The 72,089-nt window shown below is 40.0% G+C and overlaps 1 protein-coding gene across 1 annotated transcript; it reads right to left on the minus strand.

The window, feature by feature from the left end:
* Positions 1 to 38,142: 38,142 nt before the first annotated feature.
* Positions 38,143 to 43,578, minus strand: lsm3 (LSM3 homolog, U6 small nuclear RNA and mRNA degradation associated). The gene is made up of 4 exons (XM_038300746.1): positions 43,459 to 43,578; positions 42,331 to 42,441; positions 42,163 to 42,258; positions 38,143 to 38,586 (listed from the first exon to the last, which is right to left on the minus strand). The coding sequence occupies exons 1-4, from the start codon at positions 43,477 to 43,479 to the stop codon at positions 38,506 to 38,508; spliced, it is 309 nt and encodes a 102-aa protein (XP_038156674.1). The 5' UTR covers positions 43,480 to 43,578; the 3' UTR covers positions 38,143 to 38,505.
* Positions 43,579 to 72,089: the final 28,511 nt, after the last annotated feature.

A 72,089-nucleotide genomic window follows, 5' to 3' on the forward strand; every position in this document is an offset into this window, starting at 1 on the left:
ATCATGAAAACAACGTGGGCTAGATTAATAATTGGCTATCCTTTTGGGGAAAGCCTGGTCTGATTCGGAGGCATCCATCTCACTTTGGATGGTGCAGAACTTCTTTCTACACTGCAAAAACAATCCAGAAATAAGTAAAAAATGGCTTAAATTAAGTATATTTAGCCCTAATTTGAGCAGGTAAATAAGATGATCTGCCAATGGAATGAGTATTTTCACTCTTAAAATAAGATAGTTAGATAATATTTACTTGAAATAAGACGATAAAATAGTTTTTTTCTTATTTTAAAAGGAAATTGTCTTGTTCCATTGGCAAAGTGTCTTACTTACCTCCTCAAATCAAGGAAAAACGCACTTATTTTAAGAAAAAATAACTTATTGAGATTTCTATTTTTTGCAGTGTAGGAATCTGGCCAAATTTATTATTCCTTCAAAACGCTGACAACCCAGGGTGCAGACCAGGAAGCAGAGTCGTAGTTTAACACATGTCTCTGCAGCTTCTCTACTGTTACCAACTCATTATTCCATCCAGACAGTGTCTTGCCCTCAAACAAAATCTGATAAATGAGAAAAGATTCCCAAAGGAGTAAATCATGATAATCTATTTATAAAGAATAAATTACATTGATCTTATTAAAAATAAGATCATAAGCACTCCTCTATCCGCGATTGTATCTGAGGTAGTCATGGAATCTGAACCGGGTTTAGACTGCTTTGATCCAGTTGAACTTTCTGAATTAGCAAAATTATTGTCTTCATCTAAGCCTTCAACTTGTATGTTAGATCCAGTTCCAACCAGGTTATTTAAGGAGGTATTCTCTTTGATCTCCTCCCCCATTTTAGATGCGATTAATCTATCTCTGTTACAGGGATATGTACCTAAAGCTTTCAAGGTTGCTGGAATTAAACCTCTGCTTAAGAAACCGTCTCTTGACCCAGATGGTCAATTATAAACCTATATCCAATCTTCCTTTCTTATCTAAAATTCTTGAGAAAGTAGTTGCCAAACAACTGTGCGATCAGTTCCACCAAAATGAACTTTTTGAAGAGTTTCAGTCTGGCTTTAGAGCTCATCATTGCACTGAAGTCACTAATGATATTCTCATGGCCTCAGATAATGGACTAGTATCTGTGCTCGTCCTGTTGGATCTCAGTGCTGCATTTGATACAGTTGATCATAATTGTTAAGTTTATTCAATGATGATTATAAAATTAATGTGTGCTTATAAAACATTTGTGCGAGGGGATGCTCCACTCTTGTGTCATGATCCAGCCAGGAGACCATCCTGCCTTGTCATTCTGATGGAGCATTCTGTCTTCATGAACTGATCAATTGTTCTGTCAGAACAATACTCTGTTTGTAACCATGCGTCATGTTCCGTTAATAAACGCTCTGCGGAGGAGGTCCAGTGGGAGACAGTGTGTTTGAGTCTGGGGTTCAACTGTCTCTCCTTTCTGCAGAAATTGTATCCATAAATTGTGTATTTCAGTTCTTCTTAAGCAAAAACCTACATTTTATGAACCCGACAATATTGTTTTAGAAAGACTTGAATATTTAGTATGAATTAAAGGTACAGCACTAGACTGGTTTAAATCTTCTCTATCTGATCGATTTCAGCTTGTTTACGTTAATGACAAATCTTCGTCATACTCAAAGGTTTCCTCTGGAGTACCACAGGGATCAGTGCTAGGACCAATAAATTGAATATAATTGAATCATCAATCACCATCATCATCATCATCATCATCATCATCATCAGTCTTTATCATCATCATCAGTCTTTATCATCATCATCATCATCATAGTTTATCTTTAGACAAATCAAAACAAATGCATGTTGTGAACATAACTGATCTCAGTCACTTTCAACACAACAAAGCTTGCACTTCCAGAATTAGAACAAATAGATATTCCTCCAAGTCCTGCTGTTGATTCTACTTAAATTAGACAGAACCTAAAATAGGAGGTCTGAGATATTAAAGAGAATCACATGCTTTCAGAAAGTCTCCAGTGTTTTTCCACTTTAAAGGCCTTCTTTAAAGGGCCAGTTTGCTGAGGCAGAATAATTAGGGCAGAACCATCTGAGGGGGAGACCATTAATCTTAATCTCTGTGACCAACAACAGTATAGCCTTTCATTCAAAAACTGAAAGGGTCAACCTAATGTCATCAGTTTCTTAGTGCAGCATAAGAGGAATTTCAAGCAGCTTATTTCCCTGTTGGAAGTTCCTGTTTCTGTTTTAAGCTGTTTCAGGTATCTGAAAAGGTGAGATGAAAAAAGGTTAGGCTACATTTCGTTTCTGTTTTATTTTTTTTGTATTGCTAATCTTGAGGAAAAATCAGCATAATATCTTAGAGATTCTACTTTAAACATGTTATATGTTACTACCTGCAGGTTTTGGAGTTTGAGTGGAAAAATGCAATTTGAATGATGCAAAGAAAGTTATTTAATTAGTTAGATTTAATCACTCAATAATCACCACCAATACAGTTTCCAATACAGTTCCCAAACTCACCTTGGGCCATAGCTCTGTTGAACCGTCTATTCTTCCCACTCTTAGCAGTAATGATTTTAATTCAATTCAGTTTATTTATATAACGCCAATTCACAACACAAGTTTCTCTTATAGAGTTTCTCTATTCACAAACTTTTCAGAATATATAGAAGTTCATAGATGGACTCAAATGCAGAGGCAGGGGCAGAGAAGAGTTCTTGCAGATTTTGCAGCAGAAGCATAAATCCAAAAGTTACGAGGCAAGGAACACAGGAACCAGAATAGAGTGCACAGCAGGTGACTGACAGGAACTGATGAAGACAGGATGATAATCCAGCAGAACGGTAAACAGAACGCAATACTGCTTTAAAGATATATTTTAAAAAAACTAATTTTAAACACCCCAAACTCCATTAACACTGGGCAAAGGGAAGGACGTAAACATTAACCTATTAATACAAAAAGTAAAGTACAGATGCCCTTGACGGTGGGTGCAGCGCATCATTTTAGCAGATTGTGCAGAACAGGCAGTATGTAAAGAGTGTAAACAGCTTATGACTGGTTAAAATCTGCAGGAGTGCACAGCAGTCTTCGGTGGTGGTGGGGGGATGCTCAGAGTCTTTTAAGGGGAGGAGGTCATATCAGGGCAAGTTTAACACAAATTCAATACGAAACCAAAAGTGGGAGATTTTCGTCAAAGGTCAAACACTAGAAGATATGTGTCATGGTTTTGGCTTTGTTCGAGTTTTATTTTGTGTTTTTATTGGTCTTATTTTGATTCTTGTGTTCTAGGTATTTTTGATTGTATTTGAGTTCTTAGATATTTTCTGTTTTCCCCCGTGTTTCCTGTGAGTATCCTTTTCCCTAGCTCCCTTCTTTCCTCTGTTCACACCTGCTCCCAATCTGCTAATTAACGTGGTCTTTGTTTATCTCTCCCATATAATCTGCTCCTGTTCAGTCACTCTTTGCTGGTTTGTCGTCATTTCTTTTCCCCCTTGTTTTGAGAATTCCTGGCCTTCAGTATTTTTGGATTTTTGCTTCTGTTGAACTTTTGTTACTTAAACTCCAAGAAAACTCCTTTAACGTCAGTCTGCATTTGGGTTGTTGGTTGGTTTACAACGAGCGAATCTGCTGAGCAAAGATGCATCATAGTAACAAGCAATCACTCACTGAAACATCAAAATTGTTGATATGGTAGGGTGACTGGAAGTCCACTTTTTCCTGGACACGTCCTACTTTTCATTTCTAATAAAATGTCCGTTGGGAATTTCAAAATCGCCCGGGATTTTGGTCGACTACAGCGCAGCACGTAGTCGAAACAGGGAGCCAGCGGGGGATGGAGCGACCGAACTCGACCCAGTGACGGTACCCTGGGCAATGGCAGTCCCGTGCTTGCCCACCTAGCCAACTTCCCCAAATTGGCGTCAATTCGGTGTTACGTTTGATTTCGCCCATTTTATGGTTGAAGTTTGGAATTGTGAGATTTGCAGAGAAAGAAGGTGTCGATGGGGTTTGAACTTCTCTGTACTTTCATTTCAACCACTGAACTATCGTTCATCTATGACAAGGTAAACTCAGTTTTGACCCCTTTCATTTTAATATTTAATAGCCCTCCTGACCAGGCTGTGATATAAATTAGCCAATGAGCTGCCGTCAGTCTGGGTTGCTGCTGCTGCTACTTTTAGACACAGCAGGCAAACCTGCAGCAAGCCGGGCGATGGGAAAGAAGGAGAAGATGATGAGAAAGAGAGCAGAGAAAGTGTGGACTGCTGGAAGAACTGCGGTAAACTGGTGAAAGAAAAGTGAAATGGCGTGCTCAAAGATGACCCTGCACATTTAGAGGATGTTTGGCTCAGCCTGCTGCTGTGAAGCAGGATTCTCCACCATGAACAGAATAAAAAAAAAAAATGACCCAGGCTCAAAATGAGCTGAGAATGGTCTTTGTTGCCAATCAAACCCAGGTTTAAAGCCTTGCAGGGCAGCCTAAAACCCACTAAAAAATAAGAAAAAAAAGTTCAGGTGTTTCATATAATATATGAATCAAGAAGTTGTCTATATACCAAACTGAAAGATTATTGTTCCCTACTTTAACAAACACTTAAGATGATAAAATGGAAAAAATTCTATTTTGTTTTTATATTTATTTATTTAAAAGTCAATGTATAACATGGATGCATAAAAATGTCATTTTATTTCAGCGTTAAAGTCTGTTTAAAGTAATGGATTAGAATTAAAAATGTCTCCAGACCTTTACTGGTTAATGATTTTATTTATTCAGAACCCAAAAATCACAGATATACATCAATACCTCTGGGGGCCCTCAGAATGAGGAAAGGTCATCTTATTTTCATTGGTTCCCAAGTAGAACCAGAAGCTAGCTCTGGTGTCAGATTTTATACATTTCTTTAACTCGGAAAAAAAACTATTTTACCATTAAATAAAATACTTTTTGACTCAAATGTAATAAGTGATTCAAAGATAGAAAAAAGGAGGAAGAAGAGGAAAAAAGTCAGAGTTTTGATGAAGAATTTTGTAAGTACACAGTGGGTTTATTTCTAACAGGCACAATAAAGGTCACCTGCAACGCAGCAGCAGCAGCGGGCCAAATTAGACATAAGTGTTCTGACCCACTAACCCGTGTGAGGAAGGATTCCTCTTGAGGAGATTATGGGTTACAGAACAGAGAAAATGAAAACAGTCACATGGTGTGAGATGCGCCATCCAGGTGCGCTGTCCACGGCGATGCTATTGCTGTACAGCTGCCAAGACCAGCAGAAGTTCCTGGAAATTCAGCCCAGTGAGAAACTAAACAGCTCAGGTTTGCTCTGCTTGCAAAATGACTCAGAGCAGTCATCCTTATCAGAGAATTAAGGAAACAGATACCAGCTTTCACTGGTTTATTGATCACCTTAAATAGGAACTGCTGGATTCTTGTTTGCAAATGAAATAGCAAACAAAAGAGGCCAAATGTTTCTTATAATTTCTGAAAAAAATAAGGAACATTTTTAACAAACACTTTTATGATGCAAATACAAAATGTGGAAGGAAAATATTCAGCAGAAGTTTAACACCAATTTATAGTCACGGGAAAATAAGTCACAACCATTTAGCCGTACGGACTTTCCATGGTGAGACAGTCAGTAGGCAAGTTCAAAACATTTATTTAGATAAAAACAGACAGAAAAGAAGTGGGCTGCTGTGGATCTGCGGCTCACAGCGAGTGAAGTAGGGGGCCAGGGCACCGCCCATTCACTGACACTTTGGGGAAAGAAACATAAATAAGTGACCACGATCATCTGACAGAAGAGGATTATCTCAGTGAGTCTCTTACCTGGTTTCACTGTACAGTCCATCTCTTTGGTACGGGGTGCGATCCAGCCGATGGCCTGACAACCAGACGCGCCATGCGTCGCCCAGAGTGTCCCTGATGCTGCAGCCCCGGAGAACATACAGAAGGCCTCCATGTCAGTGGAAGATGGAGCAGGCAGGAACAGTTCAGGACTCCAGGAAACTCTATCAGAGGTTCCCACCCAAACAGCAACAGAGGGATATCCCAGGAATCCACAGAGCGCCCAGGCAGGTTCGGATTCCAGAGTCTGACAGGTCCAGAAGCGTGCCCACACAGACACGCACAGATGATGACAGGCAGGCTCAGATGCAGAGGGGCAGGCTCAGTGGTTGAGAGAACAGAGACAAGGCGTTGTACCAGGATTTCAGCAGGACTTTAAACTGGTCTCCTCTTTGGAGCCAGGCTTACGGGAATAAAGCTGACCTCCACGTTCTGAGCCAAAACCCTAAAGGCTCCGCGTCGAAGGACCAGGACACAATCAGAAGACAAGACAGAGACGAAAAAACCCTCTCACTCCACTGGCCGCCAGGGAACAGGACACGAACCTGAGAACTAAATAAAACTAACAGAACCAAACACAAAACACAAAACAATGATCTGGCCCCGATCGCTCGGGCTGCACTGAATATAAAGGACCAGACAGGTGGATGAGATGAATGGTAATTAGAAAACTGGGCAGAGTTAGGCAGGTACCGTAAGTAAAATGAACAACTATGGTGAGCTATCAGGACAGATTATGACATACTGTCGTAGACCGGTGGCCATCTGGAGGATCATTTCCAAGCTTTAACTCTGGAGCAAATGGAGTAACGAACAAAGATGCTGGAACACTGACAATGCGCCATGTTTTGTCCTGGTTGTTTGAGCCGATGATCTCTGGTTATCATCAGAAGTGCTGCTGTGCATTAAAGTACGTTTACACCGAATGCGTATTTCATAGCTGGAGCGAGGGATTCCCATGTTATCTCTATGGAGAAGGGCGGATCTGGAGCGAGGCAAAGTGGAGCAAGACGACCAGGGTGAATGCAGGGAGGCAGAAAGTATGATTTTGAAGCAGTTGGTGACATCTGATCAGAGCCTTGCCTGGAAAAGAAGTTGATCTGAACTTTTGTTTACATTCACTCGCAAAAGCTAGTCAGGGAATAGATGTGGCTGTGAGCTACAGTGAAGGGGCGTTGCAGAGACACAGATTTTTTTATTGAAGTTGTAGGGAAATCATGTTTAATTGTCAATCATTCTGACTTAAGCATGTATATATGCACTCTTTATCAGACTATATTGTCCAAAAATGTAGAAAATTTCTATAAAAAAAAAAAATCCCGTCTGCATTTTTTTGCCTGAACACCTAAATTCGTCCAATCATATATCAACGGTCATCTGTCAATCAAATTTTTTCGGTCATAGCAGCTTGATTCATATGTCGCATCTAATTTACACAACAGTTGAAATAAGAAATCAGAATCCTTTCCTTTCCCATTGAGTTGCGTCCCAGTGTTCACGGGGATGGACGTCTGTGTCTTCGGCAGGCGTAGAGCTAACAGAACTGGCAGCGTTGCGAGGCAAGGGCTCAAACATGTACGGCTGGAAGCCTTCTACACCAAACCAAGCTTCTGCCGCCCTGGCGTCCTCTTCCACAACATCTTCGTCCCCGCTTTCCTCCTCTAAATAAAAAATGGATGACGGAGGAGACTCATCCACGACCTCCGACACTAAACTCTCCTCCTCTTGCATGTTTCCGCTGTCCATAGGGTTCCTTGACAGTGTCGTTTCTAAGTCACCAATTTAGTGCTACTTGGTCCCAATGTAACTTCCCATTGGGAACCTGCTAGCACTAAGTTGCTAACTGGTTAGCAAGATGCATTACAGAAACCGGCCACAACCAAACTTGCTTGCGAACCTTCCACCACAACAATTCAGCCTTCTTGATAAACAACCAATCATATTCACTTTATTCACTCGGGTAAAGTCACGCACCACTTGGGGGAATTCGGAATTGCAACGGTTGGAACAGCCGTCTCTCTACGACTTAAAAAATAAAATAATGTTTAGAAAGGATGAAATCAGAATGCTCTTAAGATGATTTAATCATGTTTTTAAAAAACCAAAACATTTTAATTTAATCCAGAAAGGACTATTGTTTCAACTTACCTTACCAGCTATGTCTGCCTAGGCAAGTTTGCTGATCCCCCACAGTCTTCCTTTTATCTCGAGCAGTTAGCTTAGAGACTAGCTCCAGCCGCTGTAGTGCAGCCGCTGCATCAGTCTCACTACCCGATCCGTACAGAAAGCAAGATCCGTACCATCGGCTCATTTGCGCACTTGCAATCAGATGTTCATCCAGGTTGCTTTTTCCTGGGTCGATTTCCTGAGCAAAACCCTCAACCCCACACTGCTCCACAACCTCTGCCCCTACCTGATGTACATGTAGCCAATCCCTACCATCTGTTTTGCTTTGCATTCTTTGTTTGTTTCTTTTTGCATAAACAGAAATACATCCGGGTCGCTATCAGTAGCGCATCTTATGAAGAAGGGCCGAAATTGCTTTTTTCTAAATTCTCTATACCTAATCTGAGTGTTGGCCTAGTTGTTAGAGTAGTGCGCTTGAGCTCTGAGAAGGTTGCAAGTACCTGGTTCAACCCTAACCCCACATGCTCTCCGGATGCGGTATAATGGAAGCCCACTGCTCCCCAAGGGGATGGGTTAAATGTAGATGTCAATTTCTCCAATGTGAGATCAATAAAAGTCAACTATTATTATTAGCATTATTATTAAGACCCGGTTTTCATTAAAAAAAATTTCAAAGTTTCATTTATTTTTTTATTTTCATTTACAAAACATGGTCTTTGTTTGAAAAATTTATGGAATAAAGGTTTTCTCCAAGTTTAGATGAACAACACATACATTACTTTCAAATGTTGTCTGTCGACCATCTTGGATTTTGTTTCAGTGAACGTTGGACTGTTGCTTGATACACTGCTTTCCACAGGCCTACACTGAGCTATAACAGGAAGAGCTATAAATATAAATAAAAACAACTTTTATATGGCTTTCCACTGCAGTGACACCTGAGCATGAACATCTCCTTTATCTTGTTTTAAAGGGGAATATGTATAATTACTTTATTTTAGGGGCCAACATACTCATTTCATTGGCAGCTAATTTTACCTACCTGCTGAAGTGATAAAAAAATATACTTTTAATAATTTATTCTACTTAGTTTTAGATCAGCTCATTAAAGCCAAAAATTACTGCTGGGAATTTTCCCCAAAATGGTGGAACTTCATCATTTTAAACTTTCATTTACAATGGAATAATCCTATCATAGCATTTTCAATATTTTCTTTAATTCCCACCATAAAACTAAAACCTTTTTTTTCTCTCTAAGGGTTTCATTTTTGCTACCTATAAAATAGTGAAATGAGCCATTCTCGTGTGTAAAGCCAATTACAGACCCTGATGTAAACACTTAGTCAGTGTCATTACATTGGAACCAGACGTAAAAAAATGTCCCCCTTAGGGAAGCCAAGCGCGCCGCATGCGTGTGGAGCGGCTGCTGCTTTCATTTGGGAGGACTGAGGAAGGATTCGAAAACAACCACAGTCCAGACGAGGAAAGGCATTATCTTTTCAATCCAGCTGCTGTTTTTTATCCAACCAAGTCCTCATCAGAAAAACAGACCATGCAACGGCCGACCCAAAATAATAAGTCTGACAGCTTCAGTGGTGCGCCTACATTTAGCCTTTTTAAATCACTTTGATTGACCTGCTCCTGTTAACCTTTTATAGGGCAAGTTAGCGTTTTTTATTTTGGCGTTTGACCAATCAGATGAGGCCTTGAATGATATATTACATACTGTAGATTAAGTTGAAATAAAAAGTTAACAAGTAAAGAAAAAAAGGTAAAAGCTAATTGAAAAGTTCAAAAGTTAATAAGCCTTGTTAAAAACTATATTTAGGTTTATAAACTAATATAAGTGCCAATATGAACATGAATGCCTCTAACGTTATCTTGTATCAAAAAAATTTGTTCCTTTCACTCTCTTCTTTCTTAGAGAAGCACTTTTGTTATTTTTCTTAATATTTTTCGGCAACTTGGCGTTTCCTCTTATTCCATTGACGTTCATTTTTGCTATCAAAATATCCATATTTTTTTAACGTTACAAAGGTAATAATAAGGTCTTGTCCTGGATTCCAATAACACTTTTTGCTTGAAATTTAGATTTTTCAAAGGATTTCACTGATTGGCCTATAAAGGGTTAGTAATCACAAACATCACTTTTTCTGTGGTTTGTCTGATGGTTTGTAGTGAAAAAAAAAATCCTAAAACATCAAACATCTCCAAATCTCACTGAGAATATTCAAGATTTCTTTCGTTTTTTTTTTTTGTTAATGGTTTCTTGTTAATTTCGCTGACATTATGAATTTGTTTTTCTCAGTATATACTTAACCATAATAAATCCAAACTTTATATGCATGGAATTTTTCCCTGACATATTTATTAATGCTAAATAAATTTGTTTTACTAATTCAGCGAACAGAACCCCTGACTTTTACCTCTTATTCTCGGCGTGTTTAGAAAAACACCATAAATCATACAAGGCATTTATGAGAGCTTGTGAAACAATATTAGTCGCAAATCTATTAAACCCAGTGATGATGAATTTGTGAATTTATGAGACAGAGGCTTTTAACTAAGCATTGAAATTTTAATCACAGATGGTTACTGTTTAATATTTGAAAATAAATTCAGAATAAGCAGCAGAGATGATGCATAAGAACCCGTCCCATTCTTGATCCCAACACCTGTGCATTATTCAGAAGGAGAGATCATCAAAAAAATGATTCTGACAAGACTTTAAAGGGGTCATAGAATGATTATATAGAGTATTTGGTGCTGGTCCTTAAGGTCTTAAGGGTGTGTAACATTGGTTGAGCTGAAAATGGCATGTTTGCTGTTCTATGAGTCCTAATGCAAGCCTGGTTATAAGCCCTGGAATTAAACGACAGGTTTTCTTACTTTTATGGTATGATCATGAATATTTAGAGTCATGAATATTTGCGCTGATTGGTTTACAATGAGCGAATCGGCCTGTTTTTCAGTGTAGTCCTGTTTCTCTTACTGTGACTAACTGGATGTGCTCTCTTCATCCTCTGACATGGAAGTTGGCCCGGAGCTCGACTCCCTGGCTGTTTGTTTCCTGGACCGTGCCACCTTTTACAGCAGCTTCTTTTATCTCTGCTTCTGTCTCCTTGAACCCCAGTCGGCCTCGGCAGATGGCCGCTCACACTGAGCCTGGTTCTGCTGGAGGTTTCTTCCTGTTCAAAGGAAGCTTTCCTCTCCACTGTTACTACAAGCATGCTTAGTCTGAGGGATTGCCTTCAAGTCAACGAGTTGATGCAATCAACTGGTTTTCCTCAGATAGAAAACTTTGGATCAATTTGACTGTATTATCTGGTGAACTGTAAAGTGCCTTGAGATGACATGTATTGTGAATTGGCGCTATATAAATAAACTGAATTGAATTTAGACTGCTTTGATCCAGTTGAACTCTCTGAATTAGCAAAATTATTGTCTTCATCTAAGCCTTCAACTTGTATGTTAGATCCAGTTCCAACCAGGTTATTTAAGGAGGTATTCCCTTTGATCTCCTCCTCCATTTTAGATGTGATTAATCTATCTCTGTTACAGGGATATGTACCTAAAGCTTTTAAGGTTGCTGTAATTAAACCTCTGCTTAAGAAACCGTCTCTTGACCCAGATGACTTGGTCAATTATAGACCTATATCCAATCTTCCTTTCTTATCCAAAATTCTTGAGAAAGTAGTTGCCAAACAAGTTTGCGATCACTTCCACCATAATGAACTTTTTGAAGAGTTTCAGTCTGGCTTTAGAGCTCATCATAGCACTGAAACAGCTCTGGTGAAAGTCACTAATGATATTCTCATGGCCTCAGATAATGGACTTGTATCTGTGCTCGTCCTGTTGGATCTTAGTGCTGCATTTGATACAGTTGACCATAATATTCTTTTAGAAAGACTTGAATATTTTGTTGGAATTAAAGGAACAGCACTAGACTGGTTTAAATCCTATCTATCTGATCGAATTCAGTTTGTTCATGTTAATGATAGATCTTCAACACGCTCAAAGGTTACCTGTGGAGTACCACAGGGATCAGTGCTAGGACCAATTCTCTTTACTTTATACATGCTCCCAATTGGTAGAATTATTAGACAGCATGGGATTAATTTCCACTGTTATGCTGATGATACCCAGCTATATCTGTCTATAAATCCAGATGAAGCTAACCCATTACATAGATTACAGGCATGTCTTGAAGACATAAAAACCTGGATGACTCTTAACTTTCTGCTTCTGAATGCAGACAAAACAGAAGTTATAGTCTTTGGACCAGAGTCTCTGAAAAAGAAGCTGATTAGCCAGTCACTTCATTTGGATGGGATTAAACTGATTTCAGATAATAAAGTAAAAAATCTTGGTGTTATTTTGGATCAGGACCTGTCATTTAAATCCCACATCAAAGAGGTTTCTAGAATTTCCTTCTTTCATCTGAGGAACATTGCAAAAATTAGAAATATCCTGTCCAGGGGTGATGCTGAGAAACTAGTCCATGCATTTGTTACTTCAAGGCTGGACTATTGTAATTCTTTACTATCAGGAAGTCCACAAACTGTAGTTAAAAGCCTTCAGCTGATCCAAAATGCTGCAGCCAGAGTTCTAATGAAAATTAAAAAGAGAGATCATATCTCTCCTATCCTGGCTTCTCTTCATTGGCTTCCTGTTAAATCAAGAATAGAATTTAAAATCCTCCTTCTCACATATAAAGCCTTAAATGGCCAAGCTCCATCTTATATCAGAGATCTGATTGTTCCTTATGTTCCTAACAGAGCACTTCGCTCTCAATCTGCAGGTTTACTAGTGGTTCCTAGAATTTCTAAAAGTAGAATGGGAGGCAGATCTTTTAGTTATCAGGCTCCTCTCCTGTGGAACCAACTACCAGTTTTAGTCCGTGAGGCAGACACCCTGTCTACTTTTAAGGCTAGGCTTAAAACTTTCATTTTTGATAAAGCTTATAGTTAGGGTGGCTCAGGTTATCCTGAGCTATCTCTATAGTTATGCTGCTATAGGCTTAGACTTTTGGAGGACATAGGGACCCCCATTTCATCATTCTGCTTCATTCTCTCTCTGTTCTCCTATTCTGCAGAATCTGTTAGTTCAATCTCTAACCTTCTGCTCTCTCTGCTTTTCCTCAGAGTAGCTTTGCCTCGTCTGTTCCTGTTTGGCTGTGACGTCATCCTGGAAAGAAACATCAGCTGTGCTGCTTCCATCAACACCCTTGTTTATAGATGTTGGAGATCGGCCTGTTTTCCAGTGTGGTCCTGTTTCTCTGACCGTGACTGAGTGGATGTGCTCTCTTCGTCCTCTGGCATGGGAGCTGCCTTGGAGCTCGTCTGCCTGGCTGTGTGTTTCCTGGACGGGGCCGCCTTTTACAGTTGCTTTTTGTATCTCTGCTTCTGTCTCCTTGAACCCCAGTCGGCCTCAGCAGATGGCCGCTCACACTGAGCCTGGTTCTGCTGGAGGTTTCTTCCTGTTAAAAGGGAGTTTTTCCTCTCCACTGTCGCTACAAGCATGTTTAGTGTGGGGGATTGTATTTGAGTCAATGAGTCAATGCAATCAACTGGTTTTCCTATGATAGAAAACTTTGTATCAATTTGACTGTATGATCTGGTTGAACTGTAAAGTGCCTTGAGATGACATGTGTTGTGAATTTGGCGCTATATAAATAAACTGAATTGAATTGAATTGAATTGAACACACCTAGAACATAAGCAGTGTTCTGGGAGAGGAGAGAAGTTATCGATTCCACACCAAGACGGCAAAGGTCGCTCTCACCCTGGGGGTAAATTGAATTAGAGGTTATTAAATCAGGACTATTCCTTTCACAGGACTATTCCTTTCACAGGTTAAACTAGAATAGAATAGAATAGAATATAATAGAATGTCCCACAATGGGGAAATTCTGCTGTTACAGCAGCAAAAAGATTATAGAAAAAAATTGTCACACAAATGTGGCCCTTAGAAAAATGTATAAGAATAACTTAATATTAAAGAATTAAATAAACAAATCAAACACTTTACTGTAGAGTGTTTCAACAATATAAAAAACTGTGCACCTGGAGAATAAATAACCAATATACAGCTATGGACATTTTTACAGTAATGGATATTTGGAAATAGCAGCAACATCAGAGATGTGCAAAATGACAACAGCATGTTATGTATAAACTGAACAGAATAGAAACTGTGCAAAAACAGCAAGAATGTAACAACTTATTGAGGTTGTTGGGGACAGTGGTGGTTATAAAGTCTTCCAGCTGCTAGGAGGAAGGATCTGTAAGAATGCTCAATGGTGCATTTAGGGTGCAGCAGTCTGTCACTGAAGGAGCTCTCCATTTCAGCACCAGCTTCATGCATGGGGTGGGAGACATTATGCAACAGAGATTTTAATTTTCAATTCAAATCTGAGTTCAATTTCAGCTTCTGGATTTTTGAACAGATGAGATGCAACAATACTGTATTTCTATGTATCCATTTAATCAAAAATCACTACATTGACATTTCACAGTTGTTTCTATTTACTCTACTTTCTATTTTTTAATGTTAGACACAATGCCCATGGCTAACACAGTTAATGTCTTTGAGTCAGAATGAGATAGTCCTTGAACCCCAGTGGGCCTCAGCAGATGGCCGCTCACACTGAGCCTGGTTCTGCTGGAGGTTTCTTCCTGTTAAAAGGGAGTTTTTCCTCTCCACTGTCGCTACAAGCATGCTTAGTGTGAGGGATTGTATTTGAGTCAATGAGTCGATGCAATCAACTGCTTTTCCTTAGATAGAAAACTTTGTATCAATTTGACTGTATGATCTGGTTGAACTGTAAAGTGCCTTGAGATGACATGTGTTGTGAATTTGGCGCTATATAAATAAACTGAATTGAATTGAATTTGTGTATATATCGACGAGCACATCAATTGACTGTAAATTTACCTGTGAAACATCTTTCCACGACCGGCAAACTGCTTGTTTTTGCAGCCAAATGCTACACACATAGGCATTTTAATGGCGCATCTCCATGAGAGTGGGGAGTACCAAGATGGCGGCAGGTGACTTCACATTTTTTGGGCTATCAGCAATCCAGAGAATAAATAGAGACCAGTGGTAGTGGTGCCTATCCCCAGCTGTCTACGGGCGAGAGGCAGGGTCCACCCTGGACAGGACGCCAGTCCATCGCAGGGCAACACAGAGACAAACAGGACAAACAACCATTCACGCACACACTCACACCTAAGGAGACATTCAGAGAAGCTAATTATGCACATGCAGAGGGAGAACATGAAAACTCCTTACAGTAAAACCCCAGACCGGGAATCGTGCCATATTTACCAATTTTTCCTAAGATGGTGAAGGCATCACCCACGCTACTCGGCTTCTAATTGGCTAGTACTCACTGCCTTTACTGATTACATTGGTTAACTGTTGGCATGACGACCAGTGAGTCAATCAGAAGCAGAGAGGGGCGGTTCATGCTGTGATTAATATTGCTAACATCTTAATTAAGATTTCTAAGTTTACTTTAAATTGTTTGCCTTTAGGATTTGCAAACAGTCCAATTCAGTTTATTTCTATAGTGCCAATTCACAACACATGTCATCTCAAGGAACTTTACAGTTCAACCAGATCATACATTCAAATTGATTAAGTTTTCTATCTAAGGAAAACCTGCACTGCAAAAAAATTTAATCTAAATAAGTCATTTTGTCTTAAAACAAGTGCATTTTTTCTTGAATTAAGTATTTAAGTGAGACACTTCGCCAATGGAACAAGACAATTTACACTTAAAATAAGAAAAAAACAATTGCATTGTCTTATTTCAAGTGCTTAATATCTAGATACCTTATTTTAAGAGTAAAAATACAAATTCCATTGGCAAATCATCTTATTTACCTGCTCAAATTAAGGGTAAATACTCTTCATTTAAGACATTTTTACTCATTTTGAGGTCGTTTTTGCAGTGTGTTCATTGCCTCAACTGATTGACTCAAATGCAATCCGTTACACTAACCCCACAAACAATTAGTAATAGCCAAACAATACTTTCATTAAAATGTCCTCCTGTATTAACATTAGCCAGCAGTTCAGCCAATGTTAGCAATGCTACCCCGTTACAGTTAAGCCTAACGCCGAAGCCCGCTGAAACCCCATGCTTGCCTCATTGGAATTTCATATCCATGCAGGATGCCTCTATGAGCAGTGATACAAAAAAACTGCTCCTGATTAAGCTATGTTCATTTTAATAGCAGTCAACACTGACTGTTGCAAATCAGCTGTTCAAAGAGACAGTTTACAAAAGGAACTACTGACTTCTAGGTGAGAGAATAGATGTCATCCAGGTGAATAGACTCAGGAATAAGGAATAGTTCACTCAAAATCCATAATTGTATCTCACTGGTCTGTGGGCCTGCGTTTAGATATTTCATGATCCTTCCTCCCTGAGCTCAAGAAGCAGAAATTATTTAACATTTAGTAAATACTACAAAGGAATTTTTGGATAAACTACAGAGAGATGTCCTAAATGCCATTGTTTGCATTAAAAAAGAGGGCAAGTATACCCACTTCGCCATGGACCACTACACTACTGCTCATGGAGGTTTTTTAGGCTTTTAGCCAAGGTTGGACTCCTGGATCAACTGTTGAAATCCAGTTGCTTTTCACCAATTTAGTCATTAAGACTATGGCTAACAGCAGTTCTTAACCATCATAAGGTCAGAACATGTCATGGCAAGACAGACAGTGGGAAGGTTTAAATGTGTCTATTAACAAACAGACTGAACAGATAGGGGAGTTGTGGAGCAACGGATCTGCAGCGGCTTTGGGGGGGGGATGGGACACCGCCCTAAACCATCATTGGCACTCTGGTTTAGGGAGAAACACAAGTAGGTGAACATGATAATCTGACGGAAGATGATTATCCATGAGGGTCACTTACCTGGTTTAACAGTTCGGTCCATCTCGACTACCAATGAATAAGGTGGGAACCGCCTAGAGTGAAACAGATGCTGCAGCCTTAGTGCACAGGCAGGGGAAAAGTTTAGAAAAGGACAGTTCTGAGATCCAGGAGTCCATATTCCGGTCAGGGGTTCTGATCAGAACAGGAACAGGCAGATCCAAGGTTCCATGAGTCTACAGATAATTCAGAATGACACAGGTAGGCTCAGTAGGTAAGAGACAGAACAAGACATGATATCAGGAAAACTACTGCACTTTAAACAAGCGCCCTACACTGAGCCAAAACAGACAAAGGGAACGCTCAGTGGATAAGAGCCAGGACATGATCAGGAAACACCAAGACAAGACTAAAAACTGACTCTCTTACCACTGGCCTCCGAGAACGAGAACATGAACTATGAAAATCAGCAATGATTCCCAACTCAAACTCAAACAAACATCGTCAATGATCAGGGCTGAACCGTATATAAAGCAGCAGGAACAGGTGGAAAAGATGAGTGGTAATTAATAACTGGGCATAGTTAGGCAGGGGAGTGAAATGAGGAATTAGATCAGCTATCAGGGCAATGATCATTACACAACCAAAGGAAAGTATGTTTGTTTCTTCTTTCTTCAACAAAAGTATTTCGATCTGGTTCTGAGTGATAAACTGTTCACTGTATAAATAATTACCGACAACCACAGTTAAAACACGGGTACCTATGGGTATTACCTAATGATCCCTATTACATTATCATTATGTTATATATGTTTTATATAATTAAAATAACAACACTATACACTCCTGAAAATAAGCACAAGGTAAATGAGAGGTTAATAAAAGGGTCTAAGAGTTAATTCAAAGAGTCTTTGAGTAATGTTCAAGTTTTAAGGCCCCGTCCACACGAAGTTAAAACGAACACGAAACGCTAATATTTTCCAGAACGTTTGTCGTAAAGACGGAGACGTAAAATAAATGTGATCGTCCACACTAATGCATGAAAACGCTGCAAAATGTATGCCAGGCCTGTAAGTGGCGCTGTGGTGCCAAAGCAAAAATAGGCGACGAAATGTTGGGCATGCGCACTAATATTTATACATGGTTGCCCTGCGGGTCCATTTTCGTGGCTCAGTCAGATTCAGGTGCTGAACTATGTGGTCGATATTGCTCTGTTCTTCCTGGAGATATTCCAGAAGAAGAAGATTCTGTTGTAAGCCCGACAGCAGGGTGAGTAGCATGAGCAGCAACCATTCAACACAGTACGGCGCCATTGTTGTTGTGATACTGTGTCGCGCATGCGTGTTTATTGGCAACGCTATGACGCATGCGTGTAAGAAAAAAAAATGCGGTTAGAGCTTAAAGATGGAAACGCGAAAAGGGCGTTTCCAAATCTTCCCACTCTGAAAGCCTAATAAAAAAAAGATAGTTTACAGACCCCCGAAACGCCGGCTTCGTATGGATGAGAGGCTGGTTTGGTGAAAAATTTGTGCGTTTAGGCCAGGGTTTGACTTCGTGTGGACGGGGCCTTAGGGATGTCCTTTAAAATAACAGCCGATAAATGTAAAAACGGATGCAGAGATTTTAAATACAATTAAAACTGTGAAATGAGTTAGCTCAGATGACACTAGAAGACCCCGCTAAGAGGCGGGGCTCACTCTGAAATATACGCAAAAAGCAGTCTTGTTTTCACCAGCAACACAAAAAAAAAAAAGACTGGGTTAAAATCATGAAAGCAAATAATGAAATGAATCTAAAAGGATTCAATCATTCAAACAATATATGAGATTAAATATGTTTTGACTGATAACTGATTGTCTGATAAACTGCTGTATTGTCTTATTTCATAAGTCAGAGGTTTGTGTCAACAGGGTTTATCGTAAAGCCACTGCTGGTTATTTGCTTTATATGCAAAGTGATGCAAATAAGAACATGGAAATCTTTGCAGACAGAACATCTCAACAGGGAAAAGAGGTATTTGCAAATTTTGACCACAGTCTGCCTCAGAGGGTGAAGGCGACTTCGGTCGAGGACATCGTTATAAAATAGGTCATCCTGATGGCGCCTTGTTAATGCTGTAGCTGCAGTCCATGTTGTTGGGAAGCTTTGCACTGTCATCCTTTTTTACTCACTAAAAATCAGGACTTTGAAATCAAATTCTCTCTTTTTGATTTTTCTTAAATTACCTTTTCTTTTCTCTGTCATCCTAAATGCTATCATTGCAACACTGGAAGTCATACTGTGTCTTTCATTGCGCTATATAATCTGTTGTGCTTAACAATCTTAAATATTAAAGGAATAGTACACCCAAAACATGATTTGCCTTTATTTTCTACTCACCCCCATGCTGAACAACACTCTGGAGTACGTTTTTGATATCTCAAATGCATCTGGAGATCTGGGAGGCTTCTTGCTGTCTGCTGACATTCAAATAATGGAGGTCTATGGTGCCCGAGGCAGAAAGGTCCATAAAAGTCCACAAAAAACGTGTCAATATTCCTCCATACTGCTCGTCCAATGTATTCCAAGTGTCCTGAGTGGGTAGCGTCCATAATTTACTTGAAACGAAGTCATTTAGAATGTTTTTAGAGCATAAACAGTAGTGTATAGGATTTCCTAAAAGCGCGTTCACGAGTCTACGGAAACCGCGGCAGACCAAACCAGACGAAAGTGCGCATTCAGCTCGGCAAAGAACTCATGCTCTTCCTCAACACTGAAGTCCTCAGACATTTTTCTTTCGTTGTTTCTTTCTTTGCACAGGTAAACAGCAAATTTCTTCTTCTACGCTTGCATTATCGGCAGAGCAGACGCTGAATGCGCACTTTCATCTGGTTTGGTCTGCCGGCTTCCGTAGACTCGTGAACGCGCTTTTAGGAAGTCCTATACACTACTGTTTATGCTCTAAAAACATTCTAAATGACTTTGTTTCGAGTAAATTATGGACGCTACCCACTCAGGACACTTGGAATACATTGGACGAGCAGTATGGAGGAATATTGACACGTTTTTTGTGGACTTTTATGGACCTTTCTGCCTCGGGCGCCATAGACCTCCATTATTTGAATGTCAGCAGACAGCAAGAAGCCTCCCAGATCTCCAGATGCATTTGAGATATCAAAAAAGTACTCCAGAGTGTTGTTCAGCATGGGGGTGAGTAGAAAATGAAGGCTAATCATGTTTTGGGTGTACTATTCCTTTAAGTAGCAACCATTCAAAATGGCTGTCCCCAGTCAAAACCAGCCGAATGGCAGCAAAATCCCCTCTAACTTCCAGCCAGTGCATATTTCTTTACTCTGACTCCACCCTTTCACTGAATTACAGGTTCTGACCAGGAGATGATGCTTCTCTTTAGTCTTAATGTACACAAATCATGACAAAAAGAATATTTTAGTATAAAGATTGATGTTTAAAAAGGAGTTATAGAGTACCAACCAAGGGCCCATCAAGGAGAGTGGGGTAATTTTAAGTGGCTACTTCTGTATCTCCTCCCTGGTGCAGTCATTATCCTTCAAAACCAATTTAAAACTAAGAAAAATTTCTTAAAATAAGTGTATTTCCCCTTGATTTATCAAGTTAAATACGGCGTGCCAATCATATAACAGAGCTAATTGTTCTTATTTTAAATGTAAATCACTTTATTCCAATAGAAAATTGCTTCTCCTACCTGCTTAAATCAAGGGAAAATACAATACAAAAAATTTGACTTATTGTTCATTTTTATGCAATATAGAAATGCACTGAAAGTCAATAAGAGGAACGGGGACATGTGCATATGTATAAAGAAACAAAATAGACATACTTAGAGTATGTCAACATTTGAAAGACACGGAAGCACAAACAGGTGATTACAAAACGGAGGGAGGACGGTGAGAAGTAGAGAGGTCAATGAGGAGAAGAACTTGGTTTAGACCCATTGGCATCTCTCTGCCTAAATCATTTTTCATATCCTCCCATGCTTGTTCTGTCCCTCCTTCGCCTGGTTTGTGGTGAACCACACTGTGAGCTGCTGTCCAAACCTCCAGCCTGTTTTCTTACAGACCTCACGGCAGCACACAATGTCACTCTGGGCGGCCAACCGCTGCAGAACTCCAGTCAAAACAACTCCATCAAGCAGCTGCCGAAAACCCCAAAAAATGGCGTGACCACCACAATTTCAGAGGAAAACAAATCTTTTCCAAAGCAGAAGCCAAAATATATCATTGATCCAAATTATAGAGGGCATCAATGTTTTGAGCATTTGTAAGTATTTAAAACATTATTTAATACTTTCTGCACCAACTCCAAACACTCCTAAGAAACTCCACTTAAGAAAGATGTTTTTTTCCTTTGTTTTTCTGTTTTGGACATACCTCCTGCCCACGGGTCCCTGATAATTACAGCGTACATTTCATTAATTCCAAGCTGTGCACCATAAAAGCCTTATAAAACCAGGAAAACTGTTCCATGGGAAACCAGCAGTTTGAAACTAATGTCATCAGACATATACAGTATTGTTGCTGTAGTCATAATAAGCTGAGGCTGTGCATAATAACCAGTTCGGACATGTTGACCACACCACATGCTGCTTCAGAGACTGTCTAATACTGTTAGTATGTGAAAACCCTCCAGCTCCAGTTATGGACACATTTAAGGGCTTAATTTGAACAAAACCATGAAATCATTTAGGAACCAAAAGAATGCACCCTTGCTGCTGTAAACAGGATTCAAGATATAGCAAAAATAACAAAAAAAAAACCCTGCAAATGAAAAGCAGGCCCTCTAGAAAGAGAATGAATCTTTTTACAGGATGTCTCCATTTGTAAATGTTCTGGTTTGCAGACCGGATTTCTGCTCTCAAATTAAAACATGCAGCAAAAACAACGACCAGAATTTCATCCTATTCATGCTGATTTTGTAATTATGAATTATTTTCAGTTTATTTCTATAGCGCCAGTTTACAACACATGTCATTCCAAGTCACTTTACAATTCAATCAGATCATACAGTCAAATTCATTCAAAGTTTCCTATCTAAGTTGATTGCATCAACTCATTGACTCGAAGGCAATCCCTCAAACTAAGCATGCTTGTCGCGACAGGGGAGAGGAAAAACTCCTTTTTAACAGGAAGAACCTCCAGCAGAACCAGGCTCAGTGTGAGCGGCCATCTGCTGAGGCCGACTGGGGTTCAAGGAGACAGAAGCTTAGATACAGAAAGAAGCAGAGATACAAAACGCAACTGTAAACGGTGGCCCAGTTCCAGGCTCCACACAGCCAGGCTAGCTACCATGTTAGAGGATGAAGAGAGCACATCCAGGATGGAGTCACAGCCAAACAGGAACAGACCAGATGAAGCTACTATGAGAAAAAGTAGAGAGAGCAGAACGTCAGAGATTGAACTAACAGATTCTGCAGAGTGGGAGAATAGAGATAGAATGAAGCAGAATGATGAAAAAGAGGTCCCTATGTCCTCCAGCAGTCTAAGCCTATAGCAGCATAACTATAGAGAAAGCTGAGGATAACCTGAGCCACTCTAACTAGAAGCTTTATCAAAAAGGAAAGTTTTAAGCCTAGCCTTAAAAGTAGACAGGGTGTCTGCCTCACGGACTAAAACTGGTAGTTGGTTCCACAGGAGAGGAGCCTGAGAACTAAAAGATCTGCCTCCCATTCTACTTTTAGAAATTCTAGGAACCACTAGTAAACCTGCAGATTGAGAGCGAAGTGCTCTGTTAGGAAAATAAGGAACAATCAGATCTCTGATATCAGATGGAGCTCGGCCATTTAAAGGAATAGTACACCCAAAACATGATTAGCCTTCATTTTCTACTCACCCCCATGCTGAACAACACTCTGGAGTACTTTTTTGATATCTCAAATGCATCTGGAGATCTGGGAGGCTTCTTGCTGTCTGCTGACATTCAAATAATGGAGGTCTATGGCGCCCGAGGCAGAAAGGTCCATAAAAGTCCACAAAAAACGTGTCAATATTCCTCCATACTGCTCGTCCAATGTATTCCAAGTGTCCTGAGTGGGTAACGTCCAGAATTTACTCGAAACGAAGTCATTTAGAATGTTTTTAGAGCATAAACAGTAGTGTATAGGACTTCCTGAAAGCGCGCACATGCGCGTTCACGACGCTACGGAAGCCGGCAGACCAAAGCAGCGCATTCAGCTCGGCAAAGAACTCATGCTCTTCCTCAACACTGAAGTCCTCAGACATTTTTCTTTCGTTGTTTCTTTCTTTGCACAGGTAAACAGCACATTTCTTCTTCTACGCTTGCATTATCGGCAGAGCAGACGCTGAATGCGCACTTTCATCTGGTTTGGTCTGCCGGCTTCTGTAGGCTCGTGACCGCGCATGTGCGCGCTTACAGGAAATCCTATACACTACTGTTTATGCTCTAAAAACATTCTAAATGACTTTTTTTCGAGTAAATTCTGGATGCTACCCACTAGGACACTTGGAATACATTGGACGAGCAGTATGGAGGAATATTGACACGTTTTTTGTGGACTTTTATGGACCTTTCTGCCTCGGGCACCATAGACCTCCATTATTTGAATGTCAGCAGACAGCAAGAAGCCTCCCAGATCTCCAGATGCATTTGAGATATCAAAAAAGTACTCCAGAGTGTTGTTAAATTCTATTCTGGATTTAACAGGAAGCCAATGAAGAGAAGCCAGGATAGGAGAGATATGATCTCTCTTTTTACTTTTCATCAGAACTCTGGCTGCAGCATTTTGGATCAGCTGAAGGCTTTTAACTACAGTTTGTGGACTTCCTGATAGTAAAGAATTACAATAGTCCAGCCTTGAAGTAACAAATGCATGGATTAGTTTCTCAGCATCACCTCGGATATATATCGTAATTATATGGAAATATACACAAAGGATTAAAAAAAGAAATATTTGTAGGAACCATATTTAGGCAACTTCTATATTAAAATCACAATGCCGGGCAGACTGCAGCCTTCATTAAGTTCTAATCTGATTTTTTCAAAAATGAACCATACCTCTGAGCAATGACTCTTTTTATGAAATGGAGGGTTGTTGAGTTCAGCCTTGGTTTATCATGTTTTCTTGGACTCCTTTTTTCTGCAAATAGACAGAACCAAAGTGCTGACGGTCTTGAAACTCTCATTTGTTCACATTATTAAGATTGAGATAATTAATCAGATGAGGAAATGCCAAAGCTCCAAAAAGTTAGAGGTGTAAACAGTATGAGAATGAGGTCCTGCTGACCGTACCGGTAGGTTGTTCCAAAGGAATTTTGGCTCATTAGCTTGAGAAGCCGTCATTACTGCACAATAACAAAGAACCAGGAAACAAAATGGAGCCAGGCAGTTAAGAGAGATTGGTGTCAGGCCGCTGGGTTGCTGGAAAAGAAGACATGCATGCTAAAGAGCTGCTGCAGAAGGCTGTGGTCATATTGGCTACTCCCATGAAAGAGTGTCTGGAGTCACCACAAAACCTCACTTCAGAGTTTGGTCGTTCTTATATAATCTGGTGAAATGAGAAATGTTGTGGTTCCCAGTCCTAAACAGGGATTTACTTTCTCATATGATTATATAAAAATTTGTACAATGTTGTTGTTCTTCATTCCTCTGTCACAGAAAAAAAAAATTAGAATAATGTGACAAAACCTCCAATTGCACAGTGTTTTCTGGCCACCACTCTGGTGTTTGGCACCAGAGAAGCTGTTTTGGCAAACATAACTTTGGTCAGTCTCGTTAATTTCAGGAAGGTGCAACTGGAAATGAAAAAAAATAAATGAAAAAACTGCATTAAACGTTTCAAAAACACAAATGTAAGTAAGCAGTACACCAATAAAACTAAATCTGGCCAACGCAGTCTGCACTCTTCCAGGAACAGAGGTGAGTACATAATGTTATATTAGATTTATTAACTCACACACATAGAGAACTAAAACTGCCTTTCTGCAGGGCTCAGGAGAAACGGCCATGGCATGTTGGTATTTCCAGTCTGATCTGCTCTTTTATATAACCGCTGCCTCTGCCATGTTTCTGCTCTTATGGGTCACCCAAATGCATGGGTTTGTAAAAATGCAAAACAACTGACATTTGTTTAAAGTTCAAGGTAAGGCTTGTTTATCTGTTCAGCATAATTTATACTACAAGGTAAAACTACAGAGGAAGAAACAGGAATGATTACTTTCCACTTGTCTGACCCAGCCCCAGTGTCAGGTCCGTGGATGTTCTCTCTTCCCTTCCTTTGACATTTTGTTCCCCGTTGCTCCGTTACTCTGCCTGTTCTTCCTAATTAGATTCATGTCCCGTTTCGTAACACAAACATTTAAAGTCCTGCTTTTTTCACCTTTCTGCCTGCATCTGAGTCCTTCCCTAAACCAAACATCAAAGACGGAGGTTAAATACCACCTAAAGTACATCTAAAGGTAACATCTACTTTATAAGCAGTAGGGCTCCTGATTTGGTAGCAATAATATAGTAGGAATGTTGCATTTGGATTGAAATTGTTTAAAATGGTGTGAAGAAAAGTGATATTACTGCAGTATCTATAGATTCAGTCAAAATTTACTGGCTTTCAATGAAACAATCTCTGCCACTAAGTTAGAAATGAAGAAGCGTAATTACCCTTAGTCCTGCTAAAATAACCATTAGTACTACCGTAATGACAAGATCATGATCCACACTACATTCAGTGGGGGGATTTACCATTAGGCAGTACTAGGCAATTGCCAGAGATGGGAAGTAACGAAGTACAAATACTTTGTTACTGTACTCAAGTAGATTTTTCTGATATTTCTACTTTACTTTATTACTTATTTTTATGGCGACTTTTTACTTCTACTCCTTACATTTTAAAAAATTGGCTCGTTACTTTAGTTTCGAATCATTTCAATGGAGTTACCGTTATTATTTTTCACGTCATCAATACCAAATTCAATCTAATTGGATGGGAATCTACGTTGCATTTGACGCACCACTACAAGATGAATCGACAGATTCGGCGGTATTCATTGGCGGCAAATCATTGCAGCTTGGTGGCGGTGACGTTAGCATAGTAGCATGGACGACGAAATGATTGAAAATGAACACAACGGAGATCTAGTCCTATTGGCAGACATCCATTTAAAATGTAGGCAACGACATGAAAAAAGTGGTTTCTACTTTTACTTTTATACTTTAAGTAAATTTGCAAGCCTGTACTTTGTTACTTTTACTTGAGTAAAGAAGTTTAATCAGTACTTCCACTTTTACCAGAGTATTTTTGAACACAAGTATCTGTACTTTTACTCAAGTACGGAAAGTGAGTACTTTTGCCATCTCTGGCAATTGCCTAGGGCCCTATGTTCCTTGGGCCCCCATAAAACTCTGTTTACATATATGGACAATTCCTTATACCTTGTGAATGATATATATAAATTTTCTAAGCACAAAACTACGACAAATATCAGACTAAATCAGAAAATAAAGCGGCTTAATTGGCTGTAATAAGAGTGGAGACAGAGGACACTCTGAGTTTACTGAAGAAAACCTGCTGCTGACCAGGTTAGCTCTGGGAGAACGTTACTACAGTTAAACAGAGGTTGAGGAAACTCTCTTTGTAAAACGGAAAACTTAGAGTCTCTTCTTTCAGGTTTAGAAAACTTAGAGTTTTCGCTAAACCTGCTTTGTGAAAGGTTCCCCTGATATGGCTCCTTTCCAACGGAAAGGGAAAACAGTTATTGCTTTGGCAACAACGTGAAGCCTCATGTGCGGGAAAATCAAACATTTGCCCCTTTCTTGAAAAAAATAAAACAATTTCAAAGAGGACTTTCAATTTTGGAATTAAAAAAATTTTTTATGAACTAACCCGTGATTTCTGTCAGGGTGACGAAGATGCAGCAAACCAGCGGAACTTAGATTTGAAGGAATCGCTTTTCCACCTGCTGCATAAATTCCAGAGCCTTCAACTGATGCAGACTCGCTGTTTAAGGGCTGGATGTTCCTATCGCCCTACCCACAATGTGGTTTGGGACGGCACTTAAAGGATTAGTACACCCAAAACATGATTAGCCTTCATTTTCTACTCACCCCCATGCTGAACAACACTGGAGTACTTTTTTGATATCTCAAATGCATCTAGAGATCTGGGAGGCTTCTTGCTGTCTGCTGACATTCAAATAATGGAGGTCTATGGCGCCCGAGGCAGAAAGGTCCATAAAAGTCCACAAAAAACGTGTCAATATTCCTCCATACTGCTCGTCCAATGTATTCCAAGTGTCCTGAGTGGGTAGCGTCCAGAATTTACTCGAAACGAAGTCATTTAGAATGTTTTTAGAGCATAAACAGTAGTGTATAGGATTTCCTGAAAGCACGTTCACGAGTCTACGGAAACCGCGGCAGACCAAACCAGATGAAAGTGCGCATTCAGCTCGGCAAAGAACTCATGCTCTTCCTCAACACTGAAGTCCTCAGACATTTTTCTTTCGTTGTTTCTTTCTTTGCACAGGTAAACAGCACATTTCTTCTTCTACGCTTGCATTATCAGCAGAGCAGACGCTGAATGCGCACTTTCATCTGGTTTGGTCTGCCGGCTTCCGTAGGCTCGTGAACGCGCATGCGCGCGCTTTCAGGAAATCCTATACACTACTGTTTATGCTCTAAAAACATTCTAAATGACTTTGTTTCGAGTAAATTATGGACGCTACCCACTCAGAACACTTGGAATACATTGGACGAGCAGTATGGAGGAATATTGACACGTTTTTTGTGGACTTTTATGGACCTTTCTGCCTCGGGCACCATAGACCTCCATTATTTGAATGTCAGCAGACAGCAAGAAGCCTCCCAGATCTCCAGATGCATTTGAGATATCAAAAAAGTACTCCAGAGGGTTGTTCAGCATGGGGGTGAGTAGAAAATGAAGGCTAATCATGTTTTGGGTGTACTATTCCTTTAAGGTGGTGGAGCTTCCGCAGGAACATGCAAACGGAGGGTTAGTGTTAAGGGCCATCACAGTCTTTTCACTGGAAGGGAACCTAGCCTCGTCAAAAGTGAGGCCGTTTCTCAATATGTATACTTTTTCTCATGTGCTTGTGTACTTGTGAAACGTCATCAGCCTCAGCCCTAGAACTGTTCCAATTCAAAAGAACAGCAGACAGAGAACGGACAAAGTCCCCGGATGTTGTTCTCGTCCCTCCCTCTTTACCAGGCATGCATCAGAGCAGACTTGTCCGAGAATGACAGCTGTCCCAGCATGCACTGCGGCAGCAGCAGCTTCTAGGTTAGCGCTCAAAGAGCTCAGAGTGTTCAGTTAAAAGTTCACTTCCCTGTTTTAAGATCATTTGAGGTGAGAACATTATACTTTTAAGTGTCACTATATGAACCATTAATCGATTTAATGCGTAATAAAAAAAATAAAGTTGCAAAGTTGAGAGGACCGTGGCAACCAGAGGACCTCAGAGACTAATGGCAGCCAGGGCAAACGTTAGCCCGTCTGCAGCAGCCCTCTCTCTGCATAGCTGTGTGTGAAGTACCGCTGGCTCTGCTGGCGAGTTTTGTTTTATTTGGCAAAATGTTCATTTGATTTGTGTTTTTATCTGTGTGTGTTCATTATTATTCCCCCACTAAATGAAAAAAAGTAAGAATTTATTATTCTCTAGAGACTATTGTCTAGAGAGGTGAAATGCAGCTCCAGACAAGCCGAGCATGTAGTGACATCACTCGTACACTTCTGCTCCAATTGACCCATATTTATGCTGCTTGTTTCCGGTTTTACCAAGTCCAGACTTTCCTGTGTTCTTCTTAAGAACATACTCTGCGAGGACACGAGTCCATACTCACGTTCTTGTGAATTGAGAAACGGACTCCTTATTTTTTTAAACTTATATTTGTAACACCTTAAATATGTAATTGTTTTATGTACGGTTGCAAAGTGCTAACTTTATCATATGTATGAAAACCATTTGAGCTTTCATTTTCACAGACTGAATATCTACATAAATTACTTAATTTACAAATTCAGACAGCTGCACATATGTTTTTTTGGTGACAGTTATTTTACCCCATCCGAAGAACAATCTTTGAATAGAATAAATAAAGTTTATGTTTTATTACAGGATTGTTTTGTTGTTTTCTTGGAAGAAAAAGCATAATATTAGAATACAATTAATATTTACAAATATTCTAATTTAAGGAACAGTTTTATTCAGCCTGTTTTAATATGTAAAAAGAAAAGGAAGGCCCAAATATGTCTTGTGAAGCTAGAAGAAAAAAACATGCAGCACACAAACTACAGAATGCAACTAGAAAGAGGATTTGAGAGATTTAGCAGCGAGATCACATGTTTTGTGCTGCTGCAGCATCATGTTAGGTAACACATGCACGAGAGACATGACTCATATGAGACTTCAGTGATGCAAGATAAACACTGACCTGAAAGGATGGGAGAGGAATGCTTCCTCCCAATGCTTTTCTATTGGAAGCAGTAAAATATGGAGGCCGCCTGTTTTTATCAGCCAAACTCTGATTGCTGACGCTGCAGTTTGGATCATATTTAAATGGATAATATATCAGTTTATTCAAGGTTATTCAAGGTGGAAGGGTGGCACAACCTTGAACTGTTTGGGTTATGAAAATCCAAATGGTTCCGGAAAAAAACGACATTTCTCAGAGCGACATCAGCCTCTGCCCCGTAGACCTAACACTGCTCACTGTCAGAAACAGAAACAGCTTGTCAACAGTTGGAGGTCAGTGATATTTCTGTCACCTCCACGTGAGTTTTTATATTTCAGTTCAAGGACTCAGTCATACAGAGCTCTCCAAGCCGTGCAGAGAGAAACAATAAAAGCCCATTCTGGCTTATCTTCCTGGCTTCATGGAAGCTTTTTAAAAACGTTATTTGCGTTCCTGCTCTGTAAAGCCACCTTCCCTCCCGTGCTACGTGTCTTCCTACTCGCTGTCATGCTCAAAGTCGGTCCTTTTACGGGTTTTCTTGCTTCAGCACAGCTGGTTTCCATTGATAGCTGATTAATAGGCTTTTGCTGGAATGCAATCATCAGAATCGGCTATGCTTCAGCACAGAGACAGGAAGTAACGAAGTACAAATACTTCGTTACTGTACTCAAGTAGATTTTTCTGATATTTTTTCTTTACTTTACTACTTATTTTTATGGCGACTTTTTACTTCTACTCCTTACATTTTTACACAAATATCTGTACTTTCTACTCCTTACATTTTAAAAAATTGTCTCGTTACTTTAGTTTTGAATCATTTCAATGGAGTTACCTTTATTATTTTTCACGTCATCAATACCAAATTCAATCTAATTGGATGGGAATCTACGTTGCATTTGATGCACCACTACAAGATGAATCGACAGATTCGGCGGTATTCATTGGCGGCAAATCATTGCAGCTTGGTGGCGGTGGCGTTAGCATAGTAGCGTGGACGACGAGATGATTGAAAATGAACACAACGGAGATCTAGTCCTATTGGCAGACATCCATTTAAAATGTAGGCAACGGAATGAAAAAAGTGGTTTCTACTTTTACTTTTATACTTTAAGTAAATTTACAAGCCTGTACTTTATTACTTTTACTTGAGTAAAGAAGTTTAATCAGTACTTCCACTTTTACCAGAGTATTTTTAACACAAGTATCTGTACTTTTACTCAAGTATGGAAAGTGAGTACTTTTGCCATCTCTGCTTCAGCAGGGAAACCCGGTAAACCTGCAGGACAGCGGCCCTCGAGAACTGACTTTGGGAATGCCTGCTGTATAGCCTAACATGTATCCAACCATAAGGTCCCTACAGTATCTGCTCTGTTTAAGACCACAGCAGCATAGTCTGTGCTAACAAAGCTAGACAGGATGGTTTCAGGGAAGGTAAATCGGCTGCTTGTATTCCAAAGGTTAGGAGTTCACATACCATGTCGATAAGAAGCTGGGCCACACAGCACCAGACTTCAAATCTTGTTTGTCCTTATTTTTCTTTTAAATAAATTCAGTTTATTTCTAATCAACTATTCAATTCACAACACATCATCTCAAGGCTGTTTACAGTTCACCAGATCATTCAGTAAAATAGATTTCAATGGTGAAGTCCTCTGGAATCTTAAATAATTGTTGTTGATTGCAGATGTTGATTATTCCTTGCCAACGACTTCTGCTTTAAACCATTTAAATCCAAATGCAGTAACATTTTTACTATTTTATTGCTGCAAAATCAGGAGCCCTACTGGTCATAAAGTAAATCACCCTTAAGCGTTGGGAGGGAAAAAAAAGCCCAACACCTTCATTTAAGTGCGTATTTGGTGCCATTAGATCTACTGTAAGTGGTATTTAACCTCCGTTTGTCATGTCTGGTTAGGTGACCAAGCAGGACTTTGCATGTTTGGTGTTAAATAAAAGGACACAAAATGTATAGGGGTCCTGATGCAGATTTTATGAGCAGTATTGTCATATTTACTTCATTTCAAATTGTATATTTTTCTAAACAAATTGTTTCTCTTTTTCTTTAAAAAAATATATTTTATATACATTTTTCTTTTTCAGATATATTGTGTTTTACAAATTAGGTCTTTTTTTTATATATATATTTTTAAAGTATAATTACCATAAAAACTTGATTCAGGGGTGAGTCATCCTTTAAGAATTATTCATCTTCTGGTTATCAGTGTGATGATTCAATTAAAGAGCTTTTAACTTTCCTCCTTTCTTATGCTGCCCCCGAGAAAAACAGAAGAAAAGTTATTGAATTTGCTTATATAACTTAATTATTATAAAACAATCAGAGTTTCTGTGGAAATGAGACACTGGCTTTAATTTAACCTAAATTCTACTGAATATGGAAAATGTTTTTTTTTTTCTGGCAGATTGCTGGCTGGTTTTTAATTTCTCCTCTCAATCGTAGAGTTACAGCGGTAGTTTTACTGGCCTTTAAGAGCGCAGTCAGCAAACATTCAGTAGTGCAGCTCAGGGTGAGCCCTTTTCCGAGCATTCATGTCTGCCGCCGTTCGCATTCCCAAACCAGCCTCCTGTTGTTGAGGTGAAATGAAGGAATGCTGAGAATGTCGAGGAGAGAAACAAATGAAAGTTACAAGATTATCCTGTTATCATTAGAAAGGCTTTAAACAGCATTTCTGGGATTGTTTTAATGCTTCATGTGGCATTTCAGGAAGAACTTAATAGCTGAATATCTTAAAGGAATAGTACACCCAAAACATGATTAGCCTTCATTTTCTACTCACCCCCATGCTGAACAACACTCTGGAGTACTTTTTTGATATCTCAAATGCATCTGGAGATCTGGGAGGCTTCTTGCTGTCTGCTGACATTCAAATAATGGAGGTCTATGGCGCCCGAGGCAGAAAGGTCCATAAAAGTCCACAAAAAACGTGTCAATATTCCTCCATACTGCTCGTCCAATGTATTCCAAGTGTCCTGAGTGGGTAGCGTCCATAATTTACTCGAAACGAAGTCATTTAGAATGTTTTTAGAGCATAAACAGTAGTGTATAGGATTTCCTGAAAGCGCGTTCACGACTCTACGGAAACCGTGGCAGACCAAACCAGATGAAAGTGCGCATTCAGCTCGGCAAAGAACCCATGCTCTTCCTCAACACTGAAGTCCTCAGACATTTTTCTTTCGTTGTTTCTTTCTTTGCACAGGTAAACAGCACATTTCTTCTTCTACGCTTGCATTATTGGCAGAGCAGACGCTGAATGCGCACTTTCATCTGGTTTGGTCTGCCACGGTTTCCGTAGAGTCGTGAACGCGCTTTCAGGAAATCCTATACACTACTGTTTATGCTCTAAAAACATTCTAAATGACTTCATTTCGAGTAAATTATGGACGTTACCCACTCAGGACACTTGGAATACATTGGACGAGCAGTATGGAGGAATATTGACACGTTTTTTGTGGACTTTTATGGACCTTTCTGCCTCGGGCGCCATAGACCTCCATTATTTGAATGTCAGCAGACAGCAAGAAGCCTCCCAGATCTCCAGATGCAATTGAGATATCAAAAAAGTACTCCAGAGTGTTGTTCAGCTTGGGGGTGAGTAGAAAATGAAGGCTAATCATGTTTTGGGTGTACTATTCCTTTAAACAAAATGGCACCTTATGAAATAGATTATGTGATATTTGGAGGAATGCTTCTTTGGTTCTGAGAATCAGATTAGGTTAAAGATTACCGCTACAGACATGCCAGTTTTAGCCTGTGAGGAATTAAAGTGAGAACAGGAGCAGGTCTCATGGTGGAAGAGTCAGAGCTCCAGACTTTGGATCCAGTAAATCTCAGTCCTGCTTCTTTCAAACTCAAAGTTATGGATGAAAGTCGGAGAAAGTTTGGCAACCAAAGGAAACAGCTGATGCTAAAATATCCAGGTTTTAATGCACCCAGAGGTCGTACTGATCCACCCTAACAGCTTTAGACTTTGACTTTAACAACTTTTATTGTCATTGTGTATAAACAGAGTTTATATAAAAGGACATTTTTGTTTTGAACAGCTTTGAGACAGTTTATCACTGAGAATCACATCAAATACAATCAACTTTTATTCATATAACCCCTTAAAACACAAGGTGACCACTGTGACAGAAAACTGAATAAAAGGCAGAAAAGAGCAATATAGCAGTAAAGTAAAAAAAAAAAAAAACATTACATGTTGCTGAATATTTAAAAAAATCCAGTTTGAACAAATTAGTGACCAAGGAGGCCTGATCACTGAGCCTGGTTCTGCTGGAGGTTTCTTCCTGTTAAGGGGGAGTTTTTCCTCTCCACTGTCGCTACAAGCATGCTTAGTGTGAGGGATTGTATTTGAGTCAATGAGTCGATGCAATCAACTGGTTTTCCTTAGACGGAAAAGTATGGATCAGTCTGACTGTATGATCTGGTGAGCTATAAAGAGCCTTAAGATGACATGCGTTGTGAATTGGTGCAATAGAAATAAACTGAATTGAATTAAAACCCGTTTCATCCATGAACCAAAATCTGGGAGAATTTAGGTATTCAAGTAGATGTAAATTCACCACAGCAGGGCTTCATTAATTAGAGCTGGAAAAAGTGCCTGAGACCATTTGAAGTTATTCAGGATTTATTAGTGACTCAACGTCTGAAGGCAAACCTGATCACTGAGAGCAGAAAAATTCCCACTGTCAAACCCGACAAACAAGAACCCGGGGATCACCATCCTTCATCAGAGGGGGTCACACTTTCACTTCTCCAGTTCTAGCAGAATTAGTCAGGAAGGCCTTAATGAGAGGAAGCAGAGGAAAGAAAGTGCAGAGTCAGAAAAAAAGAGGCAGGAAAGGGAGTTTTTCTCAAAGCTCCCAAACAGAACAGTTTGTTCAGATACAAACAAGCTGTCTTGTTCGCTAACATCAGGCATGTTCTGCTTAATGTACCGAAACCGCAAACTTTGGACTCATGCAGAGCCGTGGCTGCAGAAGCCAAACCACCAGTGGGAGCAGCAGGAATCCTCAGACTAAATGTTTTTCAGGTGGAAGTCTGAGCTGATAATTAGCACAGCCAAGGTGGAAGAAACAATCAGAGCCGTCAAGTAACAAACTACAAATACTTGGTTACTTACTGAAGAACAACTATTCGCTATCTATACTTTAATCTTTTTTTCCGCAAATTTTTACATCTACTCTACAGTTTTTGCAGTTATCTCTACTTTCTACTCCTTACATTTAAAAAATTGACTTAGTTTCATTTTCATTTAAGCTCATTTGTATTTTTAAAAAAAAACAGCAAAATAATTAGTTTCATCCAGACAATTCATTTCTTTTGGGTTGGACTTGGTGCTACAGCAGACTGTTGTTCGCCACATACCAAACTAAATATTTTCAAGAGGATGCAAAATTAAATTTGACACTGTTACCATTAGTTATAAAACAAAGAAAATTAAAAAGAAAGTAGAAATTATCCAGAATGTTCCTAAATATGGCTTTAATAGGGCAGTGCAGGAACTAGTGTAAGCTTTAACCCTTTATACACTCACCGGCCACTTTATTAGGTACCCCATGCTAGTAACGGGTTGGACCCCCTTTTTCCTTCAGAACTGCCTCAATTCTTGGTGGCATAGATTCAACAAGGTGCTGGAAGCATTCCTCAGGGAGTTTGGTCCATATTGACATGATGGCATCACACAGTTGCCGCAGATTTGTCGGCTGCACATCCATGATGCGAATCTCCCGTTCCACCACATCCCAAAGATGCTCTATTGGATTGAGATCTGGTGACTGTGGAGGCCATTTGAGTACAGTGAACTCATTGTCATGTTCAAGAAACCAGTCTGAGATGATTCCAGCTTTATGACATGGCGCATTATCCTGCTGAAAGTAGCCATCAGAAGTTGGGTACATTGCGGTCATAAAGGGGTGGACATGGTCAGCAACAATACTCAGGTAGGCTGTGGCGTTGCAACGATGCTCAATTGGTACCAAGGGGCCCAAAGAGTGCCAAGAAAATATTCCCCACACCATGACACCACCACCACCAGCCTGAACCGTTGATACAAGGCAGGATGGATCCATGCTTTCATGTTGTAGACACCAAATTCTGACCCTACCATCCGAATGTCGCAGCAGAAATCGAGACTCATCAGACCAGGCAACGTTTTTCCAATCTTCTATTGTCCAATTTCCATGAGCTTGTGCAAATTGTAGCCTCAGTTTCCTGTTCTTAGCTGAAAGGAGTGGCACCCGGTGTGGTCTTCTGCTGCTGTAGCCCATCTGCCTCAAAGTTCGACGTACTGTGCGTTCAGAGATGCTCTTCTGCCCACCTTGGTTGTAACGGGTGGTTATTTGAGTCACTGTTGCCCTTCTATCAGCTCCAACCAGTCTGGCCATTCTCCTCTGACCTCTGGCATCAACAAGGCATTTCCACCCACAGAACTGCCGCTCACTGGATGTTTTTTCTTTTTCGGACCATTCTCTGTAAACCCTAGAGATGGTTGTGCGTGAAAATCCCAGTAGATCAGCAGTTTCTGAAATACTCAGACCAGCCCTTCTGGCACCAACAATCATGCCACGTTCAAAGTCACTCAAATCACCTTTCTTCCCCATACTGATGCTCGCTTTGAACTGCAGGAGATTGTCTTGACCATGTCTACATGCCTAAATGCACTGAGTTGCCGCCATGTGATTGGCTGCTTAGAAATTAAGTGTTAACGAGCAGTTGGACAGGTGTACCTAATAAAGTGGCTGGTGAATGTAGAGCAATTTAGAGTTTTGGATCACTTGCATCCCCCTTAAAAATGGAATCCCCCGTCCCTCAGTGAGGTCTAGAAGCACGAGATCTATATCCAGCCTTTCAGTAAACATACTGCTACATGGCTCTATGTCTTATTTTGGCATTTGACCAGTTAGACGAGCCCTTCAATGATATATTACCTACTGGAAATTAAGTTTGAAAAAAAGGTAACAAGTCAAGAAAAAAAGGTAAAAAGCTAATTGAAAAGTTAAAAAGTTAATAAGCCTAGTTAAAAATTATAATAAGGTTTATAAACTAAAAAAAGTAAGTACTAGTATCAGCATTAATGCCTCTAAGGTTATATTGTACCAGAAAAAAAAAGTGTTTCTTTCACTCTCAGAGTGTTTTTCATGAATTTCTAATAGAAGCACTTTTGTTATTTTTCTTAAAATATTCAGGCCAGTTGGCGTTTCTTGTGATCACATTGACGTTAATTTTAACCATCAAAATATCCATACTTTTTTAATGTCTGTTTACTACAGTGTGTTGAATTAATGTTAATGGGGATTTAAAGACATTTCAATTAGTGGAAAAACTTTCACGACCCCCATGCAGTACCTCTGTGGACCCCCTATTGAAAACCTCTGCTTTAAGCAGTTTTAAAAATGGTACTTTCACACTTTACTTGAGTTAAAAATCAGAAATTGATTCTCTAAATGATATAAAAGTGTTATTAAACAGTAAGATTTATACTTCCAGATGAGTAATGAACATGAATACTTTTGTCACCTCTGGAAACAATATGATGGCTGAATTCATCCACTGAGTTCATAAGTTAAAGAAAATCACTGATGATGAACATTTGGAAAGATCACAACAAAGTATGGGAAGCCAAACATGAGGACAACTGTCTACCAGTACTATGGGACTCGGACGTTTCTGCAGTTTTTCATTATGAAGGCTGCAAGTTCGGTCAGAGAAGAATAATCAATGGGTCATTATTTATACCTAAAACTGATACGTTTGTGGTGATTTAATCAGTAAAAAAATAAAAAATTATTTTCGTCGAGATCACTGAGTCTGGGAGCGGCCATTTTTGCCCAAATATAGTAACCCCTCCCTCCTGCCATCTTCCAGCAGTGACGTCATATGTAGCCAACATTTGGAAGAAGAATGTTTTCAAGATGACTTGGATAATAGCGCGTTGTGACAAACACCAGATACAGCACTGGGACTTGATCAACAGCCGATACCGCACCGTGACGTCACAAACCAGTAGGTGGCAGTAGTGTTCTTTGACAAACATGGATGCCTCCAGTAAAGAACATTCAAATTAAAATTACTCTTTATTAAAAACACATCATTTATTGAACACTATGGAATAATTTTATATTTAAAGAACTTTCAGAAGTTTGAATTCTGAATGTGAGCGGATGTTTCCTTTAAAAGCATTTGACCTGATTCCTGCATCTCATCAGCAGAACCTCAAACATATCGTTTCTCACGTTCTCTTTTCATTTATAACCACAAAGAAATTCCATTAATTTTAAAACTGAATTTAATAAATCTATCGAGCAGCTTATCTAATCTATGTTTCTTATTCAATGCTTGTGCTCACACAGACATTTTGGCCATCGATACCTCAGGGGGGTCCCCATTGGTGGGGCCAAATCGTACTGTTGTTCAGATGGAGAAAATATTTAATAGATTCTTTGAAAAGTAATTTAAAAGTGCTGGATAGATCAATCCCAAGCAACCAATTTTTTAAAATATATATTAAAATAAAACCCCATATTTGTGACAACAGGAGCTGATATTCATGTTACTGAGTCGGTGGAAATCCACTGATGGATCATTTTCAGGAAAAAAAAAACAAAATAAAAGTGGCTTTTAGGGGATATACCGCCACCTTGTGGTTAAAATCAATCAGCGCAATGATTCCAGATTTACTGGTTTGAAAAAAAAAAAAAAAAAAAGTAGGAAAATCTCAGTTTTGTCCAAATATTTCAAACCAGAGGTTCAACCTTCATGTCATGTTTGGTTTCAGAAGCAGTTAAAAAAAAATGAACTAAAAAAAGGAACAGAAAAACAAAGATGACATTTTTAAACTGTATTTTTTATTATTTAACCAAATTTAATAATTTTTTACAAACTAACATGATTTAAGCCCAAAAATAGAAAAAAAAAAGAACCTTGGATTTTTGTTTTCTAATAACTTGTCACCATAAAGCCAAACAGTAGCAGTTCCTGAAACTTAACAGCTGCTTCTAACTTAAAAGATCCAAAGTTAAATGATTTATGGACCAACGAGCTCAACATCAAACCAGGAGCCGCCTTCGATCATCTCAATCGCTTTTCACCTCACCGCCGAACTGAAGATCAGAGATGATGAAGGCAAACAGAGTCCGACATTATGGGGAAAAATAACAACAGGAAAAGCAAAATGTCCGACGTGGTCTTAGCCCACCCTGAGGGGCGGAGCTACGAGGACGACGCCGTCGCCTCTGACAAACAGCATGGGAATGTTCCTCTTCGTGGACTGAAATAACAAAATGAAAAGATTCATTTTATGAGTAATAATCATTCATTAAAGTCACATTAAGGTTTGAAACATTCTGCTGGTGAAGATTCTCAGTCATCCAGGTCATAGCCATTCCTAAAAAGTTATAAATATATATCTCTATCTATCTATATCTCTATCTCTCTATCTATATCTCTCTCTCTATATATATATATATATATATATATATATATATATATATATAGAGAGAGAGATATATATATATATATATATATATATATATATATATCTCTCTCTCTCTATATATATATATATATATCTCAGGGTTTATACAGGAATGAATAACTCCAATTTAATGCTATTTAATGCTCTTTTAATGCCCTTAGAAATAATTTTAATGCCACCAACAGGTATCCGTCGACAGGCTGCAGCCATGTCCCGAATCTAGCTTTTTCTCCGACTCAAGCTTCTTTTCTGAACATACAGCTCTGTGATCAACCGGAAGCAGTTCAACGCAAATATATCGTGATATAATATGTCTCACGAAATTGTTTTTATAAACATTTTTTTAAATAAAGCATTTTAAATGCCACAATAAACACATTTAATGAATTTTAATGGCAATTAAGGCCTCAATTTAAATAATAATTTAATGACTTTTTATGATTTTTAATGACCCGCGGAAACCCTGTATATTTACACGTCGATGGCTGCGATAGAGTCGTTTTAAATATCGTTTGTGGGAAAACTCCAGATACATCAAGTATATTCGATCGATCGCCCATCCCTAGAATAGCCTTTATTTTATTATGAAAAAATAGCAAAAGGACGCAATCTGTGCCTTTGTGGATGGGAAGATGTTTGCAGGTTCCTCCTGGGTGAAAGTTTGATTTATCAGTAACCCGCTAGTTGTGAAAAAAATTATACGAAAGACAGCTACTGCTGCTGTGATTGGCTAACAGCACCACATGGAAGCAGGTGCCACTTTGTCATTTACCCAATCAGCTTGAGGAATAGTACTGAACGTCCCTCCCTTTGGCGAACAGTTTCCACAGGAGCCTTTCCAGATGGATTCAAACCGAATAAAGGATCAATCTGGATTATACCAGATTAGCTAAAACCATTGCTGGTGATGACAGCTGTAAGACATTGACTTCCACACCTGAGGTTGTTGGTTCTTTAGTTTTCTTTTGAGGCTTTAGTAGGGGAGTGATGGCCTAGTGGTTAGTGCATAAAGATTCTGACTTCAAGCCCCACTCCCACAGACTCCCTGAGCAAAGACCCAAAACCCCACACTGCTCCCCACGGTAAAATGCAGAGGTAAATTTCTCCAACGTGAGATTAATAAAATTCACAGATCAAATAGGCCCATTTAGCCGTCTGCTAGCAACATTAGCGTCCTCTTCATTCAAATGGAGTGGAAACAGTCTGACAGTATGTCAGAGCTGTCTGTTAATCATAGCTCTACATCTCTGTTCACTGGAAATCAAATGTTTCTGATTCTTTCCATTTTTCAAGGTTCCAGTTTTTTTAATCAGTTTAAAATTGGTTTAGAAAACATGTTTTGTTTATTACGGTCTGATTTTATTACATCTGGAATCATAAATAGTAGGGATGCACGATATAATCGGCCCCCTATCGGTATTGGCCTTAAAACTGAATATCGGACATCGGCCACCCCACCGATATTTAACCCGATATTTGATCAGCTTCTGAGTTTCTAAAGTCTAAAAAAAAAAATACTTCTTCCTCAAAAACTTCTTTTTTACAGACTTAAAAGCTTCTAAAGACGAGGGAAAAAATATCGATCCATTAAAATATCCCAATATCTTTATATGCTGATATATTGCCATTTAAAAACACCATATCAATCTCTTTTACTAATGAAATATTGCTATACGTCATCGTTATGCTACGAAATCCCCCGAAAATCCACGAAATGTTGCCATATTTTTATATGTTGATATATTGACGCGGTATCGATCTATTTTACTAACAAAATCTCACAAGAATTTGCAAAATATCACGAGTTTGTAACAGAACGATGAAATTTCACCAGATTTTGAAAGTAAAATAGATCGATACCGCGTTTTTAAAAATCAATTTGATATCAGCAAATGAAAATATATTTGAGTTTATTATTTTTCAAAGTGTCAGAAATGGATAACAAAACTGCTATTTTCAATGACTACTTATTTTTGTCCAGCTTTAACATCGGCATCAATATCGGTTATCGGCCAAAATCCCAATATCGTGCATCACTAATAAATAGTTGAAATCTAATGATGTCTTCAAATGTATCGTTAAAAATATCAATGATAGAAAGATCCTGCTAATACGACCGAGGTGATCAGTTAATCGTTAGATGAGATCAACTTCAAATCAATTCATTAATTATTGGAGCCTCTAGTTTCTGTTATGCTGTGAAGTTGGTCAGAGTGAGCGGAACAGAGAACTATTAACAACAGAGTAAAAATAGAGCACAGTAAAACTACTAAAAGTACATTTTTGTCAAAGGTTTGTCACATAATTTTAACAACTTGTGGTTTCGGCTCTAAAGCTACGTCCAGACAGCAGAAGCAGCTAGTTTCCATGCAAAGTCAACGGTTGATGAGCATCGAGGCGCAGGAAAAGGTCCTGCAGTGCATTTAGAGAAACGCTTTACGAGCTTCTGAGCATATGATGCGCTTCAGAAGCAGCAGCCGCTGGAGATGGAAAAATTAGACTTTTGCTGCTCGAAGCGTCACATCGACCAATCAGAGAAGCTGATCTGAGAGCGGGCAGGGAGACAGATGATCGCTCCTCTGAAACAGTTTATTAACGCCTAAATAAACTTAAAATGTCGAAACCTGCCAGCAAAACATTTTCAATTTATTATTCTGGTGCCTGCAGTTTAAATTACGTACACGAAAAACGCCTTCCAGCCGCTGCGAACAATAGCGGAAAACCGTGAAGAGGCGACCGGACCAGAGGCTGCTGTTGAACGGGATTCATACTGACAGAGCACCGTTGGTTTCACTCCAGCAGCTGCTGCTTCTGAAGCGCATCAGATGCTCAGATGCGCTGCTCCTGCTACTACAAACGCCCTGCAGGTCTTCTGCTGCTTGCTGTCTGAATGTAGCATAACAACGAGGCGTTTCAGGAAGGCTGGGCTTTATTTACTCCTCACTAACTGACTGGTAGTTCTGTAATGCTGCCAGCAGATGGCACCGTGTCTGTCTGCTAATGGTACCCGCTGGTTAGGCTCTAAAAGGACTAAACACCGTGACGACTGATGTTTGGTGGATATAACCTGATGTTATTAGGATCACATGGTTTCATGGTATGAATCAGATTAATCTTTTATGTCAGTTGAGTTGGAATCCATGGGGGTAGGCTCGGGTTGAAAGGGTTCAATTCTGTGAGCTGCCTCCATGTGCAGCTGTTAGCCAATCACAGCAGCAGCTGTAAAATATCGCATTCTATAAATTACATAACATAACATAGATGCAGTTCAACATAAACATAAACATTACATAAATCTGTGTCAAAAACAGATTTTCTTTTGTTTTTATAACACCTAGATTGTATGATAGATAAAAGCGGTCAGGTGACCTTGTAGAGCTCCTCATAGGTTTCCTCATCGATCTCCACCGTGGTCACCGTCTCCTCCACATCACCCAGGATCATGTTCAGGTGCTGATCGTACGCCTGACAGATAAATAATGAAACAGGTCAGTGACGACAGAGGGCTGACAGAAACAGCAAGAGGCTGCAGCTCACATGCAGGCGGCCCCGGAGCTCCCGATCGTTCCTCATCTTCACATAGATCCGCTCGTCTAAGCTGAGCCTAATCAGGTCAAGTGGTTCTTCAACAGTGTTGGTAGTCGGTGGCTGAAAATTAAAGGAGAGTAGGTCAGTGGGGGCGGGGCTTCATATGACAAGACCAGAGCAGACGATCTGATCTGATCACTCAGACCTGCTTCCCTTACATTCTGATCTTAGATCATCCTGGAAGGAAAACTGCAGCAAATTCATTCCTAAACTCAAATTTATAGGGAGCGTTTCCCTAGAGGTTACAGCAGTCTGCTTGTGCTCTCAGAAGGTTGCTAGTACCCGGTTCAATCCCAACAGCCTCCAATCAGGGCCCCTGAGCTGAACCCTTAACCCCTGATTGCTCCCCGGGCGCCACACAATGGCAGCCCACTGCTCAAACAGGGGAGGGGTTAAAATGCTGAGATACATTTCTCCAACGTGGGATCAATAAAGTTCAATTATTATAATTATTAAGACTCTGAAGTTCGGGTCTAGGTTTGATTTCTAACCACATTTCTCATCTATAAGCTGCTAATAGCCAATTTATTAATAAATAAACCTGATTTAAACTAATTAGCTTCAACAAATGTGCTGCAGCTGAATTATTGTGTTTTGAGGTAACTTTTATGAACAATAAGGACATAATAAAAACAAAACCAGAGCTCAAAACCTGGTTAGTAAATTTAGCAAATAAATTTACCGTGAAGATAAACCAAGATTCGATCAAAATGTCCCTAAATGTTTCCCGTAGTTTAGCCACATTACTGCTATCAGCTAACTAATTATGAAGAACTGGAGGAGTTTTAGATGATTTTATCAGGTTATTTACTTCTAGTAGAATAACTGTTTATTCCGAGGGAAACTAGCAACAAAAGCAGCGAATTAAAGATGTTTCTTTATGATGATAGCCGCATTTTTTACCGGCACGGCTAACTGCTTCCATAAACCAATCTGGATTATAATCCATCATTAAACATGAATAATAATAAACAATGGTTCAAATTAAGAATGCAGTTTGAGTGAATCTATCAGTGAATTTTAAAACCGAAAGAACAAACTAAAGAAACCAGTTATATTTAGCACAGCTGCACAGACCTGCTCCACTTCGTCCGCCATGTTTCTTTGAAATGACGTCTGTGACGTAGCTCGGTACGGAAGCTGCCAGGTCCGTCAAATATCCGCGTTTGGAAACAACTAAAAACACCTGCTCCGTTTACCAAAAAACAGCCTTTATTACATTATAGGTTTTTTTTAAGAATAAAAAAATTATGCAACACAAGAACAAATATTGAAAATAAAATAATCTGATTTCACTTTTCAAAATTCATCACAGATTTAGCTGTTTCTTTTTTTTCCAGTTTAAACCTTTTAGTCGTTGGATCTAATAATAAGCTAAACTCTGATAAAACTCTGCTGTAGTTTCCATTTAATGTTGGGCTACTTTCAGCAGCAGATGTTTTTATTTCATTAGATTAAACAGCTGTATTGTGCCTATCGGCTTCCCTACCGGAGAACAAACAGCTCCAACCTGGCAACCCGCTGGAGGAGAATAAACCTTTGATCCGGCAGCCGCTCATTCCTTCCAGCTCTTTCCATGAGCATCACATCCCGGAGAGGTAAGAATTTAACTGGAAATCCTTGCATTATTTTTACTATAAAGATAATTTGGTTATTTTTCTAAAATCTACTTTAAGTGATGGTCGTTTGTAAAAAGTAAAAAATAAAAAAAAGAACCATTTCTGTACAAAAATATCCTGAAGATGCAGTTCAAAATTCAACTAATTTCTTTGATTTGTTTCTGATATATTCAGAAAAGTTTCTTTTAACATGAACCAGTTTTATTTTATTTGCTTTTTAAAGTGTTTTTATATATATTTCCCTTTATTTGAATCCTTAGTTCTCTCTCATTCTCTGCCATGCTGGTGGAGAATGAGAGCCTCCTGTTTCCCAAACAGGGGCGGAGCTAGATGGGGGGCTTTGAATATTCAAAACATTTAAATTTTTCATATATTAACAATTACTTGCCAACAAAAACAATGTGTTTAATTATGCACATCAATATACTAACTTTAAAGATGATAATTGATGCTCTTTTCAGAACTAGAGTTGGTGTTTTATGGGGTAGAGAGAAAAAGATGTGTCTCTGAAAGTCATCTAGGAGTCTTCAGTGGAATCATAGATAAATAACTATTTTAATAAAAATTTAAAAATCAATTTATGTAGATATTATTACTTGTAAATATCAATTTAATGCAGAATAATTATTGATAAAAGTAGGTAAGTAATAACAATGGAAGAGATGTTCGCCCCAGAACTCAAAGCTGAAAGAATTTTATTCACTATATCTTTTATCTAGAAAGCACGGATGTTTAAATATGTATGTGTCTATTTGTCAGCAAAGGTTTTAGGAAAGTATAGTTTGTCTTTATTTAGAAAATATTGATGTTGTGCTTGTTAATTTAGCTGTTGGAACAGAGCAGATTGAGCCTGAGGTTCTGGTGCCACCCCTCGGTGTTCATTGGTTACTGCCTGGACATCCTTATAAAAATGTTCTGGCTACGCCTCTGGTCCCAAAGGCCGCCCAGTGCTTCATACTGGGTCGGCAGCGGACTGTGGAGGCAGATCAGATCAGAGCAGTGGTTTACCCATTCCATCCTCAGCTGCTGTGTGGCTCTGTGCTGGAAGACGCCCCTGCAACACAATCATTAAACACTAGAAATGAGCCGGTAGATGTGTTTAAAATGTGGCCGCTGATCAGTGCAGCCTTGTTCCTGCATCATTAGTTCATTCCCTGTTATCAGTGACTGATTTGCTCACTAATAATTAACCTGCTGTCTGTCTCTGCTTTGCTCTACAGGCTGCAGGGCAGCGCTGGAAGGAAGGAGAAACAAAGAAAATTTTCTCCTAGTGACGGGTCCACACTGATCTCTATTTATTCACTGGATCAATGATTGCCCGTTGGTAGTATGGGATTGAAGTGAAGCCACCGACCGCCATATTGGTACTCCCTAACTTGACCTGTCTCAATGTAAACAATATGTGCGCTACAGCATCGAACAACCATTATCTCATTTTCAGGGAGACTTAAAGCTACAGTGTGTAATAATTACAGGGATATACAGTCAGAAATGTAATATATTATACATAACTATGTTATTTATCATCATCTACGAGCTCAGCCTCTTAACCTTAATATTTGCGTTGCCTTAGAATTCGTTATTTATAATTACATAGGAGCGGGTCTCGCAGCCATGGAGGCAGACATCTTTGCGCTACGGCAGCGCAGAGCCAACAAACTAGCGATTGCGAGATCGCCAAAACGTCACAACGATGTAGAAAAAATAACGGGTATATTTATTATCTAAAGTCTACATGAAATCTATACCCTACACAGACTAATGAAATACTATCTGTAAAATTATCTATGTAAACAAACCTCATCACTTGAGAAGGTAGGTGATGCGGACGTCGTGGAAGACATTTTGTCCCGTAACGCTCGCCGTACTGTTGGGGGGGAGATGTTCATGTTGCTGCGGTCTGACCGCTAGATGTCGCTAAAAGTTACACACTGTAGCTTTAAGATTTTTAAAATAAAGATAAATTCATCACTTTGACACTTTGACTATGATAGCATCAGCATGTAATAAACATATTATATAAATCCATCACAATAAAATTAATGTGGTATTTTAGCATATTTATATACATTTACCAAAAGTGCTGAATTGATGATGTAAAATACATGTATTTATTACACATGATATATATATATATATATATATATATATATATATATATATATATATATATATATATATATATATATATATATATATTAGGGATGGAACGGTTTATGAAAATCGTCCAAACCGTTCGATTCGCGTTTGTTTCGTTCGGTTCATGCGCTGCTCCTTTTTCTCATAGGCGAAGCGTTTACACTCCAGAGCAGAAGGTGGCGGTACTGCGACCAAAGCCAACCACCAGTAGTAAACAAGAAGAAGAAGAAGCGTAGCAGCGTAGCCGGGTGTAGCAGAGAAAAAAATCTGTTGTTGTGGAGAATTGTGTGGGTATGGCGAGTGGGAAAGAACAGGAGTTGGAAGACGCGCCAGCAGCACTTTATAGGTCTGCTGTATGGGACCACTTTGCATTTAGAGTGACCTACGATGACGGTGGAAAGAAAGTTTTGGATAAAAACATTGTGCTAGAATTGAGCAACACATTTTGTTTATGCTAACAGCAACACGACCAACATGTCATGCTAACAATCAACATATACCGAACCGAAAACCGTGAACACGAAACCGCGAACCGAACCGTGGATTTTGTGAACCGTTCCACCCCTAATATATATAAATGTATAGTATAGTATAATATGGAGCGTATTATTAGTCTGTCTATCTCAGACTGACTGTAAGATATTGACTAAATTAGCCGTCGATATTGTGTCTAACGTTAGAAAATAGAAAGTAATTCACTGTGAAATGTAAATGTAGTAATTGTTAAGTGGATGACACTGTAGTTAGTTGTAATTCTCATTTGAAAATGTGTTCATGTGTGCATACATATTTGTATGTGTAGTTTTTTCAAATTAGTAGATGTAATTACCATAACAATGTGATCAATACATGTATTTTAGATGGACATAATCAATTCAGCACGTTTGGCACATCTTTATAATTATGCTAAATTAACACATTAGTTATATTGTGATGGATTTGTACAATATGTTATATTACATGATTTATAGACTTCATTGACTTCATAATGACTATGCAAAATTATGTGCCTATATATTCTAAGTGAAAGTTTATCTACTGATGCTATGAAACAGCCAGTGTGTGTCAAAGTGATGAATTTTCTCCCCCTGAAAATGAGTTCGTCATCGTTGTTCGATGCTGTAGCGCACATATTGTTTATATTAAGACCGGTTTAACTAGGGAGTACCAATATGGCGGCCGGTGGCTTCACTTTAACCCTGTACTACCAACGGGTAATCCAGTGAATTAAATAGAGATCAGTGGTCGAGCCCATAGAGCTAAACACTGTATCGATGTGCAAGGAAGTCATGTGACCGATACAGGAGCTGTTTCTAACTGACTGATTCACTAAACTGTGTTTTAAAATTTTTCTGTCAAGATGATGCTAAAAAAAATAATTTGGGAAAAGCCTAAAAGGAATAGGAACGTTTCAGCTGTTTTTCTTTTAAATTTCTCGTTGTGTCAGCCGCTTCCTCTCAGTTATCACTCAATTTATTTGAAATAAAGTTTCAAAAAAAAAATATTTTCAAATAGACTCTTGGTTTATTTACTGTCTTTACTGCACTTATTGTTTTAAAATTCTGACTTAAAATCCTAGTCCACAAGCATCCTCAGTCACATTTTCCCTAAATATTCAAGTGATGTTTACTAAAAATATCAGAGATATTTTTAATTTAAACATAGATATAAAATACTGTAATACAATATAACCTACAATAACTTAAATCATTTTATTAGGTCATCAAATCAATTCAGTGCAGTCTGTCAAATAAGCTGTTTGTAGTGTCTTTAAATGTCCAGCAGGTGTCAGTATTCAGTCAGAAAGTATCAATAAGTTTGGTAATGTGTCAAAACGCTTGAAGATGCCTCATTAACTCATCACTAGCTTCTTCTCTCTGAGGTTAAACTGAAATATTTGGTAGAAATGAGTCCTGAAAGATGGAAGACCTTCTGGTTTTTGTTTTGCTGTGTAAACATTCAGAATGATTAAACACTTTTAATGGGCTTTGTTGCCTCTGAATTCAGTGTTTAGTTTTAATTTATGAGCCTCTGTCTTTCCTAACGCACTGTCACCTATTATGGCCTCTGGATTCACAGACTATTTATCCGTCTCTGCTGATCTTTCTTTAAGTTTATTTGAAGGTGAGGATTTTTGCTGACTTTAAAGGAAGTCCGGTCAGCGATGAATTGTCAATGAATCATTATTTATACCTAAAACTAATAGCGATTTTAATTTAGTGTTAATCAGTAACAAAAAAGAAACTACTTTTCATTGCAATTACTGAGTCTGGGAGCGGCCATTTTTGCCCAAATACAGTAACCCCTCCCTCCTCTTCCAGCAGTGACGTCACGGTGCGGTAAGCCTAGCGCCATTCTCCCCGCTTTACAAGCTAAATCAATGGGAACTACTAGACACATCTGCAATCAACAACAATTATTGAAGATTTCCAGAGGACTTCACCATTGAAATTCACCAGAGCTATAGTGAAACTGACAATTTGCCCACGTGCATGGCAGCTGGATGCTGGACAAAAAAAATCCATTAGGTGGCGGTAGTGTTCTTTGATAAACATGGATGCCTCCAGTAAAGCACATTCAAATAAAAATGAATTAATTAAAAATACTTATTTATTGAACAGTATGTAACAATTTCATATTTAAAGTACTTTCTGAGCATTGAGTTCTGAATATGACTTTTCCTTTAAGTGTTTTTCTGTATTGTTTCTCGAACTTATGCATGGGGTATTGCTGCTACTGTTGTGTTTTTCTGATTAAATAGTGAAAATAAAAATGTTTGTCCTCACTTCTATTTTGCATTCAATAAAAACCTAAAGAGGCACATTAGGAACCTTATGATGCTGTGCAATTTTTATTTTATTCAATTAAAAAATGTCAGCATTTCGATTTTAATTGGGTCCATATTCTGTGTTTCTCAGTAGTTCCATTTCCCCCCACTGCATGCAGATCTGAGCAAACCACCATTAAAGTACTCTATGTGTTTGGCCAACAGTGGTCCTTGAGGATCACTGCCCTGCATGTTTTAAATGTTTCCAAGCTTTTACCTGATATCAATTTACAGCAAAAGAATGGTTCATAAGGGTCAAGTGGGATGAAGCAGAGAAACGTCTAAAACATGCAGGAACATGAGCCTCGAGGACTAGGGTTTGAAAAGCACTGTAGCATCAGTAGAAAGGAGCACCCATATCGAACAAAAAGATGTTCAGGGTCTGGTTCTAGGGGTGTAAATCACACCATCATGGCGATTCTATTCTACTCAAGAATAGACCATGATTCCATTTGATTATTTGGGTCTTTTTTTTTTTACCTTACAGGCTGGACAATGTTTCAAATTTGAAATAAATCAATGAAAGCTGTAATATCGTTATGCATTTTATTCCAGAAACAACAGCAAATATCAGATGCTACAAAGTTGTACTCCACCTAGGCCTACTGTATAAAAACCTCATTCACTGAAAAATAATAATGCCTGTGTTATAGATTCTGAAAGGCCTTGTATCAAAAAATACTGCAAGCAGAAAGAGGGTGTGGCTAAAGGAAGCGAGGTAGGAGGGCAAAATAGGTTTAGCGCCACCGCAGCACGGGAGTCAGAATTACATCTAGGAGCAAATGGATAAAAGACTGGAGAAAAACAAAAAACAAAACATGAATCAATACTCTTGTGGGTTTTTCGATGGATCGGCTCGTTGGCTGTTGGATTGATGCATCGATACAAAACGATTATTATTTACACCCCTATCTGCAGAGATGGCAAAAGTACTCACTTTCCGTACTTGAGTAAAAGTACAGATACTTGTGTTAAAAAATACTCTGGTAAAAGTGGAAGTACTGATTAAACTTCTTTACTCAAGTAAAAGGAACAAAGTACAGGCTTGTAAATTTAGTTAAAGTATAAAAGTAAAAGTAGAAACCACTTTTTTCATGCCGTTGCCTACATTTTAAATGGATGTCTGCCAAGAGGACTAGATCTCCGTTGTGTTCATTTTCAATCATCTCGTCGTCCATGCTACTATGCTAACGCCACCGCCACCAAGCTGCACTGATTTGCCGCCAATGAATACCACCGAATCTGTCGATTCATCTTGTAGTGGTGCGTCAAATGCAACGTAGATTCCCATCCAATTAGATTGAACTTGGTATTGATGACGTGAAAAATAATAACGGTAACTCCATTGAAACGATTCAAAACTAAAGTAACGAGCCAATTTTTTTAAATGTAAGGAGTAGAAAGTACAGATATTTGTGTAAAAATGTAAGGAGTAGAAGTAAAAAGTCACCATAAAAATAAGTAGTAAAGTAAAGTAAAAATATCAGAAAAATCTACTTGAGTACAGTAACGAAGCATTTGTACTTCGTTACTTCCCATCTCTGCCTATCTGGTTCTTTACTGCAGCATAGATCAGGTTTGGAACGTTTCTCAGAAAAGAATGTAAATCATCTCACAGTCTGTCCATCAAACCGACCATATCAGTGCGTTTTTTTTGCACCATGGTTTTTGCACCATGGTTTTTGCACCATGGGATAACCAAGGATACATCAGACCCATCCTTCAAATTGGGCAAAAAGAAGAAGGCATTTGTAGGCTGCATAAGGAGGAGTCTTGGAATCAGACCAGACCTCGACGCTGCACTATGACGTAATTGGCCTTAGATTCTTGCCTTCGGAGGACGCAGCCGATGAATTCAAACAGAGCCGATGTCTCTGAAAGGGCTGTTGTTTAAGGGAATTGTTGGCCTGACTGAATAGGCGAGGTCTTCTGTTCCCCTGTAAAGGAGTTGGGGTTGCAATCAGCCAGGCCAACAATTCCCTTTAACAACCCCCCTTTCAGAGACATAGACAGGTATGGGGCATTGCAGGCTAACAAAGAAGCCCCCATTCCAAAGGGGTGGACCCGTTCATCCGTATCGATTTGCATGTTTTCTAAACAAAAACAAAGCTTTGTTGGGCTGCTGTATAAAACAACTTAATGCTTTTATTGACATTTTGAATCGAAAAATCTTCCTGGATCGGAAGCGAAATGTCTTCAAACTTAGAAACAGTCCAGTGGATTGTTAACTTTTTTGGAATGACTATGACCTGGATGACTGAGAATCTTCACCAGCAGCTGCTCAAATACTCAAACCTTCAGCCTCACCAAGTGCCGTCTTTTTGTGAAGGTCTTTCTGATCCAAGTGACTCTTTTATGACCATCCCTGTGTCTGATGATGAGGGTGGGTCTGATGAAGGAGCTGTATGAGCGGGGCTTCAGCAGCTCCCCCAAGACTGTATGTAAATTGGAGACTTCATTAAATCAGCAAGGGTAAATAGAATATATTGCAAATCATTTGTGGAGATGTTGCAAAAAATGGATGATATGGGGGTTGGATTCAGATCTTCTGGATTCAGATCTGATACAGCAGCTGTAGTTCCATGTCTGACCACCGGAGGTCACCAGTGAACCACCTGAGTTTTCAGTCTTTTCCTGCCAGTTTGTGTTTGAAGAAGCTTGATGCTGAGAACCAGTTTGTAGAAGGAAACTATGGAAAAGTGTTTGAGGAGGAGCGCTGTGGCGGAACAGACAGAAGGACGTTTTTACTGATGGAAATCAAGTGTGTTTGGGAATGTTGCTCTCATAAACGCTCACAATGAAAGCGATCATAAAGGTGACACACAGTCGAGTCACGCCACGTCATCAGCTATGCTAATCTGCATTATTTAAAGAAATTACTGACAATGACGCATTTCACAGTTACCATCTTCTCTGTCTGGTTGATGCAGAAAGAATACCTGCTGCTGGGAGAACAGCGCCTCTGAAGCCACACAAACACCAAACCTTAACAGGGATCCACTTTAATCAAAAGTCTTAATTCAAACCCCTTCTCAACGATTTTCATACAGTGATGCACAGTTTTAACAAGGTGCCCTGCTTGGAGAAAATGATTGATTGGAGGCCATTAGACATGGCATTTTTTTAGGACATCGAGTCACGTGCACCTGCACTCAGCAACTTCCCATTCTCTTTGCTCCAGGGTAGATAAATCGGACCAGAGTAGGTCATCTTCACAGAGCAGATGTGATATGTGCTGCCAAATAAGAAAGATGAAAAGGGGCAAGCTAGAGATGCCTGGGTAAACTCTCAGTGATCCGGGTCATGGAAACCACAGAATAGGCTTAAAGTGGAGGCAACCAGACTCTGTTTCTGCAGTTTCTATAATGTAATACTGCACCTCATAAACAGCGCCATCCCTGGATTGGTTTTGAAAAACTGTTTTTACAAGAACAGGCTTAATTCAGACGCAAAGAAATCTTCTACATGGTTCATTAAGCCAGGTGTACACTGTTGCATGCAGCCACAGCTCATACTTTACGACAAAGCCGCAGGGTTTCGTCATAAAGTATGAGTACACAGATCACGATGCATGTTCAACACGACGTTCTGATGCAATCTACCTATTCAGACTGTACAACTACAAACCACGTGGGACTATGCTCCACAGTGAGATGGAGATACTCGGACTTGTCTATCCAGAAGCCAAACAAGTAGGAGAAGAATATGAAGCTCACTAGAGTGAAACACGCTGCCTTGGCAATTTGTGCAATTTTGTGCTGAAAGCCTTAAAAAGAAAAGGCAACAACGTATTCTTCTACAATGAGCATCGTAAAAAAATTTCTTTGTTTTTAAAAGAACGGGCTTAACTCAGACTCAGTTTTTCAAAACCTACCCAAGGAAGGCTTTTGTTAGCCTACAATGCCCCATAACTGTCTATGGTTGTTTTCGAATTCAGGAGGTGCAGTGTTGAAGAAACTGAAGAAACCAAGTCTGGTTGCCTCCAGTTTAAGCATGTTTTGTGGTTTTCATGACCCGAATCACTGAGAATCAAACATGTTTCACACAATTCCTTATCGGGAGGTGGTTGCGAGAGGCTGATCGTCCCTCATTACCCCCTGTACCCTACACAACGCACAGGCTGAAAGTCGGGCGGAACGGAAATTCTCAGGACTGGAAAGTCGTCCCGAATAGGGCAAAAAAACTGCTTTAGGCTCAGTGTTTGAGGCAATTCAAGCTACATCAGACCCATCCAGGCTGGAAGCTTCATGGCAGGAGACGGCCATGTTGTTTGACTATGGAGAAGCAGCAGAGCAAGGATTCAAAGCCAGGGGCTGTGTTCGCTTTCAGCTGCTAAATCCCCCAAGGACCTGGCCTACCTGGAGCGGGTGAAAATAAGGCCGGAGGAGTTCAGCTATAGATTCAGACAGGTCCATCCATCTCCTTTGAAGACTTGCAAGCATCCGATGCAGGTCCAGCAGATTCCAGAGCAGCTTCTTCCCCCTTACCATTAGGCTGCTGAATGTTGTATGAAGTGAGTCTTAAAAAGAGAAAAGAAAAGTGCTGAATGTTGGAAGCTGTAAATCATATACCAGTCTTATGTTTATATTTTATCACTCCTGCTTTTATTTTATCACTGCTGAACTTTAAAAATGGAAATGTGTTGAGAGCTGTACTGAACGAAATTTCCTTTTGTATACACTCTGTGTGTTGAAAATGACAATAAAGTCTGTCTATGTCTAAGTCCGCCTGTCACTCACTCAGAGTACGCTCTGTTGCCTAGAAAATGTCATAATTCAAACACAAAGCAGGCAAAGAATGGATGCCGAACTTCTTGCTGCTGTTCTCTGTGTTAATAACATTATTGAGGAGCGTCACCAACATCAACACCAACAGCGTCATCTCAGATATCAGACATCTAGTCCCAACACTGGAGGGATATTGGAATCTGTGCTTAAATGTCAGCCAAACCCATTGGCACAGAGACAGATAAAACCTTCAAAAAAACATTACTCGACACATATCTGACTCAATAACCATTTATAACAACTGTTTTCATTCATTTCAGAAGGAACTATTTACATACTTACTGTATATTATATTAAACTGTACGTACAATGTTCCCCACTGTTCAATTCAATTCAGTTTATTTAGATAGTGCCAATTTACAAAACATGGCACTTTACAAAGACAATTTAACCAGATCATAGAGTCAAATTGATTCAAAGTTTTCTATCCAAGGAAAACCAGCTGATTTCATTGACTCATTGACTCAAAGGTAATCCCTCAGACAAAGCATGCATGTAGTGACATTGGAGAGGAAAACCTCCATCAGAACCAGGCTCAGTATGTGCGGCCATCTGCTGAGGCCGACTGGGGTTCAAGGAGACAGAATGAGACATAGAAAAAGAAGCAGAGATACAAAAGGTAACTGTCAACCAGCTCCACAAGTGGCCCCGTCCAGGAAACGAACAGCCAGGCAGACGAGCTCCGAGCCAGCTCTCATGTCATAGGACGAAGAGAGCACATCCAGTTAGTCATAGTCAGAGAAACAGGACCACACTGAAAAACGTGTTGATGACAGCAACACAGCTGATGTATCTCTCCAGGATGGTGTCACAACCAAACAGGAGCAGACTAGTTGAAGCAACTATGAGAAAAAGCAGAGAGAGCAGAACGTTAGAGATTGAACAAATTCTGCAGAGTGGGAGAATAGAGATAAAAATGAAGCTGTCATAGTACAGGACAGAAGGACCCAGTATTCAGAAGAGTCGGACAATGGGAAGTTTCAAAAGTTTTAATGACAGAAATGATAAAACAGAACAGAAATGCAGGCTGCTGAGGATAAGTGGACTGGAGCAGCTTCAGGAGGGGGGCAGGGCACCACCCAATCACTGACTCTCTAGAGGGAGAAACACAGGTAAGTGACCACGATCATCTGACAGCAGATGATTATCCAAGTGAGTCACTTACCTCATTTAACAGTTAAGTCCATCCTCTCCGAGGAAGGCAAGATCCAGCCAATGGATTACCAAACGAGATACGGCTCAGAGTCCAAAGTTTCCCCGATGCAGCAACCCAAGTGAGCAGGCAGGAGACCGATCCAGGTCAGAGAAACAGTTCAGAACTGGACAGTTCTGAGATCCAGTAGTCCATAGTCTGACCAGGGGCTCCGGTTGGAACAGGAACAGTCAGATCCGGGGTTCCAGGAATCCATTGGGGCATGAAGGCAGGTTCAGAGTTCTATGATTCCTGCAGTGAGCTCAGACAGACACCCTCAAATGGAGACAGGCAGGCCCAGTGGTTGAGGGACAGAGACAAGACATGGTACTGGAATTAATGCAGAACTTTAAACTGCACCTTGGAGCCAAATTTACGGGAATTAAAACTGGCCGAGCCAAAACCCTGAGGGCTCCGCGGAGAAGAGTTAAAACAAGACAAACAACTCACTGGCATCCGGGGATGGGAACATGAACCAGGGACTCATGAAACATAGATAACTGACACAAATAACATAGCACACATCAACTAAGAACACACGAATAATGATTCGGATAGATGGGCTCAACAGTATATATATAGCAGAGGGAGCAGGTGAATAAGATAAATGATCATTAGAGAGTGGGGAGGGAACAGCAGGTGAATGAAGTGAATAATCAGATCACCTACCGTGGCTGTGATCATGACAGAAGCGGAGTGATGAAAAAAGGGTCCCTATGTCCTCCAGCAGTCTAAGCCTATAGCAGCATAACTATAGAGATAGCTCAGGATAACCTGAGCAACTCTAACTATAAGCTAGATAAAAAAGGGAAGTTTTAAGCCTACCTTTAAAAGTTGCTTCCACAGGAGAAGAGCCTGATAACTAAAATATCTGCCTCCCATTCTACTTTTAGATATTCTAGAAACCACTAGTAAACCTGCAGACTGAGAGTGAAGTGCTCTGTTACGAAGAAAATTTATCATATTATATTCTAGATTTAACAGTAGGCAAATGAAGGGAAGCCAGGATAGGAGAGATATGATCTCTCTTTTTAATTTTCATTAGAACTCTGGCTGCAGCATTTTGGATCAGCTGAAGGCTTTTAACTACAGTTTGTGGACTTCCTGATAGTAAAGAATTACAATAGTCCAGCCTTGAAGTAACAAATGCATGGACTAGTTTCTCAGCATCACCCCTGGACAGATTTCTTTTTTGCAATATTCCGCAGATGAATAAAGGAAATTCTAGAAACTTCTTTCATGGGATTTAAATGACAGGTCCCGATAAACAGACTTTTTACTTTATTATCTGAGATCAATTTAATCCCATCCAGATGAAGTGACTGGCTAATCAGCTTCTTTTTCAAAGACTCTGCTCCAAAGACTATAACTTCTGTTTTGTCTGCATTCAGGAGCAGGAAGTTAAGAACCATCCAGGTTTTTATGTCTTCAGATTTTTATGTTCGTCGCCAAGTACCTTTTTCCTCTGAGCACAGAGCAGCCACCTTGCTTGGACTCACAATGAATGACAGGAAACCCAAGAAAACATAGGACCCACCGACCAAAACTGTCCCTCAAAACAGGCATTGAGGAACGATATTACGTAATCGGTAGACACATCTGGCCTTCAGAGGAAACAGCCACCGATGGAGTCATCAGTCGTCAGGTAACCATGACGACTGGTTGGAGTCCCAAAGTGTCTCAGTAAGGTTCAAATGAGCTTTCATGGCCAATCAGATCTATAACCCAGCATCTCAGAACCCCTCTTTTTAAATTTGCTTTGTGCAATTGTCAACTTGAATCATGTCAAGCAAGCAGAGCAGAAAAAAAATATATATTGGAACGTTTCCAGAAGAAAATATCTTAAAACTGTTTTAATTTTTTCAAGTGGCAACAAAGGGCTTTACACTAGATGGAGTGGTGTTTTATTTTCCCTCCACATGAATGAGAAGGATTTCTATCCAGACGAACTGTTTAACAACCTGTTGTTGAAAACACATTGGCTTCCAAATACAGCATCCTGTTGGCAGGTCTCACAGCGCCTAAAATACACAGCAACAATCTGTCCAAGTGATGCAACCCGAACGTCTGCATCATCATTGGTCTCATTGTCTTAGTTCAGTCTGGCTCTGTCCTCACAGCTGCACTCCATTCTGTTCCCCTGTCATCCTTGGATTTAGGTCTTAAACACAGTGAGGCCTGCCTGAACAGGGCAGCACAGAAGCTGCGCTGCAAAATCCTACTCTACATAGTTAGATTTATGAATTATGACATTTTCAATTCAGTTCAATTCAATTCATTTTATTTTTATAGTGCCAATTCACAACATGTCATCTTAAGGCACTTTCACCAGATTTCAAGACAATTTCAACATATCATACAGTAAGACTGGTTTAAAGTTTTTCATCCAAGCAAAACCGGCTGATTGCATCGACTCATTGACTCTTCAGCAATCCCTCACACTGAGCATTCTTGTAGCGACAGTGAAGAGGAAAACTACCTTTTAACAGGAAGAAATTTACAGCAGAACCAGCCTTAGTGTGACCTGCGATCTGCCGAGACATCGGAAAAGAATACAAAAGGCAACTGTCAACCAGCTCCACAGGCGGCCCCATCCAGGAAACACACAGCCAGGCAGACAAGCTCTGCGCCAACTCCCATTTCAGAGGATGAAAGAGAGCACATACAATTAGTCAGAGTAACAGGAAAACTCTGAAAAACAGACCAAGCTCCATTATCTATAAACAAAGTTATTGATGGCAGCAGCAAAGCCGATATTTCTCTCCAGGATGGAGTCACAGCCAAACAGGAACAGACCAGATGAAGCTAATATGAGTAAAAGCAGAAAGAATATACTGTAACTTTTGAGATTGAACTAACAAATACTGCAGAATGGGAAAATGGAGATAGAATGATGCAGAATGGTGCAAAGCATTCCCTATGCCCTCAAGCAGTCTAAGCCTATAGCCGCATAACTATGGAGATATCTCAGGATAACCTGAGCCACTCTAAAGCCCCATTTATACTACCATTTTTGAAACTGTGCCGAGTTCTGTCCTAGCACGGTAACCGAGATAACGCACAGTTCGGTTGTCCCCCAGACACAACCGAACTGCGCTAAACTGGTACTAGTTCATCAGTTGGTCTCGGCGCAGTTCAGTTGATGCTCGGCTCTCAGATAACAAAGAACGCATGAGCATACCGCATCATCTCCTTACAGTGAGCCTCCGTAATCATGAAATTTCTGACATTCACAACAATACTAGCTTCCCTACCGTGCCACACGACTTCCAGTGAGGATTCTGCTTAGCCCGGTGATGAACCTCAACGTCCGTCGTCGTTTCCTGCATCTGTAAGCCCTGATTAGACGTTTGTTGTATCCACTTCCCAATTTTCATCAGAACTTGCTTTCAGCACCAGATTAATAAACATTTGTTTATTTCATGGAATATTTGTGTATTTTATAATATAAGCTGACTCTCCATACAGCACAGGGATGACAGCCCAATACTCGTCGTACTCGTAGGCCCTACTCGTCGTCTCCCACTTTATCCGGTTCCGGATAAAGCGGGGGCAGCATACTAAGCAGAGACTCCCAGACTTCCCTCTCCACAGACACCTCCTCCAGCTCTGTTGGGGGAAGCCCTAGGCGCTCCCAGGCCAGCCGAGAGACATAGTCTCTCCAGCGTGTCCTGGGTCGTCCCCTGGGCCTCCTCCCGGTGGGACGTGCCTGGAACACCTCCCGAGGGAGGCGTCTAGGGGGCATCCGAAGAAGATGTCCGAGCCACCTCAACTGACTCCCTCCCGAATGATCGAGCTCCGCACCCTATCTCTAAGGGAGAGCCCAGCCACCCTGCGGAGAAAGCTAATTTCAGCCGCTTGTATCCGGGATCTCGTTCTTTCGGTCATGATCCAAATTTCATGACCATAGGTGAGGGTAGGAACGTAGACCGACCGGTAAATTAAGAGCTTTGCCTTTTCGCTCAGCTCTCTCTTCACCGCGACAGACCGGTGCAGCGTCCGCATTATTGCAGCAGCCGCACCGATCCGTCTATCGATCTCCCGCTCCATTCTTCCCTCACGCGTGAACAGGACCCAAAGATACTTGAACTCCTCCACTTGAGGCAGGGACTCTCCTCCAACCTGAAGGGGACAAGCCACCTTTTTCAGGTCGAGAACCATGGCCTCAGACTTGGAGGAGCTGATTCTCATCCCGGCCGCTTCACACTCGGCTGCGAACCGCCCCAGCGCACGCTGTAGGTCTTTGCAGGAGAAGGCCAGCAGAACTACGTCATCCGCAAAAAGCAGGGACGAGATCCGCTGTTCCCCAAACCAGACCCCCTCCGGTCCTTGGCTGCGCCTAGAAATCCTGTCCATAAAAGTTATGAACAGGACCGGTGACAGAGGGCAGCCCTGTCGGTAACAAGATGCCTGAAGAAATGCACCAAGAGGAGGAGGCGGAGACCTTTGCCTTCCAGGCAGAGATCGCTCAGCTCATGTCCCTGATCATCAACACCTTTTATTCCAACAAGGAGATCTCCCTCAGGGAATTGATCTCAAACTCATCTGATGCTCTGGACAAAGTCCAATACTGTAAAAAAAAAAAAAAAAAACACTGAGTCTTAAGACCTACCAGGGGATCCTGACCCCCTCTTTGTGAACCGCTGCGCTATAGGTTCACCCAGCCAGCACTTTGACTGCTGACTCTGTCATATTCATAGGAGGCTCTATTCAACTGATTTGTAGGCCTTAGAAACCTTTTAAAATGAAGCTTGATTAATCTCCATTAAAAAGCAGAACTCATACAGAATGATTGGAAAGGGAGCATAACCTGAGACCAACTCAGACCAGATCGTTTAGTCTTTCAGATGAAGAAAAGCACATAGAATCCAAAGACTAATGAGTGCAGCTAGTGGCTTTTCTCTACTGTGAAAATAAAATAATAACATTTCTTGGCAGAAGCCTTTATTCCATTTTAGCATCTAAAAACACTTGATCAAAAAAAAAAAAAGATCACAGGCAAAAATAGAGAGAAAAGGGGTTGAAAGTTCAGAATAATGAATCAATGAGTCGTAGTGATGGGTGTGTACCTGTCAGGTCCAAATCTCAGAATAGCTCCAAAGTCATTAAAGTTTCTTTTGGCCTGGCGCATTACAGCACTGACTGCCAGCCTGATTTATACAAGTTGAATTATGAATGAAGGCAAAGTCACAGGATTTTTCAGGCACTCAGAATGTCGCACCCAGAATACAAGCAGATAGCACAGAGAATCTCAGATCAAATGTTCATTAAACAATCTGCAGCTCTACAGCAACAAGAGGGAAAACTGGATCCTCTGGTTCTGGGTTCAGTCCGAGCCCAGAGGAAGGAGTAGAATCCAGATGGGAGGTTTCTCCCATCAGAGATCAGAGAGCTGAGAAGATACCATAGCCGAGGTCGGTAGCTGGCAGAATCCAGGAATCAGTCTAGAACAGATCAGACTAACAGAGAAAAACGGAGGCCAAAAGCAGAAACAGGTCAGGATCAGAAAATCAGAATGATATAGAATCACTAGAGCTACTCTCACACACAGCTAGAATAATCTGGTGCTGATAGCAGGCAGACAGGCAGCAAAAATAGCAGCAGGAACCAGGTGGATCAAATGAACGGTAAGGAACAACAGGGCAAATTAGACAGGTGAATGGAATAAACAATTAAGACAGCCATCAGTGCCAAGACTATGACAAGGATTAGACATCAAGTCAGAATTTACTTTTACCTTCGCTAGCATAACCATACATAGATAGTGTCATAAACACACAAGTTTGTAATTTTAACCATTTAATGACTGAGATTTAGTGAAATTATTTAATGACTACATGTATGCCTAACCTATAATCCTAAAGACTACCATTACTTTGGTCTTTTTTAGCCCTGACTGTCCAAAGAAAGTATATACACTCACCGGCCACTTTATTAGGTACCCCATGCTAGTAACGGGTTGGACCCCCTTTTGCTTTCATTGCAACGACGCTCAATTGGTACCAAGGGGCCCAAAGAGTGCCAAGAAAATATTCCCCACACCATGACACCACCACCACCAGCCTGAACCGTTGATACAAGGCAGGATGGTTCCATGCTTTCATGTTGTAGACGCCAAATTCTGAACCTACCATCCGAATGTCGCAGCAGAAATCGAGACTCATCAGACCAGGCAACGTTTTTCCAATCTACTATTGTCCAATTTCGATGAGCTTGTGCAAATTGTAGCCTCAGTTTCCTGTTCTTAGCTGAAAGGAGTGGCACCCGGTGTGGTCTTCTGCTGCTGTAGCCCATCTGCCTCAAAGTTCGACGTACTGTACGTTCAGAGATGCTCTTCTGCCCACCTTGGTTGTAACGGGTGGTTATTTGAGTCACTGTTGCCCTTCTATCAGCTCCAACCAGTTTGGCCATTCTCCTCTGACCTCTGGCATCAACAATGCATTTCCGCCCACAGAACTGCTGCTCACTGGATGTTTTTTCTTTTTCGGACCATTCTCTGTAAACCCTAGAGATGGTTGTGCGTGAAAATCCCAGTAGATCAGCAGTTTCTGAAATACTCAGACCAGTCCTTCTGGCACCAACAATCATGCCACGTTCAAAGTCACTCAAATCACCTTTCTTCCCCATACTGATGCTCGCTTTGAACTGCAGGAGATTGCCTTGACCATGTCTACATGCCTAAATGCACTGAGTTGCCGCCATGTGATTGGCTGCTTAGAAATTAAGTGTTAACGAGCAGTTGGACAGGTGTACCTAATAAAGTGGCCGGTGAGTGTAAATATACCAGAAAGGGTCTTAATTAGGCAAGTAAACTCACACCTGAGCTCTAATTTTGTCATATATAGTAGTAGCCATTCAAAATATACCCACTTTTCTTGATGGGCCCTTGGGTGGTCCTCTAAGATTCCTTTTTTAAACAACAATCTTTGTACTAAAATATTATTTCTGTCATGATTTGTAGATATTAAGGTCTAAAAAAAAGCATAATCTCCTTCTCAGACCCTGAAAATCATTGAAAGGGTGGAGTCAGAGAAAAAAAATGCAAGAGGGGGGGTCACTCCAGTGGCTGGAAGTTGGAGAGGATTTCGCTGGGAGTTGCAGGGAAGTGGGCTGCCGTTCATCTGTCGTTTGACTGGGAAGGACCTTTTTGAATGGATGCTACTGTATAGTGAGGAACCCAAGGGTAAACTGCACAGCAGTCGGCTGAAATGAATGTGTTCCTTTTTTATTGAATCTTTAGGCCAGACAGCTTTGACAACCTTGGCCAGAACCAAAGTGGATTCACCAAGTGTTTAGTCCTTAGGACACTTGTACACTGATCATCTGATATAAGACATAATCATTAAAACATTTTCTACTAGTAGTTTGTTAAATAAATGTTTTAAAAAACTCAATTCACACCTTATCCCTAAACCTACCTGTTATAAAAAATGGAGATAAGGATTAGTCCTTACTACAGAGCATACGGTCCTCTTCTTAATGACAAAACTGGAAAAATGGTCCTTGCTCTGATGCTAAGACAGGTGCAAACACACACACTCATACACAGACTTCAAGAGCAGCTTGTCTCCTCAGAAGCTATTTCTACAGGATCTATTTAAAACGCGGGCAGAGGAGAAGCTGGGGACGATGGGGAACGCAGAGGACACCCTTGATTCATTATTCCTCATTATTCATTCCAAACTGGGAAAAAGCAATAAATAAGGACGCCCTCTGATTCAGAGCATCTTAGCAGCAGCAGCAGCAGCACCGACCGATACAGAAACATTGTGGTGCAGGATCCATTTTCCTTCATTTCTATTTACCTATTCTAACTGCATATGTAATCTCTTTTTCACCAGACTCCTCTGTCTTATTTCATGTATGACTGTTTCCTTTAGGGCTGCTAAGTGGAGCAGTGGGTAGCACTACGGAAGGTTCTGGGTTTGATTCCCAACCGGGGTCTTTCTGCATGGAGTTTGCATGTTCTCCCTGAGCATGTGTGGGTTCTCCCTGGGTACTCTGGCTTCCTCCCACAGTCCAAAAACATGACTGTTAGGTTATTTGACTTCTCTTTAAATTCTCCTTAGGTGTGGATGGTTTGTCTCTGTGTTGTCCTATGATGGATTGGTGACCTGTCTAAGGTGGACCCTGCCTCTTGCCCATAGACAGCATGCCTCACGATCTCGCTTGGGATACACATTACACTTCAAACAGAAAAATTTTCATTTTTTTTCTGTTTTGTCACATTTGTATATGAGACAGTGCTGTCCTGTCACTATGCCCCAGACTAATCATGCGTCCTGCCTGCCCAATTAGCCATGTGGATACCTCTTTGGCATACTGGTCAGCATGCAAGACTTCCACCTGGGAGTCTGTGGGGCTGAATCCTGCCTAGGCCCTCCACTGCATACCTTGCCACAGAGAGATCCTGCACATCTATTGTCTACATCTACAGATTAAAGGAATAGTACACCCAAAACATGATTAGCCTTCATTTTCTACTCACCCCCATGCTGAACAACACTCTGGAGTACTTTTTTGATATCTCAAATGCATCTGGAGATCTGGGAGGCTTCTTGCTGTCTGCTGACATTCAAATAATGGAGGTCTATGGTGCCCGAGACAGAAAGGTCCATAAAAGTCCACAAAAAACGTGTCAATATTCCTCGAATTTACTCGAAACGAAGTCATTTAGAATGTTTTTAGAGCATAAACAGTAGTGTATAGGATTTCCTAAAAGTGCGCACCTGCGCGATCACGACGCTACGGAAGCCGGCAGACCAAACCAGATGAAAGTGCGCATTCAGCGTCTGCTCTGCCGATAATGCAAGCGTAGAAGAAGAAATGTGCTGTTTACCTGTGCAAAGAAAGAAACCACGAAAGAAAAATGTCTGAGGACTTCAGTGTTGAGGAAGAGCATGAGTTCTTTGCCGAGCTGAATGCGCTGGTTTGGTCTGCTGGCTTCCGTAGCGTCGTGATCACGCAGGTGCGCACTTTTAGGAAATCCTATACACTACTGTTTATGCTCTAAAAACATTCTAAATGACTTCGTTTCGAGTAAATTATGGACGCTACCCACTCAGGACACTTGGAATACATTGGACGAGCAGTATGGAGGAATATTGACACGTTTTTTGTGGACTTTTATGGACCTTTCTGTCTCGGGCGCCATAGACCTCCATTATTTGAATGTCAGCAGACAGCAAGAAGCCTCCCAGATCTCCAGATGCATTTGAGATATCAAAAAAGTACTCCAGAGTGTTGTTCAGCATGGGGGTGAGTAGAAAATGAAGGCTAATCATGTTTTGGGTGTACTATTCCTTTAAGACTTTCTGACACAGATTTGACTCAGACACAATGATTTGGACACTTTTTTTGTACCATCTGTTATCAGATGAAATGAAAGATTTTAAAAGTCCTCTAATAGAAACATAATGGTGAACCCATAGTTTTGATAGTCACAGACTCAACCACAATTTTTACTGCAAAGGAGATTCAGCCTATCTATACTGAGACATTAACACATTTATTCTGAGACAGTTTGATGAGATCATCCAGCCAGATCTATAGCAAAGGTCACGTATTAGCAGACCAGGGTCTGGATCCAGACCCAACCTGATTTAAAACATTAATAAACTACCACATGTTGTCTGACGACAGTGTCTAACTTCACTTGTGCCTCTTCTCCTTTTAATATATAATATAAATTATATAAAGCCCTGCGGAGTGTCCGGCTCCAGGCTGCACGTGATACAGATTAGCCAATGAGCTGTCAGTCTGGGTTGCTACTGCTGCTACTTTTAGTCACAGCAGGCAAACCTGTGGCAAGCTGGGCGATGGGAAAGAAGAAGAAGTAACAGATTATATTTAAAGATGTCTCCGGACCTTAAATGGTTGTTGATTTTTCTTTATTCATACTTTTTAAAATGGTTACCCCTGATCTATATTATGGCCGTCGGTATCATGATTAGAGGTCGTAAGTTGTTTCTTTGTTCCAGGGCTGAATTGTAAATGCTTGGAAGGTGAAACCTCAATCCTTGCTCTCTGTTCGGTGATGGTTTCCCTTTGTTTTTGTGGATTTTGTGTTAACCATGCCTGAACATAAATTATTAGTTGAATTTGATTCAGTATGTCTTTTTTTAAACTTTTTATCAGATTTTATTTAATCTTCCTAACTCTTCTTAAGTCTGCAAAGATTCTCAGTCGTCCAGATGATGGTCCTACTTGAAAAGTTCAGTTTTGGCAACAGGGTGTTTTCTTTTTTGGTTTTCTTAATTCAATATATTCTGGCCTATTTATGTTAAGTATTTTCATAAAAAGCTAATAAAAGAAACAACTACTTCAGATTTTGGTTTTACATCTTTTTTTCCCCAGAAATTAAAAGGTCAATGTTGAGCAAACTGATAAACTGCCTGAATACTTCCTTTGGGACCCCTTGATTCCCCGTGAGCTTTTTAAAACTATAATACTTAATCATTATTTTGGCCAATGTGACCAATTTATACTAGTTTTCCCTTATACCAAAATAGATTTGGTAAAAACACTGCCAAATTAGTTTGGTTTAACCAAAATATTGGTTGAACACATAACTTCCAACCAGATTAAAACCAAAAACTATTAGTTTTTAATAAAAACGACTAACACCTAACACCTGCCCAATTTACATAAAAATGTTCACTGTCTGGTTGAGTTTATTTCACTAAAATTACAAAAAAAAAAACAGTGTACCTTCAATGAAGACATTTTATGGACAAAATGAACGTAAGAAGTAATTTATTACACACAACAATCATTAACAATGTTGTCAGGTTCATAAAATGTAGGTTTTTTGAAAAAGGAAGAACTGAAATACACAATTATGGATACAATTCCTGCAGAAAGGAGAGACAGTTGAACCCCAGACTCGAACACACTGTCTCCCACTGGACCTCCTCCGCAGAGCATTTTATTAACACAACATGACACATGGTTACAAACAGAGTATTGTTCTGACAGAACAATTGATCAGTTCATGAAGACAGAATGCTCCATCAGAATGACAAGGCAGGATGGTCTCCTGGCTGGATCATGAGACAGGAGTGGAGAATCCCCTCGCACAAATGTTTTATAAGCACACATTAATTTTATATTCATCATTGAACAAACCTAACAAATGTCATATGAACCTAAATGGAAAACAACAATAAAAACAACAGCAAAACATGACTTTTTTCAACATTATATTACTAACTAGCTTTGCACTCCACCAGTAGGTGGGGACATGTTCACATGAAGCTTCATGAACTGTGAGGATCGTTGAAGCAATTTGCCCAAATGGTTAAATTCCCCATGGGGCTTCATCTCACCCTCACTACTCTAAACTGAATAAAATTGATATGCATTGATGAACGTAAATCCTGAATGGCAGCAATGGAAGCACACAGCTGGTTTGACCCTTTTGTGCCAGAGATGCATTGACTGTAAAATGTAAAACGTATTTTGTTTTTGTTATCAACAGATAATCGCTGACCAGCTTTAGAGTTGTGGATTTGATCAATTCCTTAATTATTTCCTAAGTTGCTCTTTAATAGTTAGACCTTTTATCAGATTACATTATGTGTTTTTTAATAATTTTTCCTATTGTCCTTCTCTAGTAAATTGTGCCAAATAAGAGCTCTGTGGTCCAAAGCTGACTGATGCTTTTAGTTTCATGGTATCATGAATCAGTTCTTTTTCTATCAGCCCAGGTCTTCTACAGAAACATGCCAAAAGGTTACCAAACTCGTGCTGTTTTCATTGCAGCGATGATGAAATAACAAAGTGCTCTGGAGACGAAGCCAGCCGACACTAAGTGCTGCTTTTCTAGATTATAATCAGATGTTTATATTTTAAATTTGTTCTAAGTGTTATTAGCTGAGAATAGCTTCATCTGCATCACCACTTTATTAGCCCCATTATCTAATGGACTTGGAGGCAGATACAGTGTTGCTCTTTCAGGAAGTGGCTTATTGGTCTGATAAGTATGCTGGAAGGGGAGATAGCCAAGAAGTAGAGCTGCCAGTTAATGTTTGTCAAAGTCTGAGCTAATTTCCAGTATGTGAAAAACAAACACATTTCCTTTGTAAGAAGACAGAGAAATCGTTAGAAGAAATGTGCTGACTGGAAGACAAATAAGAGAAAATGCCATGATTCTGCCCTTTCTGGACTTTTTGGTTCTGTTTAAGTTTTATTTTTGAGTTTCCCAGTTACACTTTTATTTCTGTCAATATGTGTGTGTTTTTAGGTCATTTTGTGTCATTCTAGATGTTTTCTGGTTATATTTGAGTACTGTCATATTTATTGTTTACTCTGTTGCCCCCTTGCGCCAGTCTCATTTCCCCTAGCTCCCTTGTACATCCTTCTGTCCACACCTGGTCCCAATCAGTTTATTACTCAATTCATTGTTCTGTTTGGCTTATATACTCCTTCTCTGCAGTTACTGTTTGCAGGATTCTCTTCATATCTTCTTCCCATCATTCCTTTGGTTTATTCCTTCCCAGAGTTTTTGGTTCCCGAGTTTTGTGTCGATTGGTTCTGGATTATGGCTTCTTTACTTTCACTTCTTCATTACATTTAGCAAGAAATCCTCTAGAAATGCCTCCTTAGCTCTGCTTTTGGCTCCTCAACAAATATCCCCTAATCCTGACAGCATAAAAGGAGGTGTATATATACCAAACAAAACTAACTGGGAGCAGATCTAGATAGAAGGAACTGGAAGGGAGCTAGGGGAAGGAGAATTACACGAGGGGGCAACAGAGAATAACCAAAAATACAGTGGGGGAAATAAGTATTTGACCCGTTGCTGATTTTGCAGGTTTGCCCACTTACAAAGAATGCAACAATCTACAATTTTAATCATATGTACATTCTAACAATGAAAGACAGAATCCCAAAGAAAATTCCAGAAAATCACATCATATGAATTTATTAAAATTTATAACCATCTGATGAGGAAAGAAAGTATTTGACCCACTGGACAAACAGCATGTTAATATTTTGTAGAAAAGCCATTATCGGCCAGCACAGATGTCAAACGGTTTTTATAGTTGGTGACAAGGTATGTGCACATTTTGGCAGGGATTTTGGCCCACTCCTCCCTGCAGACAGCCTCCAAATCATTCAGGTTCCGAGGTTGTCGCCTTGCAACTTGAATTTTAAGCTCCCTCCAAAGATTCTCAATTGGATTCAGGTCTGGAGACTGGCTAGGCCACTTCAGAACCTTGATGTGCTTCTTCTTCAGCCACTCTTTCGTTGCTTTGGGGGTGTGCTTAGGGTCGTTGAAACACCCATCCTCGACCCATCTTCAGCTCTCTCACTGGCCAAAAACATGCCAAGGAGATGTTGGTCCAGAATTCCACGATACATGGCCCCGTCATTCCTCCCCTCAATACGATGTAGTTTTCCCGTCCCCTTGGCTTAAAAGCACCCCAAAGCATGATGTTGCCACCACCATGCTTGACGGTAGGGATGGTGTTCCTTGGGTTGTACTCGGTGTTCTTGGCCCTCCAAACACGACGAGTTGAGTTGAGGCCAAAAAGTTCTGTTTTGGTTTCATCTGACCATGTCACCTTCTTCCAGGCCTCTTCTGAGTCGTTCACGGGGTGAACGGCGAACTTCATGCGGGCCTGTACATGTTTCTTCTTGAGCAGGGGGACCTTGCGTGCGCTGCAGAATTTCAATCCATCGATACACTGATTGGTGGCGTCATGCTGTGAAGTGTGCGTTCTACCGGTCTGTTGTGGTGAAGAGAGAGCTGAGCCAAAAGGCAAAGCTCTCGGTTTACCGGTCGATCTACGTTCCTACTCACATCTATGGTCATGAGCTCCGTCGTGATCACGCAGGTGCGCACTTTTAGGAAATCCTATACACTACTGTTTATGCTCTAAAAACATTCTAAATGACTTCGTTTCGAGTAAATTATGGATGCTACCCACTCAGGACACTTGGAATACATTGGACGAGCAGTATGGAGGAATATTGACACGTTTTTTGTGGACTTTTATGGACCTTTCTGCCTCGGGCGCCATAGACCTCCATTATTTGAATGTCAGCAGACAGCAAGAAGCCTCCCAGATCTCCAGATGCATTTGAGATATCAAAAAAGTACTCCAGAGTGTTGTTCAGCATGGGGGTGAGTAGAAAATTAAGGCTAATCATGTTTTGGGTGTACTATTCCTTTAAGTCTTTTTTTTTTTTTATCTAGGAAAAATAAGACAGATTTACTTACTTTTATATCATGTTTTGCTGTTTTGCACAAGAGACTCCACAACAAAGGCCCAGAGATTTGATATATTATTGTGTTTGTAATATAGATTTCCTGGGAATTTGCACTTCTTAGTGGATTTGAATTTAAACCTGCACTGCAGCCATCACTTATAATTCTCATTCTGGAATGAGCTGGAAGGAAAATGAGAAAAAAACAGAATAAAACACGGGAGAAATATGCAATAAACTTTTTACAGGCTGGACGTTTTGTGGCGGCATCACAGATTCATTTCCCACATTATGGAAGTTGACTTGTTTGCTAGAGGAGCAGAAGAAGTGTGGTGATGAGGGTAAGAAGAATGGAAAGGCACAGGCTGCTTAGGGAGGCAGAAACATGAACCATGCATCCGTTCTTCTGCTAAAAGGGAAGATGTTAAAAAAGAAAATAAACACGGAAGAGATGAGAGGTGATGTTAGGAATATTTTCAAATATTTTTCCAGAAGCAGAACTCTGTTATTTGTAGGAGCTGATTATGATTTTAGAGCTTTAGAGATACATTTTTAAAAGATCCAGAGGCAGATTTAGGAAATTTGAGGCCCTAGGCAAAGACAGGCAGGGGCCCCTCTTAATTGCAAAGACAACACATAAAACAGACCCGTTATACAAATACAGAAATGTTAATAGAATAGTCATACTTTATTTGTTCTAGGTTGTGTCCCTCTCTTCTTGTCCCTTTTCTTCTTGTTTTCCTCTCTATGTTTTGTACTCAGCTGACTTTCCATGCTGTCTCTAAAGGAATGAAAGTTTCTTTCCAAGCACTAAGCTCACTTAGCTGATTGCTCCTTCCTGTGTTTCCAAAAAGGCCAAAGTAAATAACCCAGTCCTTCTTTTCACTGTAGACAAGCCATGATCTGCTTATCTGTTCTCCATTTTTCATTTGGATGAAATAATAGCTGCATGAATCATGACAGCAGACAAGATAGAGGAGAGCAGGAGGCGGGGTTACCAATCTCCAGAGCAAGTAGATTTTTAGTGTTTGGTGCTTTTATATGTTATTGCCAAAGTCTTGACTAGCAGAAAAAAGTTGGTAAGATTTTGTGCAAGCTCCTTTTTTGAAATGAAAGTGCTAGAGGGGTCTGAAAAAAGACACACTTAATAGTATAAGCATTCTGATGGGATTTAAACGAAAGGATTTCTATCAAAAACATGATTAGACTTAGACTTGACTTTATTAATCCCTTGGGATTACTCCCTTCGGGAAATTGTATTTCCAGCAGCAGGAAAAATTGCACATACAAGAAAAAAGAGGATGTTTAGACACAGTATATACAATAGAAAAATAAAATAAATTAAATAAGGTGTAGGAAGATGTATTGGGGGATGAGGATAGACAAATAAATACAGAGGGCTATAGCAAAAACAATGACTTAAATTAACAGTTATGTAGTGTATTGCACTTGGATGGTTGAGGAAAGAGAGTGTCCAGATTATAAAAACCACAGCGAGTATCTACAACTCCTTCACTTCTGTTCTCTTAACTCTATTTCCTACTCCCCCCCAGAGAGGAGGTATAGAGCCTGATGGCATGAGGGACAAAGGAGTTCCTGAGTCTGTTGGTCCTACATTTGGGAAGGAGCAGCCTCCCACTGAACAGGCTCCTCTGGTTGCTGATGACGGTGTGCAGGGGATGACTGACATTGTCAATAATGTCCAGCAGTTCGTCCAGTGTCCTCCTCTCTGCTACCGTCACCAGTGAGTCCAGTTTCATGCCGACCACAGAGCCGGCTCGCCTGATGTGCACAATGTGCACAAATAAGGTATAGATGTATTAACCATGCAAACAGAGTTTTATGGGGCCCCCAGAAACTTGGGGCCCTAGGCAAATGCCTAGTTTTGCCTAATGGTAAATCACTCATCAGTCCTTTTTGCAAAAATGTTTAAAGCTGGTGAGAGGTATCGTTGTTGTTGGCTATGTAAAAAAAAAATGTCCCAGTTATGGTTTCATTGGATACCAAAAGATGTTTTTTTTTTTCACTCTATTCAGTCCAGGTTCTTTTTCTTATTGTCAGATATTTTTAAGAATAATTCTTACATTTTGACACAAACTGGCCAAATTTTCTTGGGCTTGAACAATATAGAGCATTTTAATTGTCTTTACTATCACTCAATATTGATGGAAGAACTTGAACAAATAAAAACACTTTTAGGTTATTGTCTTACCGTTTAATGATGTACATTTTACAATGTTTGACATAACTGGAGATTAACTCAATGACAGAGAAGCAGTCTTGGCTACACACACACTGTGACGCGCATTCTGAAGTGTGCATCAGTGTTTTGCCATGACATAACTTTGAAGATGTTGGAATCAGTTTGTTTGCTGTTATGTCTGCAGAAACAGCAGTGCACCTGAAGGAGCTGCACATATGCATCAACATCTGAGCTTCACATAAACATCCCTCTGTGCCACACAGACTAATGCTGCAGCGTGACTCAATGGTGTCATATTCACAGTTGAAAGCAAACAGAGTGATGAATGCAAAACTCAGAGAATGGCTGTCAGGTTTATTTCTGTCTGCGGCTGCACTGAGAGCGCGGTTTCATGCTCTGATCTGCTGCTGTCCCACTTCCTCTGCCTTCCTCTAGCTGTTAGAAATAACAAGAATCAACCTCATTAACCACGTATCCATCACACCTCCCCATATACTGGCCAAACATAACAAACAAAGAGCACTTTTGCGTTTTGGGTCTGCTGATAATGGATGATATTAGAGGTGTTGTCTAAAAGGAGGTCTGGGCCATTTAGCTATTCCCTCAGCTATAGTCAAGAAGGAAGGCCTTAAGCCTTAAGACTTCCTCTGTAATTTGTTCTTATATGATTGATTTTGTTAAACATTACTGGAATAAATTCTGTCACTTAAAAATGTTTTCTTTCTCT

The sequence above is a fragment of the Cyprinodon tularosa genome, unplaced genomic scaffold (genome assembly GCF_016077235.1).
Source record: "Cyprinodon tularosa strain WSP-4 unplaced genomic scaffold, ASM1607723v1 ctg455, whole genome shotgun sequence".
Classification (NCBI taxonomy): Eukaryota; Metazoa; Chordata; class Actinopteri; order Cyprinodontiformes; family Cyprinodontidae; genus Cyprinodon; species Cyprinodon tularosa.

Coding starts and splice junctions, on each gene's coding strand:
- lsm3 (XM_038300746.1), bottom strand. CDS start 43,479: ATGGCGGACGAAGTGGAGCAG. Junction 42,259..42,330: donor AGCTCCGGGGCCGCCTGCAT/GTGAGCTGCAGC, acceptor TTTATCTGTCAG/GCGTACGATCAGCACCTGAA. Junction 38,587..42,162: donor CCTATGAGGAGCTCTACAAG/GTCACCTGACCG, acceptor TTGTTATTTCAG/TCCACGAAGAGGAACATTCC.